General features: G+C 41.4%; 1 protein-coding gene and 1 pseudogene across 4 annotated transcripts; one reads left to right on the top strand and one right to left on the bottom strand.

Moving 5' to 3' along the window:
* Positions 1-32,454: 32,454 nt before the first annotated feature.
* On the bottom strand, positions 32,455-33,093 carry LOC147451174 (large ribosomal subunit protein eL19y pseudogene; annotated as a pseudogene).
* A 31,568-nt stretch (positions 33,094-64,661) lies between these two features.
* LOC147451173 (uncharacterized) lies at positions 64,662-67,827 on the top strand. Of its 4 annotated transcripts, none has more exons than XR_015189315.1 (6): positions 64,662-64,833; positions 66,617-66,720; positions 66,820-66,873; positions 66,959-67,224; positions 67,429-67,526; positions 67,610-67,827. XR_015189315.1 is itself a non-coding variant. In XM_086520876.1 (4 exons), the coding sequence occupies exons 1-4, from the start codon at positions 64,677-64,679 to the stop codon at positions 66,965-66,967; spliced, it is 324 nt and encodes a 107-aa protein (XP_086377002.1). In that variant the 5' UTR covers positions 64,662-64,676; the 3' UTR covers positions 66,968-67,316. The 4 variants fall into 4 exon arrangements, 1 of the variants encoding a protein (XP_086377002.1); XR_015189314.1 differs by having other exon boundaries at positions 67,320-67,526; XR_015189316.1 differs by lacking the exon at positions 67,429-67,526.
* Positions 67,828-72,089: the final 4,262 nt, after the last annotated feature.

Here is a 72,089-nt window from a genome sequence, read left to right as displayed (position 1 = left end):
TCTCCCCTCCAAGTGAGCTTCATGGCCTCCTTATATAGGGAAGGAGGGAAGGATTTAGCAATATTTCTATTTGAGGTGAGTGTCCCACTTTGGTGACTAGGAAAATGGGGTGCATGTGACTGTGGCTCCCATCTTGTCTCCTCATTATTTAAAATACCAGAGTCAATAGAGAGAGAAGAGAGAATGTGGGTAGGATGTAGAGGATAGGAAATATTTACAATAGTCTAGCTTTGGATAGACATAAGCTTATTAGGGAGAGAAGAGAGAGGTAAGAAAATTATAAGAGAGGTTGTCGAAGGTGGATATTTGTTGATGAGGATGGATCCTCCAAAAATGGTGATAGAATTACTCTAGACTAGCCAAGACCTCATTAAAAGAGCCTTGTCTCTTGTAATCATGCTTGAAGACTTGTAGAACCATAGCCATTCTAGAAGGAAGAAAAGTGGGGATGGCCTGTGTCACCATTACACGAGAAAACTGGGGTCCACTACAAAAATCATATCTCCGTGTTCATAACTCCAAAAATTCTGAAAAAAATTGAGCTAAAAGTTGAGATGACGAGCTACATCTTTCATGTTGAACGCTCCTTCAGATTCGGGGTTCTTCTTTACTTAAAAAATTCATCCAAATAATGTATTATTTGTGGCTGCAAAAGTCTTTTGGTGGTCCCCTTTGAGTGGACTTCTCTCTTGCCTTCAAGTGTAAGCTCCTTCATGTGTATGAAAACATGACCTAGAGTGTTGAAAAGATTGGCAATCATTTAGATGGAGGTATTATTGAAATTTGAAAGTGGGGTTGAGGTTTGAAAATAAAAACTAGTGAATAAAATATTTGGTAGAGTGGAATAATATACATACATGAAAAAAATATATTAGAAAATACTAGAATATATATATTTAATATTTTTAAGGTCAAAAGAGAGATCAACAAAGAAAGCTTACTTATTATTCTACATCGTGATTGATTAGCATAAGTATTATTTATTTAATAAAGGCTAAAACGTTTGTGAAAAAGGAAGAAAAAATCAAAAGTAACTTATATAATGGGAAATATTTTGATAAAAGGGCAAAAATATATGGGGGGGTTCCCATGCATGGAAAAGCTTTCCTCACCGCTATGCTCACAAAGTTATTTCTCGAAAGTATTCTCATTAATTTCCGCTATTCTCAAGTTGAATAGGCTAATTCCATTACACTTTCTATCAATGGTGTTGTTGGTATTGGTAGTTTTAGGTAGTTATGGTAGCTTTTGACAACGTTGTTTTGGTGGCTGTTAGGGTTTTATTTTCCCTTCTTATGTTTGACTACTAATTGGTAGCTCGTGGTTATGATTTGTTTTTTAGTAGTTTATGTTTGTCTTCTGTCATTGATGACTTAGTAGTTTTGGTAGTTTCTGGTACTATTTGGTAGATGCCTTGAGGATTCTAACTGGAAGCTTTTGGTAGGATTCTGTTTCCCCCTTTGGTGGTTTATGGTTTCTTTCTATCAATGGTGTTGGTGGTATTGGTAGTTTTAGGTAGTTATGGTAGCTTTTGACAACGTTGTTTTGGTGGCTGCTAGGGTTTTATTTTCCCTGCTTATGTTTGACTACTAATTGGTAGCTCGTGGTTATGATTTCGTTCTATTTTTGGTAGTTCATGGTTGTCTTTTGTCATTGATGACTTGGTAGTTTTGGTAGTTTTTGGTACTACTTCTTAGTATGATGCCTTGAGGACTGCCTGCTAGCTTTTGGTACTAACTGGTAGCTTTTGGTACTAATTTGGTTCCCCCTTTAGTGCTTTTTGGCAACATGTTGAGTATGATATGCTGGAGGAAACATGGAAGGAAGCACAAGACTACACCCTCTTTGTGAAGCAGATGTTTGTTGATGTTAGGCTTGGGAAGAGATTCATGCTATATCCTAGGCACTAGGTTGTTGATTCGGTGGGTATGATCCACATGTATGGCGTGTGTGTGTTGCATGTGGTGAGCTATTAGAGTCCGTAGGGGTTGTTGGAACCTTTATGGTTGAGTGTAGACTTTAGTATCACCCCCTTTGCTTTAGTGCTTTGCTACAAAGCAAGGATCATTGTCCCAAACCTGGTTGTACTATGGTGATCCCCGAGGTGGAAACGTCCTGGGTCACTGGGCTTCATGTTGTGAAGAATAAGTATGTGCGTGTTCTGCAAATCATATGCTTACGTGCACTGAATGTCAGGTTGTTTGTAAGTACATGTTGTATTTTGCTGCTTTTACAAAGGAGGAGGATGTTGCAGCGGTTGGGCCCAATGGAATAAATGGAGAGGTGGTCAAGGATGGACATGGTGCCACAAATTCTACTGCAAGTCCTATATGAGAGGAGGATGAGGTTATTAAAGAGATAGGGGATGTTATCCATGATTTAAAGTATGGTGGTGTGGAAGGAAAGGAGACTAAGAAGGGACAACACTGTGATACCATGGGTGATAGAAATGAAGGAAACAATGACTATGAGGACATGGATGTTAAGGAGAATAAAGAAAATGTGGTAGGTAAAGTCCCTCAGGAAGTGGAGCTAGATGTTGCCGGACCAGATACTACTGACACAAAGCTTGAAGATCATATTACTAGAAACGATGAGAATAGGCAAGGGGAAGGTGCAGCGGACAAGAAGGGAGTGGAAGAACCTAGAGGGTCAGAGGAAGAGACGAAGCAGGGGATGGAAGAACCTAAAGGGGTAGGGTAAGAGACCAAGCATGGGGTGGAAACCAAGGAGGATGAGGGGGAGACGAAGAAGGGGTTGGAAGCCAAGAAGGGGGATCAGGGGGAGGACAAGATGGGGGTGGATGCCAAAGAGGGGAAAGGGGTGGATGATGCCAAGAAAGGGAAAGGGGAACATTCTAGAAAAGGGGAACATGCAGAAAGGGGAAAGTCAGGCAAAGCAAAGAACATGGACGGGGTCGATAATGACAAGGAGGAAGTGGTAGCAGAGGATGAAAAAGTGGACAACACCGACGGGGGTGTGTGGATCCAGTGGTTGGTGGTGCTATACGGAATCCGACATGTGATTCTACTGATTTGGTGACCATGTTGGAGCCTTTTGTGTGCAAAGAAAGAAGCGCAACCTAGCCCATGACAAGTTGACTCGCGCATGCAAACTATAGCCCTTCTGACATGCAAATGTATTTTGCACAATGTTCTTTTTATTTCATCAAGTCAATTCAACTTTTGGCTTGTGTCTTTCATCTCTCGTTCTCTCTACAATACTGTGGTGTGTTCAACTTGTAAATGTGTTCCAATGTTACAATTCATTTCCAAACTAATTATTGCACAACACAATACCAAATTGGTATTATTGAGAACCATTTCCAAACTAAGTATTGCACAATACAATACCAAATTGGTATTATTGAGTACCATTTCCAAACTAAGTATTGCATAATACAATACCAAATTGGTACTATTAAGTACCATATTTGGTAGTTTTTGATGTCATACCAGTTTTCTTTTTATGATATGATGATTGCACTATCTATTTGCACTGTCTATTTGCCTCCACTCATATGGATTGTTGGTATTGTAGTAAACTCTTGGTGGCTAGATGAGCTACTGGCAAACACAAAACTTGCAGATGTGGCTGCTAAACCGGAGTGGATGATTGTGCTTGATCCTAATGGGGTGTTATTTGACAAGCTGCAACGAACTTCAAGAAGGCCTTTGGGTTTTGGACAAGAAGCTCCAACCACGGATCATCAGACTCAATAGCTCACTAATTTGTCATGTAAGTCCACATGCTAAGGAGTTCATACTAACTCTTAAAGATAAATCCAAGATACTTTTGTGGTCCTACTGTAGAAGGAAAAAAGTGTTATATATGTTGAAAACTTGCTTCCCCCAACATGTGATGCAAAATTACTTTGCAGGTAACTCATGTAAGCCTTGAGTTTTTCAGAGGTTAAGTTACGCATACTTATAACCTCCTCTTTGGCATGGCAAATATAATCTGCCAAAAAAACTCTAGCGGTAGAGTATGGCGGAGGTGCCACACATGCACAAAGAGGTGGGCGACAAGCTTGTTTTCTTGAAGAGCCTATGGACAGTGTAGGATTTTGATGCTAGCAACACAATTCTGGTGGATGACTGATTGTAGATACAAGTCACTCAAAAATAACTATGAGAACTGTCTTGCAACAATCAGATCATACTACCCTGTTGTGGTAGAAAAAGAACACCCTTTTTACTTGCCAGACCTCATTTTCCCGTGGTTTCTTGGATGGATACGCGATCAATACCCAACTCGGGATGAATCACCATTTCAGTACCCCCCTATATAACGTGCATTTGCGGGGTATTAAAAAAACCCCTCTTTTAATATGTCTGAATAAATAAAATGACCCCTTATTTAGGAAATTCTTTCCAAATTGAATATAAAACCCCTTATTTTAATGTATCTCTCTTAAATTGCCTAAAAATTTGGCATTTTAAAACCCCTCCTATCGAACTCACGTTATACATTAACATGATTTCATAGTGCACCCCCCGAGGTACCCAACAATGTACACTCGCAAGAACCCTATCTTTAACATAGAAGATGATATTTCTAGGTATGTTGCTGATTACTTCATACAGATGGAGGGTTACTCTTACAGACTTGATCCCCCTAACCTAGGAGATTCTTGAAATGTTGTACTTGATGAAATTTTGTATCATGTCGCATTTTATAGAGCGAAAAACCACTTTTTTGGTACACTGTCTTGCGATTTTGATCTTTAGTATCTTTTCTTGTGTTATCTAGTAGTTTGTAGTCTAAATCTCAAATATTGAACAAAGGAAGTGAAGAATAGCAAGAAAAACAATAAATCATGAGGAGAAACAAATGTATTTTGTCTAGGAGAAAAAGCATTCACTTGCCCACTTAGGGGTTTTGGAATTGTGTTTCAAGTAACATGGATGCACCATCGCTCTCATCATCATCATATGGAATGCTATTGTATATGTTCTCATATAGTTCAGTAGATGAATTGAATTGATCAAGGACTCTTGCAATAGGCTCCATCAAGAAACGTATGGCCCTTACAAGATGTGAGTAGATCATGATTGGAGATGTTTGATCCAATAGGCTATATGTATCAAATTTTCCTTCCACTTAGTCATAGTAGAAGCCTTCAACAAGCTTCTCGCCTCTAAAAACCTTGTTATGCCACTTATCCTTCTGTACTCTCACTATCTGGTACAACACTTTTGTGCATTTGATAAGATAAAAGTCCTCTTTAGCCTCGGCTTCTTTCACTGCAAATTTATCCCCAATGGACAACATTCCACATAAAGTTCTAGGGAATCCTTCATAGAGTGGCAAGATAGAAACTTGTCTCATCGACATAGAATTTGAATATCCATCATCCTCCTCCTCATCCTCTTTGTTGTCCCTTCTTGTATTTAGAGATTCTGGTAGTGGTTTGATGGAAACATATTTTCATTCTTCTATATGCATTCTATTTTTTCATCTTCTCCATAGCCCACTCATACATGGATCACAAAAACACGAAAGTGTTTGAAAGCATCTGTTGCAATGGTTGTTGTTTGAATGCCCATCAGCACAATGAAATGAGTCGGAGCCCATGATGTGCTCGCTGTCCCACTATAGATTGCGTTGCATATCATCCATGCCAATAAGCCATAAGACTTTCTGTGTATTATACTTGTGAGACTCAAATCAATCATCGCATTTGCAAAATCCTTATGCACACATTGATTTTTAAGTGCACACACAGCTAAGATTAGGTGTAAACACACTCAATTAGAGTGCACACACACTTGATTTTAATGCACACAATTGCAATTGACCATTCAAACATGCAATTAGCAAATCAACAATGTACATTAGCACATGAAACCATCAATTATGCACATTAGATTCTAGAAAAATTTTGGCATTACGACGGCATGCAAACACACAAAATCCAAAGCTCAAAATTCCCATAATGATAATGACTATGCATACCGCTTAAGATTTGAATCCAATGGCACCATCCAATTGCCAATTACACGATGTATAGGCCCATTTTGTCGATGCTCCAAAGCCCTAACCTTGCATGCCAAAATAAACAAATTTTCAAGTGATTGGCACAAGTTGGCATAGTTAGAATGCAATCCAAGCCTCTAATTAGGCAAATATCAAAGTATAAGCATAAATGTTAGTCCAACTAGTAAAAAATTAACAACAAATAGTGAAATTAGCGAGGGGTTAGTAAGAAATTAGAGTGTGTAGGCACACAATTAGAAAAATGTCATACGCACACCCATCCAAAATTCACAAAACAACAAACACACAAGTGAAATTAGTGAGAAAACCTATCCAATTATGCCATAATTACACTAGCATAGGCCATCACTCCCCAACAACGGTGCCAAATGTCGGGGGTACCATCATAGCATAGCTCCAATGACTAGCAATAATTTTTAGACGAGCTTTTTGGCCTATGGAGGAGCTAAGACATAAAAAGCAATCCAATCACACACACTACAATTGCAACAACACACACATCACTTATCCCATCATGCAACACGCTAATCACAAGCGCACACTTATAGATCTATTGAGAATCCGCACTCCAATAAAACCTACATGCACACACAAAGAATAGAGAGCAATCACACAAAGATTAGATCAAGCTAATCAAGCATCATTAACAATCACAAGAGAGCATAGAAGAGGCATAGTGAAAAACAATTAAGCATTGATTAGTGTTAATCAAGTCACATGAGCAAAGAGAAGCTCAAGGACTCCATAGCCACACACCTCTTGAGCTCTCACTAAAGAGTGATCTCAATCAATAAGAGTGAGAACCCTAATTCCATTTACACATTGCCTTATATACCAAGGGTAAAAATATGAAATGTCCGCGCACTCAAGGCCTTTAGGGCTCCACCACTTATTGAATCTGCAGCCTAGGGACACTAATTAACTTATTCTTTATAGCCTAGAACTCTCATTGAGCCTGCAACACATTACAGTTATTAGAATGGCTAGAAATAAATTGGGAAAATTGCAATACATGACTATTTTGGAAAATGTAAAAAATTTCTAACACCAATTTTTACTGCTTCTTTGTAAATGTCTTCGATGTGCATTTGTAAGGCTTGGGCCTTCAAAAAATTTTGTTAATTGATGTTGGTTCAATTAACAAGACAATATAAAGTAGTGTGGATGACTTATGTTGAGAACTAAGGCGTGTGAACGATGCAAAATGATTCAACATAGACAATAATCACGTAGGGTTGTACAAGTAAGATAATGGTGAACAAATGCATTATTACAAATGCATTATTACAAATGCATTATTACAAATGCAATGAACCCTACATAGGAGATTTGTCAAAGCAAAGAAAAATTTTGTATGTTTTTACATACACTACAGGGAGAGATGCCCACATAATCATGCTTGATAAGTATGGATATAGGTACTTGACAATAGATCAAAGAGAACTTGAGAGATATCCATATTTTGGAGGCCCACTCCATCAATATTATATCACTTTTAATACAATCAAACCTACTGTATCAAATAACAGACTAGAGACAAGAAGATTTAGTATAGAGAGATAAAAAATTACTCAATGAGCCAACAATAGTTTTCAGTACTTAAGCCGATGGGATCCTTAGGTTCTATGGTTCCAATGACTACCCATAAGGACAATGAAGTTCATTAAGAAGGGAATGGGTCTAAGGGGTCCTGTTTATTTTCCACGGGATTAAAAGAGAGATTATGATAGGGAAAAATGGGTGGATGCCATGTGGGCTAAAATGGTGGGTTTGGTAGGGCCTAAAAGTAAGTGGTCAAACTTGTGCTCTTTTATAAAATATAAAGAGAAAATCTCTTATAAAATTAAAAAATTAAACTTTTCCTCTATATAGTGGGGTAAAAACCAATCTTTTCTCTCTCTAGTGGCTGCTAGTTTCTCCCCCCTCTCTCCTAAAAGGGGGTCCCCCCAAAAACGTGCTGATCATTCCCTCCCTCTCTTTCTACTGCACCATCTCTCTCTTCTCTACACTCCACCTTTCAAGTTACTTCTCTTTCCTTCCTTTCACTTTTTCCTCCCAAAATCTCTGTAGTAGAAGTCTGAACCTTCTTTCCCTCCTCAAGCTCATTGCATTCTGCTCAAGCTGAAGTTATCCAATTACTCCATGACCCTCACAAAACACCTCTACCTAAAACTGAAGATCTGCATCATACCCTTCTGCTAGATCTTAGCTCTGATCTTAGCTCTTTCATTAATCAATTGGGTTTCTTCTCCTTCTCCTCTCTAGGGAGGACCTATTTCCCTCTCAAACTTCGCAACATTATCTTTCCCATTAAGACAACTTGCAAGTGTAGCAGTACAACAATAAGTGAAATTAACCATCTTTGTGCACCACCAAGAATCTTGCTCTTTGTTCAAATGAGAACATGGATTTGCATAAGTCAATCGTAAGTGTTTGTCTGCAGTTGTGCCACTATTTTCCATGGCATCATTAGGTACTTGACGACCTAGGAGTGTCATTGACTCCATTTCATGCAGAAATGTACAAGAAGACAATGGATGCTGGGTGACGATGGAGTTCAGACGATTGATGTGGGTGACAATGCAGTCCAGCTCAAGAGGTGCACAGAAGGTCTCAAGGAGACACATGGATTCTTGATCACACCATTGGAAGGGAAGGATCATGGAGTTCAAGCAAACCCATGACGGCAAGCGGATTGCAAAGGTGCAACATGTGTATGTTGTCTCACAACTGAAGCTAGAGACAATAGTGGCTCCATCAAGGTTTCCTGCAAACTATAATTTAACTCCTCTATCAAGTTTTTAGATTTTTTATTTTGTATTTTTTTCGTATACGTTTCTTTGATGTATATAAGGTTTTCATTGCTTATTCTTGTTTGTAGATGTCTTCCCATCCAATCTTGTAGAGTGGAAGCCAATAGATCACAAATTTTTTTGAGGCCATTCACGTTGACCTTGGCAAGCTGCTCTATGCTGGTTATCCATCCACGGAGCTTGTCTCACAGAATTTTTTTTTTATAACCATACTTATGTAGCGCCTAAGAAAACTGGGTATAGTAATCTTTTTCTGGTTCACCCACCAACCTTGCAGAGTCTGGAATGGCCTAAGCCAGATAATGCCTTGATCACATAAACGAAAAGGAGAATCAAGGTGGATGTGCATTCAGCAATGAAGTGCACCTATGGTTCCCACAAAGCTTCCCGAACTTGGTTTATGTCCCTTCATGTGTTTGTGTTTATCTTGCAATTGCAAAGTGTTTATAGGAAACCAACAATGTGGACTTGCAAAGGGGGAAGTGCAGTCAAGGAATTCCTTACACTTGGATGGGAGACTAAGGTGGTCAACCACTAGGGAGATACAATCAAGTGCTCTATGGGTGTTGTAAATGTGGTGTGCAAGTGTCTTTCCCTACAGAAGATGGAAGTTGACAAAGGGAGAATGGGAGGCACTAAACTCTTATGTTGCTACTAGAGAATCAATTGATTTGCAAATATGCCTTCATGATGATGTAGTGCATGACATCTTAATGAATAACGACTAGAACCTCAGCCACCTTCGTGAGTATCTTAATCTTAGATATACCTTGCTCAATCAATCTGTCTTTGTAGTCAACAAAAAGGTTGTTCATTCCAGAAAAGAGAAGAGCTTTGTGTGTGCAAACATTGGTTTTCCGCGATGTATTACTATAAAATCTTGTAATTGAAGTGGATTTTGATCCCATTAATACATATGGTGTTTTGAATCTCTTCTCTATGCAAGCTTTTTCATTCTTAATTTGTTCAAGATTTTGATTGAAATGTATAAGTTTTTTAATCTGGAGTGTGAATGCTTTCAATGCTGGTGTCTTTCAATGTCTTGTTGCGTGATTTTGTTTATAGTTATAGTTTTAAGTTAATTTGACATTAATTTTAAGTGCTTTTAAAAAGTGAAATTGAGTATAGAAGTGACTTTCTAGGTTTTAAAATTCATTTCTCACATTCACAAAACTCTAGCTTTTAGCTCTCTTCCCATCTTCTTCACGAACAAACCCATGGCAACATCTTTTGATGCACTTCTCACACAACTAGAAAAGATAGGACTTGTAGATCGTGCACATGAACTAGTCAGTGTGTTTGAGGGGACAATCAACATGCATGCCACTGCTAACCTTCATGTAGAGGCAGTCCAAAGCTTTCTTGACTACATGATGGAGCACATGGAAGAATATGCAATAGTCTTCAAGGGATCCAACATGGCGTGGTTTCCATTTCATTTTCTCAAATACCTCTGCAGCCGACAAATTTTTTTCCTATCACTTGTTGATGTTTATTAAAGGTCTTACTGAGTGGGACTACAGGACATAGGATGAGGATGACCTCATAGACTTGGGTATGGAGTGCATAGGCACCCAATTGATCTCTTGGTACATGGTTTTGGTCTTGCTTGTTCTTGAGGGCATGGAGAAGGGAAAATCAAAGGAAAAGGCCATCCAAAAACCATCTATGACAATTGTGAAGGAATAAAATGAAGTTATCAACAAAGAGGTTGATGAGCAAGCCAAAGCATCTATGGCACTCGTCCTCCTGCAAGATCCAAACTCCACTAGGGAGGAAGATTGGATGATAGAGGGAGACATGGTGCTGAAGGAAGTTCCTGACCTCCAAATTCTCACTTTGCATGTACTAGTGGTGGATGGTCATCACTTTTTGTTCCTTGATGACATTGAAAAGACACTAGGACTCAGAGAAGATGAGTCGCTCTCAGTGCTTGCTATCTATGCAAGCATGAAGGATCCTAGTAGAAAGCAAGAGAAGGTCAACTTTGAAACTGACTTTGAAAACCAAGGTCTCATTGCAAGCCTCTTTTTCTCCATAGTGAAAACGAACAAAAGTTGGCACAAACCATGGCAAATACACTTATAGAAATCAAATCATGTGCCTCATTTTATAAAAGCATCCCAAAAAGCGCTTTCCATTCACACAAACCGCTAATCACTATGGGTGGACAAGATCGCTCTAGCATTGACCTTACAAGGAAAACTCTTAAAGAGATGGATGAAGAAACTGAGGTAAGCATTTTTTAACCTAGTCAATAGTCTATTGTGCATTACAACAAGTGTTGAAGTTGTTTAAAATGTTATGCGAAAGGCATACCATGTTGATAAGTTCACAATGCGTATTGGAGGTTCACGCAAAGTTCCTATCAGGGATTTCAAAATGACGTGATCACACTATAATTTCAGGTTAATAACAACTGAAATGCAAAATAACAAATATTATGTTAATTGACATTCATCTTTTTTGACCTCCAGGGAGACCTGGAGACCGGCAGCTCGTAGCCCGCCGGGCTAATTAGTTTGCCCGTCGGGCCCGCCAGGTAAAGCTACTTTCCCACCGGGCCCGTCGTGGCTATATAAAGGCGACGCCGGTGCTTGTATTTTTCACAAAAGAGGTACATTGAAAAGTCTTCACCAAACTTTCTGGCAGCTTTCCACATTCTCAAAGCAGTGTAGCAGTAATTTTTTAAACCCTTCCTTATTTTATTGATGTTTTTTTGAGTTTTTTGCGTTAAAACTTAAAGGTATAAAATTTATTTTATCAAATCATCGTACGTGGATGCACTGGCACATGGTTGCAATTGCGGCTAGGTGTGTCATTGCAAAAGAGTACGATGATTATGTTTTATATTGCTCCCAGTCATTCATGCTTCGGCACATGGTTGCAATTGCGACTAGGTGTGTTGCTGCTAGAATGACAGGAGCATTTGTTTGAAAGAAGTAACCGTGCGTGAATGCATTGACACATGGTTGCAATTGCGGCTAGGTGTGTCATTGCAAAAGCGTAGGGTGACTATGTTTTATGTTTCTCCCAGTCATTCATGCTTCGGCACATGGTTGCAATTGCGACTAGGTGTGTTGCTACTAGAATGACAGGAGCATCTGTTTGAAAGAAGTCACCGTGCGTGGATGCACTGGCACATGGTTGCAATTGCGGCTCAATGTGTCATTGCAAAAACGCAAGATGACTATGTTTTATGTTGCTTCCCGTCATTCATGCTTCGGCACATGGTTGCAATTGCGACTAGGTGTGTTGCTGCTAGATTGACGGTAGCATCTAATGCATGAATGTGTTCTCAAATAATTTCATAATGCTTCATATGCTTGAATCTTGAAAGAAGACATCGTGCATGGATGCATTGGCACATGGTTGCAATTGCGACTAGGTGTGTCATTGCAAAAGCGTAGGATGACACAAAAGACCAACAATACCGATGAAAACTGGCAAAAGCTTCATCCTTGGCGAGATCCTGAGTTACTAGATGGCAATCACCCATGCCCATGGACCAAGGCCACAGATGTGTACGCCATAGGATTGGTGATATGGCAATTTTGTAAGTTTTGTGGAGAGTTCTCTGACTATTACAGCACAGATTGGTTCAAACATAAGGTTTCAGTGGAGGTACAAGCCATATCTAGGATTTTTGTGGAAGGTTGGGTGAGGAAGAAATCCACAGACAGAAAGACCTTGGCACTTTTGGACGAAGAATTAGAAAGATTTGAAGCCCAGCCAGAACGATGCTTACGCCCTCCCTCTAAAATGAGTGTAGCCTTTTTTTGATGGATATATGATGTACTTTATGAAGCAGGGTTTTCTGAGACTTTTGACTTATAAAAGAACTTTTAAAAATTGGGTTTTATGCGCCATGGATGATGTATGAGTAATAAAAACACTTTGTTATATCTCAATAGACAACAAATTTTCTATGAGTTTTGTTTTTTCTCTTAAGTTTCAAGCAATAAGCCACGTGGAATCATTGATTGTCATTCATTGATTTAAAAAATGGTGGTTACTCTTATATCAATTGATTGTCGTAAGATGGTGGTTATTCTAATATCAATTGATTGTCGTAAAATGTTGGTTAAAATTATAGCAATTGATTATCGTAAAATGGTGGTTACTCTTATAGAAATTGATTATCATTAAGTTTGTATGCCGTAACTGAAGTATAGTGTTTAATCAGGATATGGATAATGATAATCAAAGGGCTAAGCGTGCTTTTGAGCGTCTCAGATCCATGTGTCAAGGCGGTGGAGTGAACGACACCGCTCGAATTGCAGCTCGTTGCTCCCAGTGGGTACACAATGGAAAGAGGTGAACACTAGGATTGACCGAGAAATGATCAAATCCATATGGCCAGGCGTTGCAGATGACAACATCAAGAAAGGCCGACTCAAGCTATCACAATGCATTAATGCAGACATACGAGACAATGGAGAGAACATATATCTCGATGTTATGGGTCATCCTATCAATCATATGGATTGTCCATTGTGGTTTGCCAAGATGTTATACATGCATTATGTCTTGGGTGAAGCAGTGGACTTCAGCTCAAGGACACCTCACATGACGGTTGAGGACATTCGCAGTAGTGCAATCACCGTCACACGGCAAGAGATGTCATTGGCACTAGAAGGTGCATCAATGGAAGTGCACCAAGTTAAGGAGGAGCTTCAAACTCAACTGAGGCAAGCATCACAAGCTACACAAGGCTCTGATGCAGAAGAAACCCTAAATAGAGACTTGCAAAGGGAGGTGAAGGTGCTATCTCGCCATGTAAAAGAGTTAGAGGCAACTATAAAAAAACAAAATGCTGCCACATTGATTGAGCACCCAACATCTGAGGCCCCTCCAGCTTCTGGTGAGCACGGTGGTCCTTGCCCCATATGTAGATCATTCTTTCATGAGTGGTGTGGTCACTTCAGCTTGCCATGCGGACATATGTACCATATATCATGCTTGATGCAAAGCATGATGAATAACTTTCATTGTGCTATATGTGAGTATGAGATATCCAAAAAGCTATATGCAATGTTCAAAATGTCTGAAGACTATAATAAGCTTAAAGGTCAGCGTGAACAGGAGAATGAAGATATTCTCACAAATATTTCACTATCACTTGGATAGTTTTTGTAACATTTGAAAACATTTACTCGTTGTCTTACGAGAATTTATTAGTGAATTGTGAATTGTCCTCACTTCAACTTCAATTATGATGTGTGATAATGCAAAGATTTGTTAGGGCTTTGTATATTATGAAGCTTTAATAGTGATTTGTGGCCTTGTAAAGGTTTTTAAGGGCTTCGTTTATTATTAAGCAAATGTCTAAACCTTAAACTTAAATAAAAAAAAAATCTTATAAGATAAACAGTTTTTGAACTTAAACAGAAGTCACTCAATGGATTCGATAATCTATTAATTAAACCACCGTCGCTTGCTGCGACGGGTCAAAGTTGGTTCAATTTCCAAATTCTCTTCAATCTCTTTAGAAGTACATGTAGTTTCTACTTCATGAGATTCCCCTTGCACCTCACTGTCTTCATCCACCTCATCATTGGTTACATCACAAGTCCAGCGCGGCATCTCCTCTTTGTAGTTCTCAGCTTTCACTCTTGCTAATAGCCGATGGTTGCAGTACATATACACCAATTTTTCAGCTCTTGAATTTAAAAGGCGGTTTCTGATGGTGGAATGTACATATTTATATGTACTCCAGTTTCTCTCAGAACTTGAATTGGATGCACATTGGGCTAGGATTCTAATAGCTAGGCATTTAAGGGTGGGTGCACTACCACCATTCATCATCCACCACTTCCACACTAGTTGCTCCGTGGCAAGTTTCTACACAAATTCTGTACCAAACTTACCCTCTTTGAGTTTAAACTTCTTAAGATCAGTAACAAATGATGCATGCTCATCAGGATCATCATAAAACCTGCCTATCACATCATAAAAGTCTTCCAGCACCTCCTCATCAAGTTTGTCTATTTCCATTGCCCAATACTTTGGATCCAAAAAGAAAGCTACGCTGTGTAGTGGACTATGTGCTCCAACCCATCGACCATGCACATACTTTCTCAAAATTTCTCTCCTCTTTTGAGTGAATGGTGCCTTCCAAGGCTTCACAATTGGCTCCTGGGGCTCCTCTGGATTTGCAAGGCTTTCTTGAACAGTCCACCAAGCCATCCACACCTTACCTATGTTAGGCAAGGCAAAATCCAGTTGGCGTAATGCGAGCATAATTAGCATCATAACATTGTGCACATCCACCACATCATCCCAGAAGTGGCGATCAGCTAGTAGATCTCTAATCACCCCTATTTTGATTTTTATCTTCTCCCTTTTACCGGCCTCCCATTCTGAAAAAGTGGCACAAACAAATGTCTCCATCACAGCATTCTTATTTTTATTAGTGATTCTACCGTATAGTAGTTGGTGCAAAATCTAGTTTTAACATAGTAGACATCCTCTGACGGTACATGTCAAGAACCCTCTGACGCTTCAAAACAAACTTGACTATTAAGCGAGCATTGTCTACTATCCATTTGAACCACTCTGTGTCCTCCCTCTTGTACCAATCTTGCAATACCAAGTTCAAGCTATGTGTACTGCAACCGGCACTATATAGGTGAGAGAAGCGACTTTCAAGTATCCTACGTGCAGCCCTGCAATTTTTGGCATTGTCCATGATTACTTGGATAACATTTTCTTTTCCAAGTTCCTCAACTGCATCGCCAATGATGTCAGCTATAAAACTGCCAGACTTTATTTGACCAGAGCTATCCATAGCTTTGATAAAACATTCACCACGAGGACATACAAGCATGATGTTGATCAATGGCCGCCTTTGAACGTTGGACCAACCATCACTAACTATGGTGTATCCAGATTGTTCTGTTGCATTTAATATTACCCTTTGAATATCCTGTTGTGTGCTTGTGTAACATTTATCCAACAGTTGGTTTCTCATATGGTGATATGTTGGAGGGGTAAATCCAGCACCATACTCCCCAATGCGTTTCCAAGCTGACTTCCATGCATCACGGGTGAAAATGGCCAATGATCCCCCAGTGAAATAGACGGCTTTAGCTAGAGCAAGTTGTGCTTCTTCTAAGGCAAGCGTTTTGAAGCTCGTCTGTAAGCTAACCTGTCTACTTTTTGACGATCCTACCTGAAAGTCAAGAGATCCATGGTTTGGAGGTGTAGTTCCATCGATATGAGAAGTTGGTTCCCTGCTTTGAGTGCTTCCATTGGTGGGCGTTACACCCAATGATCCCTCATACTAGTTTGATGTTATCGATACCGGGGTGTGATGGTCGAAAGTAGAGAGTTTTGATCTTTTGCTCGTGGAAATTAGCTTACCAATTAAAGCTTTTAAGCGCATAGCTGCTTCTTCTGCACCTAAGCCCTTGCACTTTCCTCCTTGGATTCTGGTATTGCCACCTAGCAAATGATCCCTTATTCTTGGTGCTCCTCCAGATTTCTCTTCGCCACAAAAGTTACATTTCCAATCTTGATACTTATTTAAATTTGTGGCAAAATTCCACTCGGGTCCTGGACTTTTTCCACCTGCCTTTCGCTTGCCCTGCGAAGTGGTGCCCTGCGAAGCAGGACCTGGCATCGAGGTAGGAGGTCTCCTCAAGGAAGCCAGGCTTGAGACACCAACATCACCGCTCACATTCCCGGTGGAAGACATACTTATTGGATGCCTGCAATACCAATAAACATAGCTCAATATGCTATCTCTTCTTTCAAGTATTATTCAAACCAAACATTAGTGTTATAATCAATATCACACACAAGCGTAGTAGTGAAGCCTGAAGGGAATAAACCTCAATCTACTCAAACATGAGCAAGCAAATACAACGGTGAATCAAATATGTGATCAGTCCATCCCAAAAGTAGAGATATCGACCCAAAGATTCACCTTCCTACCCCTTTCATGAATCAGTCCAGTCCAAAAAACAACTAATGACCCATGATCGGAGCTCTAATCGAAATAGCAAGCAAATACAGCGGTGAATCAAGCATGTGATCAATCCATCCCAAAAGTAGAGATATCGACCCAAAGATTCACCTTCCTACCTCTTTTCATGAATCAGTCTAGTCCAAAAAAGAACTAATGACCCATGATTGGAGCTCTAATCGGAATAGCAGGCAAATACAGCGGTGAATCAAACATGTGATCAGTCCATCCCAAAAGTAGAGATATCGACCCAAAGATTCACCTTTCTACCTCCTTTCATGAATCAGTCCAGTCCAAAAAAGAACTAATGACCCATGATTGGAGCTCTAATCGGAATAGCAAGCAAATACAACGGTGAATCAAACATGTGATCAGTCCATCCCAAAAGTAGAGATATCGACCCAAAGATTCACCTTTCTATCTCTTTTCAAGAATCAGTTCAGTCCAAAAAAGAACTAATGACCCATGATAGAAGTTCTAATCAATTTAGCAAATATAACCAGTGAACCAAACATGAGATTAGTCCATCCCAAATGTAGAGATACCGACCCAAAGATTCACCTTTCTACCTCCTTTTAAGAATCAGTTTAGTCCAAAAAAGAACTAATGATCCATGATCAGAGTTACATTAAGTTTTAATTTTTTTTAAAGTACTATCCATTGATTTAGGATCAAGGATTATGGCACACAAATTTGGAAAATTGGCAATAATAGGATATAAGCTCACAATTATGTTGGGCAACAACAACCTGTGATGTATCCATGCCATTACAAATCGGGCAAGGCACGTATGCTACCAGCTCAAGCTATTGAGACCATAATTGACGCCAAGGGTTTATCCCACTATTTTCTTGATATGCATGCATGGCATGCCAATATGGTGGACTCATTCCACTAACGTATAATTTACGCTTCCACTATAACATCGGCTACTCTATTCCAGAAGAGTTAAAACTAGTTTATTTGCTTCTTCTTGTTGTATATCACTACATCAACGTGTAACTTATGTACACAAGGTGCTGAAAATGCAGAAGATAGTTTTTGTGAATAGCAAGTAGGCATGGCCTCGTTATTAAGCAAATAATTTATGGAACGACATGAATAGATTAAGAAAGAAGGTTACGTGTGTTGATAATATTTCTCTCCTATTCATGAAGAGATATGGTTCTTCGAAGCTCTAGTTGAGAATATGATTCCAACTTACAAAGATCTGTTGTTAAATATATAGCACTAATTAAGGCTATAGGAGTGGTATTTTCAAGAGTATGACTCATCTACTACCAAATCACTCCATATGTGTTGAGGATCACATGTTGATCTCATCACAACTATACTTTCAAGGAAAGAAGTCTACAATCTCCCAAAGGGTAGTGGACAAGTTCAACTTCCAAAATTGATTTCAATGGCTATTAGACACAGCTGCCTGTGTTGGTCACCGTTGGCTGCTAGTTCGAGCAATTCTAATATACAGTCTAACCAAGGGGTTTGACATTCCAAACTTTAACCAAGGGGATTGGATTGCAAAGGCAACACCCAGGGTTACCAATGCAATACTACTCAATTTTCACTAATCTTTCAATTAGTGGTACTAGGCCTTTTCAGGTGGGAGATTTGGTCATGTGCATTTGACTACGAGTAAGTGAACACTACGTTCAACCTCCACGTACGCATTTGATATGGTTTATTTTCATTTTCGAATAAATTTTGATTGATTTTTCCAAGTAGGATGTATAAGCTTCAATGCTTTCATCGACTTTGTTCTTCAGAGACATGACAAGGTCATGTAGGAACAAAGAAATTTGGTGTCAGGACAAGGGTCCTATGGGGAAAGGCCCAACCTAGGGGGTCAGGGACCTAGGCCAAGGGCCTGGACTGGACCAGTACGGACTAGGGATCCGCTTAGGGCAAGTGCTAGGGGCTAGCCTATATAAGGGGCGGTAGGGAGGAGGATCCTATGTTCAGTTACCCTAGGTCTTATATTGGTATCAGAGCTAAGGGGGGAGAAGCCATGGAGGAAGGAGTTCGATTGATTGCGTAGGCATGGTTTCTCTCTCTCTCTCTCTCTCTCTCTCTCTCTCTCTCTCTCTCTCTCTCTCTCTCTCTCTCTCTCTCTCTCTCTCTCTCTCTCTCTCTCTCTCTCTCTCTCTCTCTATTCCCAACTCTCTTTCTCTCTTGGCGGGCTTGGAGCTCGTGGAGGCCGTGTGAAGGCACAGGCCATGGGCATGGCCCCTTGAAACCACAAGCCGAAGAGGGTGAAGCAGGGCCGTGGGCATGGCCGCTTGAAGACACAAGCCGAAGGAGACGACCGTCGACACAGCGTGGGAGTAAACCCTTGAATGAGGGAGGCGGCCGGCTCCGACCTGCGCAGAACCCGGAGCTATGGAGCTCGACGGGAGCTCACAGGATTGGGGAGAAAAAACCGTCATGGCAGCGGCTTGCAAGGGGCATCTGCTCGCGCTATATCCCTAGTTCATTCTGCGCGCAAGCGGCCGATCTACCATCGCTGCAACAGTAGGTTAAAATTTTGTTTTTTTTTTTCATTCACCAAATTCAGCAGGGCATCGTTTCCATAGGCAGCAGGGTCTCTTCTCTCGCATGCATGGCCAACACAAGGCATGCATACCTTATCAGAGTCCATACTCGTGCCATGCAAGGGGCATGCAGGCCAGGCCTCTACAATCATCACTTATGTGGCCTCAATGATGATCACCACTGTGAACAAACGGTCTTGTAAAGGCTATAATTGCCAAGGGCCGTTTTCTCACAAATGCAGCAAGGGAAATGACTTTGTCGGCGTGGGGGTAGCATGCAAGCATAAGGCAACGACATCTGACCTCGAGGTTTCCTCGGTGTTTCCTTTGATTAGTACGATGATAAAACTGGGCGGCAGGAGCACTTACTGAGGTAAGCAGTAGCTTTCAATTTTCCCTTTACTTTCGAATTGGTTATGTCATCATCTGCATTTTGTTGGGTTTGTGAATACAACTTTATGCCATGATGGCCGCCCAAGGGGTAGGTTGGACTTTATCAAGCAAGGCTTGATTGTCAGTCCAACATGGCTAATATTAACTTTAGTCACTTACACTTCTTGGCATGGAAGATTAGCTAATATGACTGATCATTCATGTACAAAATGCATACGCCTTCAGCATATGGGACATATTTATCATTGGAAAGATTGTTTTATGCATGCCATGTTGCATCCATTATTGGCATAAGACCCATGCTTCCCTTGACAACTTTGATGCCTATGCTCCTCTTCAGTCTTTGACTAGACCATCATGTCATCAAAGAATGTACCAACAAACTGCTGGTGTAGATGAAAAATTATGTCCATCATCCTATTGAACGTAGCAAGAGCATTTGTGAGACCAAAGGGCATCACTAAAAAATCGTAAAGGCCAAACGTCGTTCTAAAAGCAGTCTTGTGCACATCCTCTGATCTAATGCGGGTCTGATGGTACCCTCTCTTTAGATCTATCCTGCTAAACATAGCTGCTCCTTCTAATTTGTCAAGAATGTCATCAATTCTAGGTATAGGGAACCTATTCTTGATGGTATTCTTGTTCAGTGCACGGTAGTCTATGCACATACGCCATGAGCCATCCTTTTTCTGCACCAACAACACTGGAGAACAGAATGGGGATGAACTGGGCTGAATCAGCCCCTTTTCTAACAGCTCCTGTACATGGCCCATTATCTCTTTCTGCTGAGCCGCACTAACACTGTACGGAGGCTTATTTGGTGGGCTACTACCTGGCACCAAATCTATCGCATGGTCCTCGGGTCTCTTTGGCGGTAATTGAGACGGCAATGAATTGGAAAAACAGTCACTATACTATCGTAAAAACATTGACCTTTCTTTATCTAGCATAGATAAATTTGATTCATCACAATTTGACACTTCACGTGCAAAAACCAAGTACGTAGAAAGATGCTTTTTCATTACAGAAGTAATAGCAGAAGCTGATACAGTAGGAATAGACTCCCCTTTAAGGTTTACATCCAGAATGTGAGTCTTTCCCTTGCTCTGTATAGTCATCTTTTTGTTGTAGGCATCCATGATTTCCTGTACCCGAAACAACCAAGCAATACTTAACAACACATCACATCCGTCCAGTGGCATGATGTAAAATTCTTCAGCATCTACATAGGACTGGATATGTAGGCGCAACTTTCCGATGATGGGTGTCACAGCCTCTGTATGGCCAGGACATGCCAAACCTGCCTCTGTTGTATACCCCATCTGTTCAGGTCTGATTCCCAACTTTGAAGCCAATTCTGGGGAAATGAAGTTGGCTTTGGCACCTGGATCAAAGAAGATAAGAACTGTTTGATCCCTGACCTTTCCCCATGCTCTGCAAAGCTCACTTGCATCTGAATTTGGCTTGTCGCCCACTATATCTGGCACTAGACCAGCCATGGGCTTCTTTCCTTTCCTGTCCTCCTTGTCTTCAGTATCAGCTGGCCTTTTCTTTGTAGGACAATTGTAAGCAATGTGGCCAGGCCGCTCACAGATGAAGCATTTGTTCTCTGACCTTAGGACCTTCTTTTGCTCTTTCGTATTGCGAGGAAAACGTCTTTTCCATTTCTTTGCTGGTCCCTTTTATGATTCAGCCGTAGCTTTGTCTTTCCCTGCGTTGGCTGGCTACTGAGTCACCTGCGGAGCCTCCTTGGGAACATACTTCTTCGCTGAATTTTTCTTGGCTGATCCTTCCTCGACGCCAGTATTGAATTCACAATCTTCTCCCTTGAGCAAACCATTGCCAGTGTTTGCTACCTCGATGAGCTGCGTTGAAGTAGTGACTTTGGTCTTCGTGCAGTACTTTCTCAATGCTTTGGGCAGGCCACAACAATATTTTTCATTCTGTTCTGTCAATGGCATAAACTTATAGGAAGTTACTGGAAGTAGAGCTTTCCAAAACTTCCGATTGTAGTCATCCAGATTCTTGCAAGTAGCAGCATTAAGCTGGTGCCATTTAATCATGACATCTGCTTCAAAGTAATGAGATAACCATGCTGCTGCAAAAATCTGCTTGAAGTAAATCCATGTGGACGGAGCTTGCCCTTGAAGCAATAAAGTTGTCCACCATTGTCCCGCAATCCCTGTCAAGAAAGTGGCTGCCTTGCGGACCTTTGAAGCCTCTGTAAAGTTTCCCCTTGCATAGGCCATATCAAACTGCTGGAGGAATGAGAGAGCCTTCTTCTTGTCATCAAACCCTGTAAAGGTCGTGAAAGATACAGCTTTGCCACCTTCTTTGTACGGAGTTGGCCTCTCCAGCGGCGTTAAATTGTCATATGGAAGTGACTGAAACATGGGAACACTGTTAGGGTTCATTTGTGTTCCCTGACCGCAATTAAGTTGACCTGGAAATGCCATATTTGGCTGCTGATTTGTAATTCCAGCCATACCAAAATTTGCCTGTGGCATCCGAAATTGGTCCTGAGTGCTTTGAAACCCTGGTAGCATGCCCGTGACACCATACATGGGGTTGGGCATCATCGTTTGAGCACCCCCAAACACTGTTCCTGGCGTGTAAAACAGATTTCCAGGTGCATGACCAGCCATACTCTTGAATACCGATCCACTTCCAAAATAGCTAGGGTGTACTGAAGGTGGTGGGAAGACTTGTTGCATAGCCTGTAGGTTGCTTCCCTACCCATTAGAACCAGCTATAGGCTGCTAAAAAGTGGCTAGCTGAACTGGTAGAGCCTGAAAGATTGGCATCTCAGCCACCTGTTCTTGCACCTTAGGCACAAGTTGTGGAGATTGCATGTTCTCCGTCAAGTGTACAGGTGTTTCCATTGACTGTGGAGTATAAATCACTTGTGCTCGAGCCTTAACAGGCTTTTGAATATGATCCAGTGACCCAACTTGCTGAGACAGAAGAGGAGGTTGCAGAAAGGCTAAAAACCTCGGGTTCTGCATTACTTGTGTGAACATAGCCACCGCAGTAGCCAACTGGGTCTTGAGTATATCATCATCCGTCTGTGGCGGTCTTGAAGACTCACCCACTTCATGTGTCTGTTGACCTTGTGAAGAGGAAACCTCTTCAGTCACATCATCTGGTCTGTGAGCCATAATTGCAATTTGCTGTGTCTGGTCTATGATCTCCCGTGTCTTCAAGCCCAAACTGACCAAGGCTCACTTCTATGGGAAAAAGTGATTTAATCCCGTCGATGGAACCATGAAACCGGCCTGTTCAATCCAAAAAGGGCGGTAGACTTTATTTCAAACCTTGATTTAGCTTTCACCCATTATTAGTCGTCTATTCTACGTGTTCTTTCAAGACACAACACGGGGGAAAGGGATACAGGCTGCTAGAATGCACCTGTATGAGAAGACCGACACCGGATTGGCCCCTAACTTAGGCGCCCCTTTCGATATTTCTTTATTGCTTAAAAGAGGAATAAACGCTGTGGTTCCCTACAAGCTGCCCCGCACAAACTTGGCTGAATTTCAATTGTTCCGGCCCGATTTCGGCAGCATAACTGTACTAGGACCCTTCACAGTCACTATTCCCACGCATTAAATGACCTTCCCGACACATACAGGCACTTTGCAAAACCTGGCGAGAATTTGCAGCACGCTGAACTCTCAGTTTTCAGCCCCAAAAATGCTCCAGATCACCTGTACAGCGGTCCCCTCGCGTCCCCGAACCTCCTGGGGGTATTAGGGACCGTTTAGGGCCAAAACCCTAAACCTGCAAAAATACACAGCAGGCTGTAATTTTCTGTTTCGGGCTCCGTTTCGCGTGCCGGTTGCATCCGTAACAAGTTCTCGAGCTCCCGCACCTGTAGGGCTACTTGCCCTTTGAATTGGACGAGATTTCTGGCGTGAAACCTCTCGGAATTCACCTGTACCTGCGCGGGATTAGCCGCTAGCTAATCCAGTACCTGTGCAAGAGGCTCTTGCCTCGGCAATCGTGCATGAACCCACACAACTGTACATTGGTCAAATGAAAATCCCACTAGAGGGGCATAACATACTGCCATAGGGGAGAGAGAGGGCAGTGCGTAGCGTGCAGGGCATCACTCCTGGCACCGCACTGTACATAGGAGGGAAAGCAAGCACTCCATAGCTCTTAACCTGTGTGACAGGAAACTTGAAAATGAGCTCATAGCTGAAAATCACGTTTTTGCCTTCTCTATAAGTAGTAAACTGGCCTCAGAGTGCCAAGTGTCACTCATTTGTGCATTTTCCCGCTTTAGACCCTCGGGTGTAAAAATATCTCACCTGCAGCCTCTGTTGACTTGGCCACAGAGTAACAAAATGATCCCCATGTCAAACTGCACGTAATGACGCGAAGACATTTTCAGGTCCTAAAATAGCAGTTCCCTAAATTTTAGGAGATGTTGCCATTGTATCTTTCTACGTCGTACGACCCTCTTTGTACACTGCAGCCACACCCATAACTGAAATGTAGCCTCTGTAGCAAGGGATTCCACTTTGGCTAGTCAATGACCCCAGTTTGACTAACCATAGTCCTTGTCCAACCTTAGTGCTCTCTTGCCGTCAGGCCTGGACTCCCTCTGGACATTTCCACACTAGCTATGCAATGCAGGGCAGTTAGATTTCCCGAGGGGTGTTTCCAAAAAGTGAAAGTAAATAAATAATAAGAAAGAAATCAACAAAATGGATAGATAATAGTCAGACACTGGTGACACAGATTGGCACCAACTCAGTGCGGCTTCTTCAAAAGCTTAGAGGAGTACAATCGAAAGTTTTGTAAAGCGTTGCTTTCAGTAACTTCCTAGAGGTCTGTGCCACCAACATAGCAGATTGAGAAGTATTGTTGTGGGTTGCCTAAAGGGCTCGAAGACTACTGTACAAAGAATCGAGTGGCCACGCTTACTCAGCTTATGGAAGTTGCCTACACTGGGCATGCGTTGTTGAAGGGAGAAGATAGTGGATTCGGGAGCATCGTGAAAGGGGATCAATCAAAGAAAAATTCAGCAAAGAGGTTCTTTGCAAAAGCGACTCCTGAAGCTTCCAGGAAATGCAGAGAAGGCTAAGGATTCAGCCGAGTGTTTTAAAGGACATGCCAAAAGAAAGAGAAAGGTTGCAAGATGCTATTTGGTGAAGTTCAAGAACTATCCACCTGTGGATGCAAAGTGGATGGAAGAGTGTGAACTCACCAAATGTATTGCAGCTTTATCTTGAGGCCTTTGGGTTACAATCTGCGTATGCCCCAACTCAACGTGTTCACAAGAGAGAAGATGATGGAGCTAGCACATCAAATGTACATACGAACTCAGTGCAATAGAACTGTACGCTGCGGTATAAATGCTAATGGTACAATGTTCACTTCTATGATATATGGAAATGACAAAAGTAAGGTGTCATTAAGTCGATTGTATCTATGTGTCATGCCCTTTCTTGCGGATACAAGCGGCGATGATAAAAGGGTGCTAACCTCACTAAATTATATGTGGCATCTATGTATCATGACCTTTCTTGCTGATACATGAGATGATAAAAGGGTGCTAACCACACTAAATCATTTGCAGCATATATATTTGGCATGCAATCTAGTGTTGGGGTATAAAGCCCAATGTGGTCGCCCAGGTAAGTGGGCGGGCCGCCAGGTATGTACACATATTCTTTTGTAAAAACCTAGTAAGAACTCACTATGCTCTACACATTACAGTAGAGCGAGTTCACCATATCGCCGTGCTCTTGTTCTCGCACTCTCTCTCGCGTCACACTTCCGCTCGTACTCCTTCAACTGGTATCAGAGCTCAGATTGAGGCTCGGGGCAGCATTTGCAGATAGCCAGAGTCACCTGCTCAGATTGGAGTGAGATTCGACAGGCGAAGACACGGCCCCAAATCCTGTATGTGAGCTCGAAGGGCTCGGTGTTCTCAGAATTTCATTCTGAGGTCATCTCGGCCACCGTTCGGCTTCGATAAAGTTCTGCGCAGGCCATTTTCGACTACGTGGTCTCGGCGGGTGCAGATCCGACTCTGCAAATTTGGGGTTTCGGCCTACGACTGCAGGTGCTGAGGATATCGGCACTCCCAGAGTGTTGATTTGTGGCTGTCTACACATCGAAGGACGGCTCATAGTTCTTGAAGGCTTGTCACATACGACACGGGCACATCTACACACAGACTGTAGGCGACATCCACTAGTTCATCAAGTAGCTTGTGTTTGCTGCTTGATATTCCAGATTTCATCCTGACATTGCAGGTACTTCCACATGGGATGTATTGTCAGAGATGATGTATGTCTGTTGAGGGTTTGCTGGCTGTGAGTCACGCAGCAAACAACCGCCGCAGCGGTTACAGCATACAGTGGGAAATTTGTGGATGTATGACTTTGTGGGAAGTCTATGTACTGCCAGATTTACTGCAGCCTTTGTTGAGGGTCGAGTGAGGTTTTATTGAGCTGGGTGATTCTCGAATTTTGAGATCCTTTCGGTGATACAGGTCTTGGAGCGATCCCTCGAGCACCCTTAGATAGGCAGCTAGGATGTATTGACTGTGAGTTAGACAGTTGGGATTGCATCTTTGCTTTACTGCCGTTGAGGCATTGTCGCAGTCTATGCTTACAGGACAGTGACAGGATAGTGAGATACAGTACAGGTGCAGCACAAGTTTACCCACAACTTACAGTGCTAGAGAGATAGTGGTTTTTTGAGTTGTTTTTGGTCTGTATTTAGTACACCAGAGCCATTTTACAAAGGAGACTCTGCCAAAATTTCTGCAGAATTTGAAGCTTTCTTGGTTCATTTGACAGGTTGATATTGGTTCAGAGGTCAGTTTAAAGGGGAAACTTTGGAGAATTTTTCCCAGGAAAGTAAACTACTGTGAAGCGTAGCTATGGCTGGATCACAGAACACTGCTTTTTACAATATCAAAAAGCTGGATGGAACCAATTTCCCATTGTGGAAGAAGCAAATTTGGCAGGTGTTGGTACAAAAGAAGCAGATAAAACTTATAAAGCTCAAGGGGATAAAACCAGAAGATATGGACGTAGATGAATGGAGCGAAATGGATGAATTGGCACTTTCTACCATTATGCTGACTTTGGCAGAAAGCGTTTACTTCAATGTAGCAGACGAGATGTCGGCTTATCAAGCATGGACAAAGCTGAGTGATCTTTATGAGAAGTAGAGTGCAGCTTCACAGGTATACTGGCTTAAGAAGCTTGTTGACTTGAAGATGAGAGAAGGGACCCCTATGTCCAATCATCTGAATGAATTCAACACCATCTACAATCAGTTGTCAGCTCAAGGTGTGAAGTTTGATGAACCTGTTAGAGCTATGTTCCTGTTGATCACATTGCCGGAAAGTTGCGACACTTTTCGCACAGCTTTGAGTAATTCTGCACCTCCAGATGGTTTGACCATAGCAGGTGTAGAAGGCAGTCTGCTTACTGAAGAAACCAACAGAAAGACAATGGACAAAGGCAAAGTAACAGCCTTAGTTGTCAGGGGAAGGACCAAAGAAAAGTACAAAGGTGGAAAGTCTCGTAGCAAGTCCCGCAGTGCTAAAGGCAAGAGTGACATAGAATGCTACCATTGTGGCAAGAAGGGTCACATGAAACGAGACTGCAGAGAATGGAAAGCAGAAAAAGGCAAAGAGAAAGCTGAAGACCATGGTGAGAAGAACAAGTCCTCAGTGAAGATTCAAGAAATAAATGTGACAAACACTGTTGCAGAGGATGACAGTCTAGTGTCAAGAGATATCTACTTCTTGAAAAATACAATGGACTCAGCTCTTCTTACAGCATCTGATGGAAATGCACTGAGTGACTGGATTATAGACTGATTGGCATCACTTCATGTGTCTCCAAACAAGGAGTGGTTTACCTCTTATGTGACCACTAAAGATCATGTTCGGCTAGGCAATGGGCAGACATGTGAGATCGTAGGTGTTGAAGATGTTCAATTGAAGTTTCAGAATGGCTCTTCTTTCACACTGAAGAATGTGAGACATGTTCCCGCAATTTCAAAGAGCTTGATCATCACATGTTTACTTGATGATGCTGGCTACGTCACCACTTTTGGACAGAATATGTGGAAGATATCCAAGGGTTCTATGACAGTAGCACATGGAGTAAAGTCTGGCGGACTTTACATGATTTATGTATCAAATGTCTCTAAAAATGTAATCAATGTAACCGAGCAGCCGAACGTTTCTTTGTGGCATAGCCGGTTAGGACATATGCCCAAGAAGGGAATGGAAATCTTGTCTCGTTTTGGTTGTTTGCTTGGATTTTCATTTAATGATTTTGAATTCTGTGAACATTGTCTGTATGGTAAGCAAACACTGCAGCCACATAAGCATAGAAGCAGTAGAAGAGATACACATTTGACACTTGTTCATAGTGATTTGTGTGGACCTATGCCTAACCTATCTCTAGGGGGAGCTTCTTACTTGATGACATTTATAGATGATTACTCCAGGAAAGTATGGGTTTACTTTCTCAAGCACAAGGATGAAGCGTTTAGTGTTTTCAAAACGTTTGTGACACTTGTGGAGAATCAGAGTGGCAAGAAGCTTAAATGCTTACGCACTGACAATGGTGGAGAGTATGTTTGAAAGGCCTTTCAGGACTTTTGTGAGTCAAAAGGTATAAAACGTGAACTTACTACTCCTTACAATCCTCCTCAAAATGGTGTTGCTGAGAGGATGAATAGGTACATACAAGAGAAGGTCAGAAGTATGTTGTCTAATGCACAACTGCCAAATGGGTTTTGGGATGAAGCTGTATCAACAGTTTTTGATCTTATAAATAGATCTCCTAGCAAGATTTTGCAGAAGGATTCAGTGGCAGAGATGGTATGGTCAGGCAAAATGCCCTCATACAAGCATCTCAGAGTCTTTGGCTGTGAGTCATATACTCATGTTCCAAAGGAATTTAGTAAGAAAGGCAAGGAAGATTTGGTGTGCCAGAAGGGTTTGTTGAGAAAGGCAAGGAAGATTTGGTGTGCCAGTTGTTAAAGAGTCTTTATGGCTTAAAACAATCACTGAGGGCATGGTACCATAAGTTCCACAAGTTTATGCTTTCTCAAGGGTACAAACGTAGTGAGTTCGATCACTGTCTATATACAAAGAAGGCTAAGGATGGCTGTTGGCTGATCCTTATTTTGTATGTGGATGACATGTTGATTGCTGGCAAGCACTTGGAAGAAATTTCAGCTTTGAAGTCAAAGATGGCAAAATCGTTTGACATGAAAGACATGGGTGAGGCAAGTCATATACTTGGTATGCGCATTGAGAGATACAGATCAAAGAAGTTGATTTGGTTATCTCAAACAGAGTATATTGACAAGGTTTTGCAACGTTTGAATATGGAAAAGGGAAAGCAATGAGTGTTCCATTGCCACCATATGTGAAACTTAGTAAACAAGATTGTCTTGTGTCTGAGGAAGAACAGGCTGATATGGATAAGATTCCATATGCGTCTGCAGTGGGTAGTTTGATGTATGCAATGATTGCTACTCGCCCAGACATTGCATTTGCAGTGGGAGTAGTAAGTCGATACATGTCAAACCCAGGCAAGAAACATTGAGAGGCAGTGAAAGGAATATTGAGATACCTGAAAGCTACAAAGAGTATGTGCATAGGCTATGGGAGTCAGGAGCTAAGTGTAAAGGGTTTTACAAACTCAAATTATGCAGGTGACTTAGACAACCAAAGGTCTACGTCAGGGTATGTCTTTACATTGGCTGGTGGAGCAGTATCATGGCGTTCTAGATTACAAGATTGTGTTACTCAGTCTACTACAGAGGCTGAATATGTTGCAGCATCAAAGGCAAGCAAAGAATCAATTTGTCTTAATCGACTAGTAACAGATTTGGGAATCAAAGAAGAGATGCCTGTGTTATATTGTGATAGTCAAAGTGCTATACAATTGGCTCGCAATCTAGTTTATCACTCAAAGACAAAGCATGTGGATGTGAAGTATCATTTGATCAGGGAAATGCTCGAGGATAAGCAAATTCAGCTTGTCAAAGTTCACACCATAGAAAATCCTGTTGATGTTCTTACAAAAGGACTTCCCTCAGAGAGCTTTGCGCATTTTCGCAAGCAGTTAGGTGTAGGGTAGTACATCACTTCTCTACATCTCTTGTATATTAGCTTGTATAGTAGCTTCTCTCACACTTAAAGTACCACATTGGACTTTAAGTGGGAGGTTGTTGGGGTATAAAGCCCAATGTGGTCGCCCAGGTAAGTGGGCAGGCCGCCAGGTATGTACACATATTCTTTTGTAAAAACCTAATAAGAACTCACTATGCTCTACACATTACAGTAGAGCGAGTTCACCATATCGTCGTGCTCTTCTTCTCGCACTCTCTCTCGCGTCGCACTTCCGCTCGTACTCCTTCACCTTGTCAAAACTACCCAACACAAACAAGTGAAGCATCAGATGATTCCAATGAAGCTACTCAAAGCACAAGGAGTCTATGAAGGTAACACTCAAATATGGTTACCAAGAATTGTAGCTCAATCTGGGACATCCAAGAGAAATCATGCAGCACAAGCTTCTTCCTCAAAGCAAGAAAAGACAACCAACATCCAACAAAAGCCAATTGCAACCAAGGTTGTTGCAATCTCCAGATGGATACCTCATCTTCAACTGCAAAAGCAAGGCTTTTACAATGAAAATCATTAGGTTTGGATACCGAAGCCTAGTGTTCATCAAATTACAGAAGAAGTTAAAATGCCAAAGACGGTCACACAAGGACCAAAGACAAGGTGGGTTCCAAAATTGCTTGTGGAAACTCAATCACAGAGTACCCACACATCTCTACAACTGCTTCTCATGGGAGATAAAGCAAAGGCTCCATCAGTCTCTACAGTAGAGCTGAAGAACTTGTTTTACAAAGAAGTGTCAACATACGATAAGCAAGTCAAGAGGAGCCAAAATATGCCAACCTACTAAAAAAAATGGTGGCATCCAAAGACCAAAACAATGGAAAAGGCCTAAATTTTTAGAACTTATGGAATTGAGTTTCTGGCCTTGAACATGTAAGTTCAAGTTGCCATTAAACATACATGGCATAAAAGTCAAAATCGGGTAGCTAAGCCACTAAATGAGCGAGGCATCCAGGTTTTAGACCTTAATCTACAAACCCTCATCATCAAATTCTTATATATTTTTTTTCTACATCAACAATAAAGAAATGTCTACCCAAACCAATAGACAATGATTTGGAGCAAAAATTGCAGGTCTCCATATGCGAGGAATCTCAAATCTCGAGTGAGATTTTCCGAGCAATCCCTAAAACGAGCAAGAGTGGCCAAGGCACACTATACAAAACAAAAACCAAACAAGATTTTTTAGGTGACTTCAAGCACCAAAAAGAAAACAAAACAAGATTACACCTAATTTTAATGGTAAAACGACCACAAATTTTTGACAAAAAAGACTCCTTAAACAAGGGTTTGGTAGAATGTTTTCTTTGATGGGCTAGAACAATTGGAACCCATACAATGGCATGTTGATATTCCTCTTTTGGATATAACTCTCTTATTCCTACCTCCCTACATGTGGGACCACGAGACTTACACTAAAAGAGTAAGGTTTTTGCCACTCGAACAAATCTCATGAATAAGGAGAGTCTGGGAGCTTGAGCTTCTCTTCACTTTTCTTCTTCTTCTCCTCCTCTCTCTTCATCTACCTCAAGTTATTGTGGGTTGATGCACGATAACATACTATGCATTTTAAGTTACTCATGAATTCTATTATTGCAATGAGGCTATTCTTTTGAGAAAATCCACATCGTGGTATACATTAAAGTTTGGATCACACCATCATAGGTAGCCTTCGATCGGTGGGCCCAAGCATCAGTCTTTAGCACCCCATAAGGTAACCCCCTCTCCAAGGGGTAGCCGGGAGGTTTGTTGTGCTACAACGAACAACATTGTGCCACATTGAGACAACTGTGTTGGCTAGGAAAGGTAAATCTCAGGGTCCCTAATCATTGAAAAATTTGGTTTTGAAGGAATAGGAAACTCACAATAGATGAGGCAGGAAGGTATAAACAAAACCCTTCAAAAAATCTCTTCGAAAGAGACGCGAACTCTTTCACGTACGGGCAGGGACCAATGCTCAAAAAAATATCTTTGCTATGAAAACTTGACAAATCTACCTATGAGAATTTTAGTGGTAAAGTGACTAAATTTGAAGGTTTTGACAACAAATGACGCTAAATTTCTCTAAATTTTGAAGGTTTTCTCACTTTCAAATTTAAGTAAATCTCAAAATTTGCAGGTGGGATCACTTTAAGCCAAAGTTTTTTTTTTCAACCCCTCCCCCTCTCTTTCTCTCTCCTCGCTCTATCTCAATCTCTTAAAACAAAAGTCTCTGAAAGAGCTCCTGCCAACGTGGACGGGTAGATGCAGCAAAAGGAGACCTCCAGAGAGGTGCAACTACTAAATCACACTTCTCTCTCTCCTCATCGGCTAGATATTTAAGGTTTCATAGTTTTTTACGATGTCAAAACTCTCTTCTTCTTCTTCTTTTTCCCTTTGGAAACAACAAAAAAGACATAGTAACAATATCGGCAACAATAACCAATAGTCAAAGAAAGAGATGGGGAAAATTTGCAAAATGCAAACCCTTATAGGCTTGCAATAGTCATGCTTTCAAGAGTAAAGCAAAAACTATATCTCATTACACAAGCTCAAAGGTCCAAGGTTTCTATTGAAGTACTATCAAGTCACAGCTCTTGGATAAATCTTGCTATGCCGCTCACTGCTTGGACTTCTTGGTGGCCTTAGGGGCAGCTGATGCAGGGATGCTTCAGTACTCAGTCCCTGTGCCAAGCGCTCTTCCCTCCTGGCAATTTTTCACTCCTTGATAGCTTTTCCCTTAGCTCTACGGGCTTCAAATTGATCAAAAAGTGTCCTCTCATGAGCCTTATCAGCTTTAGACTTGTGAATACTCTCCATGAGCACGGGCTTATTTGTTAACATAAACACATTACCCTTGACCTTCATATACATATCATGGTACATATCCTTGTCAATCTTCTAGTTAGCCTCCCGGTACCTTCTCAACAACAACCGGCGAAGCACTCACATCCGCCTCAACCAAAGAACTTTAGAGGGTAGCCTAGCCTCCCTAGTACCCCACCTCTTACCATATCCTAGCCTCCCTAGTACCCCGCCTTTTACCATATCCTAAATGACGGCTTTCCTTTTAGTCTCCAAAGCACTCTTTGCTCTTGCCTGCGAGTGTATCTTGGTCAATTTCCAAATCACAAAGCCATCCTTGAACAACTTTCTAATATTTTGCCTTGAATTGGCCATAGAGATTTTGTTGACCTCATTGGGATCAAGCCAGACATTGATATCCACCTCCGCATGACAAAACCACCAAGAAGTGTAGCACCCTTAGCAACTCCATGTGAGCATCCGACCAGCCTGGGCCTCCTTTCCCCTTGCACCTCGCATGGGGTAGGCCTCTGAGTAGAGCGCTCCCTCACAACTCTTGTTTAAAAGAAAAAACCAAAGAGAGCAGACTTGTATTAGAGAGACTTTGAAAAAATTACATCCATGGACCCCACGAGGGGCGAGGGAATATACAAGAGGTTATAGAGTAGGGGCCAAAACAAAAAAACAAAAAGGGTAATGACCATTACACTAGTAACCTAGTATTCGATGCTCAATTTTAAGCATCCGCTTGTGAACTTGATCGCAGCAGATTATGAATCCTGTCAGCTTTCCTTCTACCTCCTGAGTTCTCTGTTGCAATGTCCTCCTTGGGTGAGTTTCCTTCGTCCAGGTGCTCAATAGTGCTTCATAGTTGGCCTTGCAATTTTCCAACACTTTGCTTTGAGCATGGTAGATCCTGGACTGGTCCAAACTTAGCTGGAATATCAACAAATTGAAGTCAATAAACAACATTCTCAGACTTTTAGTCTGGTAAGACTCCTCAAACACCACTGCACACCTCTCTTTTGACATGATCCAAATGAACTCATTACGGATTTTGGCCCAATATGACAAGATGATTTTAACTGAGTCTCCCAAGAGCCATATTTTGGTAGAGGGTCAAAACCTTAAAACTTCTGCCAATGGGGTCAAGATCCTAATAGAGGATCTACAATTGAGGGAGGTCTTATTCTGTATTTACGCATCGGGAGCACAGTCCAGAACCCTGACCACAATCTCTACATTTTACTCCTGTCCATATTTCTTTGTGTAGAATCAACCAAAGCAACAAAGATTTTCTAAGAGGGATGTTTGGAGACTATATAGCTTTGAATTCAGAGCACCACTTTTTTCTGTCCCAATTCTGGCTCCACTTTCTATTCAGAGTGACATGAAGGGGCGGGTCAATGTCTTTAGGTGGGGGGATGGGGGATGATAGGGAGAATCCTCCTCTCCATCCAAACACCTTAGCCATAAGGGGTTCTGAGATCGAGAGCATCTAGAGCTAGTCTACTGGCAGGCAATACATCCTCGTGAGTAATAAATCTATCTCCCAAGGTTGAAGTCTTAATTTCCTGATCAGCTCCGAGTAAAAGAGCCATCTATGTTCTTATTTATTCCAAATGTCTCCCAAAATTCTGGCTCCTTTTCTGTGAATCCTTTTTGCTGTCCTGAAATATCTGGCTTGAATAGGGAGGCAAGGTTTCAGGGGAAACGAGATGGTGTCATAATGGAGGATTCGGTGACGCTGATGGTTGTCCCATTTTGGACAAATCTACGATTTGAACTTATTCCAAGCACCCCACAATGATTTCATCAAATCGGATCCCTTGGGGGTGATGTTCATATGACCAAAAACATTTGTGACCCATGGTAGTTGTTGCCAAGTCTTGTCTACCTCTAATGTGAAAAGTTTACATTTCCTAAACAACAAACAAGCTAAGTGCAATTTGATAACAAGGCCGACAGTGAAGGTCTAAAATGGCCACCCTATACACGTGGGACTCAAGGATAGTAAATAGCAAAGCTACACAAAATAAATAGAAAAGGAACATCTTATACATCTATATTAAAATGAGAGGATATGTTGCCATGTGGCAGCAACTCCCTCCAAGAGGTGCACCCAGCTCTTAGTAGCCACAGAGGTGGAATCAAGTGAGTAGCCAACGTGGAATTCAGTGAGCAGTGCTTGGGCATCGATCACGTCAGACCACGGACAAGAAGACCACTACCTCAACACTCACAAATGGCTTTTCATGTGGGCAAATGGCTTGCCACTTGGGCATTGTCGTGCAACAGTGGCAAGATTTCTTGAGGTAATCTTCCTTAAATTACAGGCGCACACATGGTAGTCAGAAGTGAACCCCTGCAGCCTAAGAGCTCGAATGCTTCAAAATTCCTCCAACTCCCTTTGCTCTGTTCAGGATCTCCTCAAGTGGTTGATGCTCCAGCCCATGGCTTGCAAACGCTCAAGCCTCTCAAGTTATAAGGAATGCAGCCTAACACACCTTTCTCCATGTTGTTTTTTTCTTAGACGTAGCCGATAAAGCCTGCCATGATGCCCAAGACGTCCATGATGAATATGGCCAGCACTACAAAAAGCGGGCCAACAATCACATTGCGGCCATGGCCACTATCTGAACCTCTTAGCTTTGTGCCATAGAAGCTATTGGCAGTCGGACGGCAAGTGCGTCAAGTTAGCAATGGCTGCTTGCCAAGTCTATTGATTGCTTGTCAAGTTAGCAATGGCTCTGAGCCTAATCACCAAAAAGTGTGTGTGTGTGTGTGTGTGTGTGATCAAGCCCGCACTTCCACCTACGCCCTCAACCAGGTCGACAACAAGAAATCAAGAGAGAGTGGAAGTAATCAAGCCTGTAGTTTCGCCTAACTCCTTAGCCAGATCCCTTTCTCTAACAACATCGTGATGGAACTGCTCAACCAGGTCGACAACAACTAGGTCATGACTCATCACCCTCCTTGATCAGTGCCCACTCTCACGAAACCATAATGAGACGAAGCTGGGTATTGTCTTCTTCTCCTCCCTCTCTCTCTCTCTCTCTCTCTCTCTCTCTCTCTCTCTCTCTCTCTCTCTCTCTCTCTCTCTCTCTCTCTCTCTCATTCAAAAAGAAACTCTCTGAAAGAGCGCGCAAACATGTGAAGCCCAAGCGAGAAAAATCCAAGCCAAAGAAGAGTAGACGCAGAGGAGATTACAAATAGATAAATAGAGATTGATTCAGAAGATAATATTTTCAGATATTGTGTTACTTTTTTTTAAAGTAAACTTTGATCTTTTGGAATCTAGGAGGTAGTCTATCCATTGAAAACTCTTTTTATTGTAGTGCATCAATATATAAAAAACAATAGATATTTTGTTGATGATAAAATTTATTGTATAGCGTACAAACACTTGCTCACGTTTTTCTTTGCTCGGAAAAACTCGCTCTTTGCGTGGTAAGACTCTCCATATGCTTATCAAGAGAATCTTTATCTCCAAAGTCGACAAAAAACCTCCATAAAAAAATGGCAAGTCAAATAATGTCCTACAACGACAAGCAATGACGAATTCCGCAAGAGAGTCATCAACAATAATCAAAAGTAGCTCACACAGTGCTTCAACATTGGCTACATATTGTGGAAAACTCAAATTGCAGTGGACCTTGAAAGAAAATCCATTATAAAGTCCACGCCACAAAGAGGATCAATTCTACTAGCCCATTTTTGATTCATGGTATATCATCAAGTAGAGCCATAAAGCTTACAACATTAAAGGCAGAAGAGATGTCCAATTGGATCTATGGTTGCATATCAAAGAAATATCATTTGCCTCTAACCACCAAATTTTTGTAGAAGATCCACAAAGCTACAAAAAGGAAGAAACAAGCCAAGGCAAATAAAGAAAAGGCTCAAGAGGAAGCTAAGTTGTGTATTTTAAAGTGCAAATAACAAAGAGATACCTTGAAATATCAAACACAATCAACAATGGCACCTCCTCAAATAGAAGGCATTTACATGGAGCATAATTTTCTTGGAGGCATGTATGTATGCATCAAAATACGACTTCTAGATGGATCGAGAGAGTGAGCACTTATGGACATAGGAGCAAAAGCCAACATCATCAATTATTCTACATACAGAAAGATGATAGATGCACCACTATCCACAAATCAGATAGAACTAAAGGGGGAAAATCAAGGGAAGATTGTAAGCCTAGGACAAATCAATCTGCCAATCAATATTGATGGCTATCAATTTTCACTTCAGTTTCATCTCATGTCAGATACAAGTAGCAACCAATGAGGCAGACATCGTAGGCATTCCTTGGATGCGGATATACAAAGCAACTCCAGAATGGCAAGAGGATTCTTTAAAGTTCACACTTAATGACATCTTTTATTTCACTCCACTTGCACAAAGTCATTAGGAAGAGGATGGGGTGTAGGAGGGCCTCTTTTTTTTGCGATGAGATTATGGAGGTGATCATTATTTTGAGGATTAGGTGTACGCCATGTGTGCAAGAATGGTGAGTGTGTAAGAGATGTGAAGAGTGGTCAAAGAATGCACTTCTCTCCAAAAAGGAGGTGGACAATTTAATATTTTCAGCCTTCCATAACTCTCACATATGATCTCCGATTTGAGCAGAAATCATAGATTTGTAATCTACGCATTGAGCTCTTTCCATAGATATGCTACATGATATGGTTTTACCTGCTAGATTTTAAATTCCATTTTTGGAGGAAAATTTGACTTCAAATAAACCAACCATTATTCCTGTTTGAATTCAAAAGTTGTCTTTTGATTACTTTCTTAAAACTAAAGGTTTGACTTCCTTAAACTGCCAAATAAAGAGCCCCTCCTAGACCCCGTTCTCTTCCTTATGTGATCACTTGTGGGAAGTACAACCCATAGTTGTAGATCCACAAAAAGTGATGAAACCTACACCTGTAGGACATTTCAATAAACAATCAACAAGGTAGTTATGGGTAAAGAAGCCAATCATGGCAAACAAACGTAAGCAAATATGGATACCCAAGTAAACAACTCAAAAATTGGTAACCAAAATGAAATGGCAGAGTACTCCAATGAAATCTTGATAACCTCAAAGAAATTATACTTGATAGTGGCAACCAAAATGACAATTGAAATCCACAAGAAGCCCACACAAGTATCAATGGATTCCAAAGAAAACACAAAGCCACAAACCCCAACCACTGCACGCAACTTGGCAATGGAAAAACTAATGACATGGCACCCAACTTAGGTGCCTTAACCAACCACAACACCTAAGTACAAATGGATACCTAAGACAATTGAAATCATGACACGGGTATCTCAAAAGCCCACAATTAAGGAAAGAGTGTGACATATTCAATATATTTTTCCAGAGAACATAGTATAGGGTGAAGCCTCAACATCAAAGACCACTGAATAAATAGTTCAGTATCCACATCTAGCATAGCATAGTGTTACCCCATGCACTTATTCCATTGGCATAATAGGGTCACATTACAAGGTCTTCCATAGGCATTGTGTAATCATCGATGCACATTACACAACCTCTCATCCCCGATGACTCGAAATGGGAATGGGAGAGTAGCAGCCTATGGATATTGCAAGTTGATGAGAACTCATGTGTATAGTGTACAAAATCTATTTTTTGCTTGAATTTTTACTTGCTCACTTACAAATGGTGGAATTACACTAAACCGACATAACGGAGTCCTACTGATATGATTTCACCAACCTTACATAGCGCAAGAAAACTCTACCTACAGAGTGCAAGGAAACTCTAAAGAGAAGGAAATGCTAAAATAAAGTTAATGGAGAAGAAATGCAATGGACCACTTCTTTTATATTGAGATGGAATGTCTTTTGACTTTCCATTTTAATGGGCTTTTCATCTCCTATGACTTTTCATTTTCATGGGGCTTTTCATTTCGTCTACTTACCCTTCACTTATGCATTTGAAATGTTTTGAAAGATTAGTTAATAAAGATTAAAAACTAATAAAATTATCCAAGAGAGCTGAAATCAAGTTTTGAAAGAAAATGCCAAATCAACAAAGAAAAAATTTCAAACATGACCAGTTCTGAAAGATTTGGTGCAATCAAACTTTTGGCTAACTTATGATTGGTAAAATTTGCAAAATCAAGGGCAAACAACGATAGGATATCCAAATCACAAGCCGTTTAATCCACAGTTGATATGACATGAGAAATCTAAGCAAGAAAGGTAAAAGTATGCTTGAGGTTCTAGAAAAGTTGGATACTTGTACCCAAGGTAGAGCAAATCAGGACTCATTTGCTATTATGAGAGTGAGAGAGAGAGAGAGAGAGAGAGAGCTAGAGCCTTTTGACGATCTAGAGCAAGTGTCACATTTCTTCTTGTTAAGAGCCATTGGGGCCATGACTCTTCATTAAATTTGAGAAGATACATCAAAGACACGTGCCCAAAGAGTGGGGAGTTGTCCCTTACAAAGTTGTCTATATTTCATCGAGAAAAAGGCACATGTCAAAGACAAATATCTGGAGTAGATACCAACAACTATATTTGTTTCAAGCTACAGATGGAACTGAAGTCAAGGCTACCATATTCCCAAAGGAGTTGTGGAATCTACATAAAAAGCCTAAAGTGATTGATAGTGCCAGATGCTTGCAGATGGACAATTTTTTTTTCTTGCCACCATGGGGCGCATACTTTCAAAGAGCACATGAATTGATGTGAAGCATACAATACAATGCAGAGGTGAGTCTTATAGACAAATACAAAGCTACGGTACAAGTGAAGATCACAAGTGAAATAATATGCCAAGCACTTTAGCTACCTACCAGCCACCACAACTTGCTGTTAAAGACAAGGCAATCCACAATGACAAAGCCTTTATCAAGCAACATGTCCATAAAATTACCTACAAGGATTTGATCTATGTAGAAATAGAGCTTTCATTACAATTGATTTCTCAGTACCTCAAGGTACAAAAGCCACCAAGGTACACTGAGCCACTCCTACATCTCATGGTGGTTATGGCCATTGGCTTATCAGAGCGTTGCATCATCAAATACGACATCAATATCTACATATTGGAAAATTTGGTAGAGTCTAACCTCAAGAGAAATAAGAAGAACAAAGTTTACATGAATGTTGGACCAATGCTTGCCCACATAGCATATAAAGCCCTTGGAATGATTGATGATCTCCCTTAGACACAGTCACAGTCCATGACTGATTTGATACACAAGTCCATGCATAGTGTCCAAGATGTAAGGAGTGATTTGACGGGTACAACAAAAGTCCATGCATAGTGTCCAAGATGAAAGGAGTGCTTTGATGAATACAACAAAAAGAAATACGCATGGCTCAAGCTCAAAAGAACCCCACATAGATAGTGGAGCCACAGAGTCATACATAGAGCTCCATGAAGAGATCAGAGGGAAATAAGTTATCCCTTCAGAAGACCAAAAAACTAAATAAGAAGAAGAAATAGAGATTACCCTTGTCAGGAGGAAACCACAACAAGAGGAACACATTTCAAGAACACAAGTACAAAGATCCATGGAGGAAGCTCAATAACTTTTATCGATGTATTAATCATGTTCTAACTAAAAAGCTTATTGAAATCATGTTTACAAACACAGGTGGTTTTTGGTTTGGATTTCATCTTGGGTCTAGGCCCAAACCTACATCTTGAGTCTTGAATGGGTTCCGAGCTTGGTGGAAAGACCTGGTCCCCCTGCTAGGGCTAGGGTCTTGAACAATTTCAGCACCTTGAGTAGAAAGACTAGCCAAGAGGGAAAAAGAGCAAATAAAATCTACAAAGACACAAAAAGTTCCATACTCCTTGGAATTAGACAACTTAGGGTTAGATGCAAGACTGCAAAAGATCAAGGAAGAGAGAAAGTAAACTACAAAAGACAGCTTCAAGTTGGATGATGCTCAAAGACAAAGAATCCATTCACTGCTGAAACATAAAGCTGCTCAGAGAGAGGTGGAATCCAAGAGACAATGGAGTATAGATCTTGATTTGATCCTAGATTCTCTTTACAATATGGCTACACATCATGAGGAGGCTGTTTGAGAAATTACGACTACTACAACTATAGTAGAGGGAATTGGGGAGACCACATCTCCCAAACCACCTTGTCCACTGTCTACCACTATGCATAAAGAAGGATAGGCTTCCACACAACCTCTATTTCAAGATCCTAAAAATATTAGTGATGTTGCACAAGAAATTATATCAGAGTAGAAAAAATTGGAATCCCAAAATGAAGAAGACTTACCTAATCAACTAATGTGGAATTGCTACAACTTGAAAAAAAACACCTTGAAAAGACAAATTTGCCAACATACCAAGGTCTCCTCCACAACTTGAAGGACATGTTGATTCATTAAAGCAAAGAAAAGCCATGTTGAAGAGAGACATATTTACATTGTAGCCCACGAATGACTCAAGGTGGCAATGCAAATAGTCAAAAAGTTTGATCTCTGTGAGTCCCTTGATAAGCTAAAACTCAACTGTGACCAGGGATCCAGCTAAAGAAGAAAACAATGCCAAGGAAACCACGACAAAAGAAAATCAAGAGATAGTATAGCTTAAGTAGTGAGTGGAAGGTCTACAAAGGGATAAGAAAAGGCTACAGGCAGATCTAGAGAAGGCAAAGAAGGATACTGAAGAAACTTACAAAGATCTTGAAAGAGAAATAGATGCAAATAGCCACTTCTAAGGGCAATGGAATGAAATAGAAGAGAGTCTAGAAAAGGAGAGGAAGAGGTACTTGAGGCTATGTGACTCTTGTGATGCAATCAAGCATACCCTCTCCACTCTCCATGCCAATCAAGATATGGCACCGATAGCATCTACTTCTCTTCCTTCTACTGCAAACTCAAAAGAAGTCAAAGCACTCAAAGAAAAACTAGAACAAGAGAAGCTACAAAGGTAACTGCTGATGATTGGTATTCTCATGACCAATGCTCAAAAGGAGCAATAGATCAATAAGTTGCAAGAATAGCTTGCCAAAGAAAAAGTAGATTTGACTGCACAAGTAGAGATGCATGTTTGGGAATTAATAGCAAAAACTGTGGATTTGGGTGGCACTTGTCAAGTATCTAAACATGTGATGATCACCTAAACCACACACATAGAATTTCAAAGTGTTGAGTAGCTACTATTAGTAGACCTACCTAGTAATGCAACCGTAGGGGGCATGCAGGATCTAAATGAAGACAGAGACCCAAAGTAGATGCGTGAGATGAGCTCAAGTGGTTGCTAATCTTGAACGGAGTAGAAAAGAGTACATTGAGTATGAGACCAAGGTTTTGGAGTTTGCTACAATAATAATGATCCAACCAGATGAGAAAATATATTTTTTTTGCCACAACATGCTAGCTCTACCCTTAATGCAACAAATAGCTATCTTGTGGAAAACAAAGTTGCTTCCAGCTTTAGAGATGAATGGAGATTATGAGGGAGTGGCTATAGCCAAAGAACAAGTCTTACTCATCCTTGAGAGCCAACCCCTATGGAAAAAGAGATGGTTCAATAAGCGGCCTCAAGATGAAACCATATATAGGAACGCACCACAACATCTAAGGATCGACTCAACTTATTGCCCAATTCCTAGAAGACGGTCCTCAAATAATTATGTAGAAGATTCTTCCAAATGGATTCAAACATTTGCACTCCATTAACAAAAGAGCTATAAGCAAGACATGTGGCCTACCACAACACATTGCCCAACAACCCTCTCAAAGATCTCTCATTCAAGGCATACATAATGGAAAAGGCAACAAAGTTCAACAAAGTACTAAAGTCCCTTGAGAAGTGACACTTCAAAAACTACCAATGATAGATCTTATGTAGCTACACAAGGATGTGCATTGGCTAGGAAGGGGGATTCTTTGGCCAGTATAGCTTATGGGCATCCTTGTAGTCAAACATATATTTTAAAGAATTTTTTTTTGATAAATTGTACTTTATTTTTTTGAGAACCATGTACATGAGATGTAATTTTGATCCTAGGGCTACAAATACTTGAGTTATAAATTTCGTATTTTGTATGAAGACCCAAAGTAGCCGGCCAATGGCCATTTTTGGAAAGCCTTAAGTACATAAGCCAATAGATCTAGTTTGAAAGGAGAAAATCTTTTGGATAAAGAAATGAGGTCTGTTGTATGTACTGTGAAGCCGCCTCTCATATCTACCTTTGTAATCAACATATCTCATAATTGGGTAATCTAATTCAAATTTCAAAACTTGCATTGTGTTCCCCTTCTTCTGCTCTTTCATTCAAGTGTAAGTATTTCAAGTTTTGTTGTGATTTGAGACCTCACATATGTGACCCTTCTCTTCAAGTTTGAGCGCTTAAATATTTGTTTTAAGACATTTTGACGATAGGAGAGTATTATTAGACCTTGTGAAAGCCTATCTAAATGGTTTTTTTGTAGTTTTTATGACCTGGTAAATAATGGATCATGATTTTTGTACCTAGTTCAAATGCTACCAGATCTTGTAGACTTGTCTTTTGAGATGTAATATAGATTTCCTTGAAGTTTCATGGCTATCCAAATCCGGTTTTTCATTGAAATAGCTTAATGACCGAGAGTAGTGAGAAAGAACATAGGCAAATTGTTTAATCTTTGAGTTGGTGATTTGCTTATAGAGATTGGAATCCTTGCATGTTAGGTTCACTTCTTGAGGTTGACACCCTTGAAGAGTCTCCATGACCCATCTTAGTCACCTCCTCGAGTATTGATTGAGCATGTTAGTGCCAAAAATCTATGTTATGGACGTCCGTCGAGTTTTAGGATTGCCAAGCCTCACTCTATCTTATTGTATGGATAGCAAGGACCATGTACATGAATTTCATACTGCGGGTTGGAGTTGTTAGGAAATATGACGTAGCTAAGTAGATAATTGAGTAGATTAATTAATGGAGAGAGATAATCTTCACGCACAAGAGAGTATAGAGTAGAGAGAGAGAGAGTACACACGATATACGTGGTTCACCCAATGTGGTCTACGTCCACGGGAAAGAAACCACTTAATGGCTTTAGTACTTCAAAACAAGAAGTAGGTTATAAAGGGATTATACCCTTTTAGAGCTCTCACCTTGCTTCACTCTCACCACCTTACACCCACCTTGTTGTATCAACTTCACACTATGAAATGTATGTAGAAGTGGCCTCCTTTTATAGGCCAAAAGGGTTGTCCTCTCTCATGCGACGTAGCCATGTGTAGCCGCCCTTGTGTAGATAAGTCCAAATTGGACCCTCCAATCCGCCCATGTGTGGGTGCCCTTGAGAAGACAAGTCCACTTTTGAATTCGGCCACCACCCAACTGGCCATTGACTTCCCACCACCGGCCACCGGCCATTGACTACCGGCCAACCGACCAGTCGTTTTTCGACCACTTTTCGGCTGTTGTCCGGGCATAATATTCCAACTAAAAGGAATATTCCGGCAAAGCCATTAGGCTCGAGACCGCGTGTTAAAATTTTGGTTTTCGACGACGAGTGATTTTATTTTTCGACGAGTTATTTTTCTTCACGCACGAGGGCTTCTCTTCATAATGGGGGCCTTACAAATGTGCGTTTTTAACACAGGAAATTACAAGGGGTAAATTAGGCTCCATACTTAACAATCTCCCACTTGGAGACTGATCTTCAAACCAAACATGTGACTGCTTTCCATCCTGGCTTCTTTTCCTTGAATGCCGATTGAAGATGAGCAAAATCTCAACTTCTCCTTGGTGACCACCTTTGTAAACATGTCTACAGGATTTTCCCTTGTATGCACCTTTCCTAGCTTTAGCTATCCCTCTTCCAAAAGAGTGCGTATGAAGTGATATCTCACCTCAATGTGTTTTGTCCTTGAATGAAAGGCTGATTTCTTTTCAAGATGGATAGCACTTTGGCTATCACTATACAAGACACAATTGTCTTGTTTAAATCTAAGATCTTCGAAGAATCTGTGAAGCCACAGAATTTCTTTGCTTACCTTCGTCATTGCTACATACTCTGCTTCCATGGTAGAAAGTGAGACCACTTTCTGTAGCTTTAAAGCCCAGCTTACTGCTGTGCCTCCAACCGTGAAGACATAGCCAATAGTGCTCCTTTGAGTATCTTTGTCACCTACCATATCTGCATCAGCATACCCTTCTAGAAAAATATCAATTTCTCCAAAATACAAAGCATTTGTTGTTGTCCCTTTTAGATACCTAATTATCCACTTCACAGCTTGCCAGTTCTCTACTTGGGTTGTCCATGAACCTACTCACAACTCCCACTGCATGTGTAATGTCTGGGCTTGTCTAGACCATAGCATACATAAGAGAACAAACCTTTGTAGCATATGGAACTTTAGACATATAGGCTATCTTCTCTTGTGTCTTTGGACACATATCCTTGGTTAGTTTAAAGTGACCATCCAAAGGTGTAGAAACCGTTTTTGCATTTTGCATTGCAAACCTTCTTAGTACCTTCTTGATGTAATCCTCTTGAGATAGCTTTATTGTCTTCTTCTTCCTTTCCCTTGATATCTTCATACCAAATATCCTCTTTGCAATACCTAAATATTTCATTGAGAAAGATCTAGATAGCTCCTCTTTTAGGTCTTTGATGTCTTGCATGTTAGCACTTGCAATCAACATGTCATCAACATACAACATTAGGAAGATGAACTTCCCATCTCCCAAATTCTTCGTGTAGATGCAATGATCTCAGTTGCATCTTCTGAATCCATGATCTAACATCCATCGATCGAACTTGAAGTACCATTGTCTTGATGCTTGCTTTAAACCATACAAGCTTTTCTTTAATCTGAAAACCATTTTCTCCTTACCTTTTACTTCAGACCCCTTTGGTTGAAGCATGTAAATTTCCTCCTCTAAGTCATCGTGAGGAAATGCCGTATTTACATCCATTTGCTCAAGATTTAAATCATGAGCAGCCACAAGGCTTACGACAAGCCTAATTGAGTTCATTTTTACAACAAGAGAAAATATTTCATTGAAGTCAATACCTTTCTTTTGAGAAAACCCTTTTACCAGAAGCCTAGACTTGTACCTTTTCTTCCCACCTTCTTCTTCCTTCAGCTTGTACACCCACTTGTTTTGAAGTGCCCGCTTACTTTCAGGCAACTCAACCAACTCCCATGTTTGGTTGCGATGTAGTGAGTCCATCTCCACTTGCATGCTCTCCGTCCATTCTTCTAGTATTCGTGTTGCATAGCTTCTTTGTATGAATCCGGCTCTCCAGAATCTAAGATCAAGAGATGGTTGAAGGAAGGAACAAACCTTTTTGGAGGTCTACTTTCTCTTGTAGATCTTCGGGGAATAGGTTGAGGCTCCTCATTTGGTTGACGTTGTTGCACATTGTCACCATTTGCAGTCCTTGAGTCTTCACGATCCTCAAGCTCCATGTACTCATCACCTGTTTCTTTTGTTTGTTTTCTTTCCAAGTAATCTTTGTACATATTTTGTTCGTTAAAAATTACATCCCTACTTCTAAATATTTTACCATCTTCAGGATTCCATAGGTGATACCCAAAGTCACCTTCTCCATAGCTGATGAAGAAACACTTTTTGGACTTTGCATCTAGCTTTGACCTTAGACTTCTATCTATGTGCATGAAAGCCTCACACCCAAACACTTTGAGAAATGAATAGTTCACCGGTTTACCTGTCCATGCCTCTTCTGGAACTCCCCCATCCAATGCTGTTGAGGGTGACCGGTTGATTAAGTACATTGACGTACTTACTGCTTTCGCCCAAAGCTCAAGTGGTAGGCCTGCATGTAGCCGCATGCTTCGTGCTCGCTCCATGATTGTTCTGTTCATCCTTGACAAAATCCCATTTTGTTGAGGTGTTCTTGGGGTTGTCCTTTGCCTCCGAATGCCATTGCTAGCACAAAAACTTTCAGAAGCTTGGCTGCAAAATTCGCGTCCATTGTTGGATCTGAGGCATTTAACCTTGGTACCTGTTTCATTCTCCACAAAGCTTTCCACATTTTGAAATATGGAAAATACATCGGACTTATTCTTCATGACATAAAACCATGTTTTTCGAGTCGCATCGTCTATGAATGTTACATATTACAATGAGCCACCAAGTGATGGTGTACTTGCAGGACCCCAAACATCAGATGAACCAACTCAAGTTTTTTATTTTTTCTTTCATTTCTTGATTTTTGAAATTTTAACCCTCTTTTGTTTACCATAAACACAATCTTCACAGAACTCTAAGTCCACTTCTTTCAAACCTGGCAGAAGCTTGTTTGAAGGATTTGCATTCCTTTGGCACTCATATGCCCAAGCCAGTAGTGCCACACCGCACTGTCACTTCTGTAGTTGCTGCACAAGCTGAAGGTTGCATATTGATAGTACACAAGTAAAGTGTACCGACCTTTTCTCGCTTGGCAATCACCAAAGATCCCTTGATCATCCACTGTTTGTTTTCGAATGCAATGTTGTGACCTTCATCGTCCAATTGTCCTGTAGAGATCAATTTTTTTTGAAGAGAAGGAACATGCCTAACATCTTTAAGCTTCCATTCATTTCCGTTAGTAGTTTTGACAGAAACTATACCTTTGTCGACAATCTCACAAGCTTCATCATCTCCCAAGTATACATACCCAAAATTACCTTTGGTGTAGTCTTGGAAATGTTGCTTGTGTGGTGTCACATGGAATGAAGGCCAATAATCTACTATTTAGGAATTAGACACATTGTCTAATGAGAGAATTAGAGCATCTTGCTCTACTTTACCTGCCACATTGGCCTCCGATGTGGGCTTGTTGTCTTGAGACTCAGTCTCCTTCTTATTCTTAGACCAGTAATCCTTCTTGACGTGGCCCTTCTTGCCGAAGTTCCAACATTCAAGAACTAACTTTGTGCATGACTCGCTCCGTCTTGAGCGATCACGACCCTTTTGGTTTTTGAACCTCTCCTTAGGCCTTCCTCTTGTTTCCAGTGACAGTGCAGTACTTGATGATTCTCCTGTGCTTCTGCTTTGTATTTCCTCGCTTAGGAGAACACCCACAATATCATCAAACTTAAGAGTATTTGTGCCAGAAATAGAATTACTTACAACCATCACAAGGCTGTCCCAACTACCCCGTAGAGATGATAGTATAAGGAGAGCTTGCACTTTATCATCGAAATTAATTTTCACCGATCAAAGTTGACTTATGTTTGTGTTAAAGTCATCTAGGTGTTCTGCAACTGAACCATTCTCTGTCATCTTTAGATTTAACAAGCGCTTCATAAGAAATACCTTATTGGATGCCGATGGTTTCTTGTAGAAGTCGTCAAGTGACTTCATCAAGTCCTCCGTGGTCTTCATGTCCAAAACATTGAAGGCCACCATTGACGCCAAGCTTAAACAGATTGTTCCCAGTGCCTTTCGATCAAGGACAATCCATGCTTCATCTTCCATCTGCATCTTCCAATGTTGGTAGTTTTTGCCATTGAATTTCTCAATCTTGAGCTTCTCTTCCTCCACCATAACTCCCACTCAATTCAAGGAATATTTTTCTTGAGATACTTTAGCTATGAGCAAACCTTGCTTTGATACGAGTTGTTAGGAAATATGACGTAGATAATTGAGCAGATTACTTAATGGAGAGAGATAATCTTCACACACAAGAGATTATAGAGTAGAGAGAGAGAGAGAGAGTACACACAATATACGTGGTTCACCCAATGTGGGCTACGTCCATGGGAAAGCAGCCACTCAATGGCTTTAGTACTTCAAAACAAGTAGGTTAAAAAAGGATTATACCCTTTTGGAGCTCCCACCTTGCTTCACTCTCACCACCTCACACCCACCTTGTTGCATCAACTTCACACTATGAAATGTGTGTAGAAATGACCTCCTTTATAGGACAAAAGGGTTGCCCTCTCTCATGAGAGGCAACCATGTGTAGCCGCCCTTGTGTAGATAAGTCCAAATCGGACCCTCCAATCCGCCCATGTGTGGGCGCCCTTGAGAAGACAAGCCCGCTTTTGAATTCGACCACCGGCCACCGGCCATTGACTTCCGGCCCCACCGGCCAACTGATCGGTCGTTTTTCGACCACTTTCCGATCCCGCCGTCCGGTCATAATATTCCGGCAAAAATGGAATATTCCGGCAAAGCCATTAGGCTCGAGATTGGGCGTTAAAATTTTGGTTTCCGGCGAGTGATTTTATTTTCCGGCGAGTTATTTTTCTTCACGCACGATAGCTTCTCCTCATAATGGGGGCCTTACAAATGTGCGTTTTTAACACAGAAAATTACATGGGGTAAATCAGGCTCCATACTTAATAGGAGTCAACATGGTTAGTGCATGGAGGCTACAAGAGGCTATCAATATCTTGGAAAACACACTCAATCCTTATCTTCTCAATGCACATTCAACTGTGTATCAAAGAATAGAAACTAATTCTAATATCCACAATAAAACCTTGATGATTCACCAAGAAAACAAAATCCATTCATTACCAAAGTTATAGGTCGTGTAGAATGAGCCTAAATACACATGTGTACGGTCTCAAATCCACATTTCAACCACTTTCCAAAAAAAGAACGCTTATTATTGATAAGGCCATTTTGTCTTGGAATGCGCTCAATAGCTTAGCAATTTTTCCCTAATACCTCTCCTAAAGTGCAGTTTAAATGCTTCGAATTTGAGTTCATGAAATGAAAAAAATTATTAGCTACAAAAAGCTTATGGAATTATCATGAGAAACCTACAATGTCACATAGAGCTTTCACTGGCAAACACAATGGAACAGATGATGCTCCAAACAAACAATCTTCTATGAGGGAGTTTTGAACAAGACAAGATTATAGAAGAGTACATAGAGGTCGGAGACTGTGTGTATGTTTATTATCCAAAGATTTTATAAGGGTTTTCTTTCAAAGATTGGCTTTTATACCTTAGCCAAGGAAACACACTCAGATCTTGGTAGGAGAGGACTAGAGATAACCTATGGGTAGTTACAAGCTAGAAGCTCACAACCTCAACTATCTATCCACTTTACATTTTTGTAAAAATAATTAAGATTACAACTTTTGACATAATGGGTTTTTAATATCAAATCTGAGTGAAGTTACAATATTGAGCTAAAAAATGGGCCACTTTTTTAGCATGCTAGCAACATTTTCTCCTCCTACTCTGGGGTCGTCCATGACACAACTACTGCACTACAAGATAGTGCTTTGTCTTGTGGGACTTGTGCTACTTTTGGAGGGATTTGAAGGCTTCATAGTACTTGATCCTTAGCTTTTTGTCCCCTTCTATGTGGAATTGAAGGTTGATTGGTGTCTTGCAATTCATGGTCGTATCAACAACAAATGATGCTCAAAGATTTTCAATTGACTAGACCAAAGACCTTTGTTTAGAATATAAAGAATCCAGTGTAGAAAGCCTCTTTAAAGGTCTGTATATAGTATGATGAAATATGAAATATTCTTGCATAAATCCTATATAGCACTTCATCTCGTGGCTGGTCGAAAAGGTCATAGTAGAGCCCTTACTTTCCCTTTAGGATGGACATCCTAGAGGGAAACCATGGTGCATCTATTGCATGCATGTGAGAATCATCTTGGATACTTTGATGAAAATTATGCATGCCAATGTGCAACTCTGAGAGTTGGTAACAAAAAATCCATTGGCAATATAGCATTAAGCCCATAAACCAAGTTAAATGGAGTGGCATTCAGAGCCATTTTCAATGACACTCTATAATCTCACAAAGCTGAATGATTCATTTCCTAGTCAGTTCTTCTAGAGCTTACAATTTTAGTAAGAACTAAACTTAAGATCTTTTTTGTATGTTTTGTTGCTTGGTCATTTGCATGAAAATGATAGGGCATATGGATCACCATAAACTCATTCATAAATTTTTTTTTATCACTTCGTTGTATTTCCCTACCCACACATTTATCTACATTCTAGATGAGCACATGAACGAATACATGGTACTAGGAGTTCCATGGAAGATAACATATAAATGTGTTTAAGATTGGGATGACAAGTTCCTCAAACTCAAACTAAAAGATGGATAGTTGAAAGTTCCACTTGATTACAACAAAAAGGAATGGAAGGTTAACTTACGAGCTTCAAATTTAGCAACAACAAAACCATGTTTTAGCACAACACCTATATCAGCTGCTTGGCACAAGACCTATGCTCATTACACAATCATGCAAGGAACCATGAATTATTGGGTACCAAGTGCTCAACTTTACAAAATTCCTAAGAAAATTTGGGTACCCAAGGAACAATTACAAAACAAGCAGAGTACCTCCAAGACTGAAGAACCAATCATGAAATCGAAGAGCAAGAAGAAAGTGCAACCACCAAAGACCACACATGAGTGTGATGCCAAAAAATAGGCTAGAAGTAAAGACACCAACCAAGGCTACTCACAAATGGGGGGGAAAGCTTCAATAGCCACCGATTCAATCATCAACCAATCTTTCAAAATATCGATTGAATAGTCAAAGATGGTTGTTCATCACAAAGAACCATTAAAGAACAATTTCAACACATTCAAGATATTCTACTTAAGAGAATTAATCAGCAAGGGGCCTTGACATTAAAAACCCTCAAGCAATCTGCTCAAGACTCTCCTCTTGCACAACATCAGGTTTTACAATGCATTGACGTTACAAGCATAGTAGATCCAATTAGGTATATGCATGCACACCACTTTTCAACCCATGCATAGCACTACTGAATCTACACACTATCACCCCAAAGGACTTCGATCAGGAGACGAGAAGGCTTATTGAATGCGGACCCAAATGTATGAAATCTGCTAAAAAAAAGTGTAATGTTTGAAGTGTTTATATGTTAATGTGTGGTTTTTCTACAAAATTCAATGAAAAATTCCTTTTAAGTAAAGATAATTGGAAAACATAATATGCTAGCCCGTAGGTGTGTGTGCATAGTGTAAGTATCCTCAAAAAATTTGTTCGTTTCATTATTTTTTTGTGTGGTTTTGGACCAAAAAGTGATCTAATTGGAGAAATTCACAAAAATATGGCCAAATATGTTATTTATGTATGTTTTGATATTTTTTGGATTGGATTTCTATTTTTTTAATTGTATTTGTAATCTCCTTTTGACTTTTATAATAAAAAGGGTTAAAAATAAGAAATAAATAGCAAACAAGCTCAAAATGGCAAACAAAAGTCACGCCAGGGATCACAAAGCTATGTTGAACTTGCATGTCAAATTTGGTTCAAGGACCAATGCCGGTGATGAGAGGTCTAAGTAGGCCCATGGATCTTGAATCTACAAAATTTTCAAAAAATGTGGTAGTTGGAGTCCAAACAGAAATGTTTTGGAAGGGAAAGTATACTTCATGATTTACTGGGACTAATTGGCGTGTATAAGAGTATTCCCAAGTAAGTAAAGTCTAAGTAGAAAAACTACAGCCTCATTCTCACTAATGAGGAGAAAAGCTCTCCAGGTCTCAAGGGCAATAAAAAAGTGCCTATCATGTGGGTTCAATAATAGGAGTATTTTAATCTATATTTTCTCACATTTTCAAATACAAAGGGGTGTTGAAAAAATATCTTGGAAAAAATCTTGCAGATACAATAGGAAAAGGGTTCTTTTTATTGGCAAAATTTTTACAGCTAAGGGATTTTGTAAGTAAAAAGGGGCTAAGGGTTACTTACTAGGCCTATAGGACAAGTGAAAAGCATCAAGAGTCTTTTTTGGCAAAAAATTGCAAGGGTACACAATGGAAAAAATAATTTTTTCTTTGACCATTACTCCAAAAGTATGCACTTGTACTTTTAATTTCTAGAATTGAGCCTAAGGGAACACTTCACAACCCAAATTTGGTCAAAAACACATTTAGGCCTTGATACATAATGGAAAATCACCCCATCAAGTCAAATTGAAAAAGGTTACAAAAAGCCATCATAGATAATAAGCACACTTACTATCTTTGATGCTAGATTGAACCCATTTTTGTCAAATTTGTTCACCTTCAACTTTAGCATGCTATCACAAGCTTGCACCTCAATGTTTGAAGAATTTGGACACCCTGAGTATCTGTACCATTTTCAAAAGCCTTCTAGGCAAAAAATTGACCATAACCTGGCATTTATCCATCCAAATTTTGCAAAATGTTTCTTATTTTCAATGCCTATAAACCTTTTCCACAACCAAACTTTACATTTCATGCAAAAATCATGCCCTAAATAGTAAGCACTCATATTATCCCATATGTAATTTTTTTGTCATAGTTAATTTTTGGTGATTTCATTATGTTTTTCCAAATCCTTCTAATTTTCAATGCCTATAACCCCTTGTGCACAACCAATGTTTACATTTCATGCCAAAATCATGCTCTAGATAGTAAGCACACATATTATCCCATATGTAATTTTTTTGTCATAGTTGATTTTTGGTGATTCATTCTGTTTTTATGGATGTCAATAGTAATTTTTTTAGCTTCAAACTCTAATTCGGCTTATCCCAGCTCAAATAGGGCATTACAAGGATTTTTCAACTTTGAAAGTTACCTAACTTGCCAAATGCTATGTATTGGCTCCAAGATCAATGCAAAGCTCACCAGTCTCACCGGCAAAGAAGAAGACCATGAAGCAAAAACTACAAGCGCTTCCACCCTACCAATTGGAGGAAGAGTTCATACAGGTAGCAGAGAACAAATATGCAGGAGAAGGCCAACTGGAAAAGCACAATGTGGAAATTTTCAATGGTAGATTTGGAAGTGTAGATAGCCAGCACATGCAATAGATCTACATTTACTTCCCGAAGAGATATATGACATAGCTAAGCTCCAAGGTTAGAGAATCACATACAAAGATGATCTTTCTACCATTTTACCAAATGGAACCCTATGGAGTAGATCTACAAAGGGCATATGAGCTCATTGGCTCAATACAAGAAGACAATATAGCCAGGATCATTGATTCCACCGGACGGCCAGCTACCAATGTTAGCATAACAAAATGATATAGTGGAAAAAACCTTAAAGATTCCAAGAGAGGGTGAATCAATGTAGCTTAAGGAAAAGGAAATAATGGGAATTTTCACCAAGAATATTTCCGCAACAACTTTCACTAGGATGATCCATAAGCTAGCAAAACACCAAACTTTTCCACACTTTCATTTCTTAGCAAAAAAACCACCAAGGTACACATGCCCAAACCATGCGATGGCATCAGTATTCACAACCTCCTTGAATACCAAGATACCAATGCTCATAGACCATGCCTCATATTTTCTCAACACTTTAAAAAGAACCAAAAAGACAGTATCATTACATATATGGGAGTTCTTGAAGTATTGACAAGGATTTCCTACCATGTAGTGGGTATGGGTGACAACCTACCTCCTACACCGGATCAAAACGTCTAGTTCATAGTAGCAAGTGTGAAGAATAAATAACAAGAAGAATAAGAGAAAGAAGCAACAACTCACCCTACTAGAGGATCAAAGAGGACATTAATAAAAACTTTTGAAGATGAGGATGATGAGAGAGATGAAGGCCCCATGGAAGAACAAGATGTTGAGGAGCTATCATTAGAAACTTCTTTATAACCATTTGACATTGAAGATGAGATAAGAAAGGTTTCTAAATGTAAACAAAATATGGGCAAATCCAAACAACTTAAAGAACCACCCTTAGTGATCATAGAAGAACCTACACAAAGAGCTACAAGGCTAGAGAAGAGGAATCCCAAAATCCGAGCAAATATCTTTGAGCAAACACTTTTTCGAGCGACCTCATACAGAATAAAGTTATAATTAATTCAAACTACATTAAACTATTATGATATTAAATGAGTTGACTTTAGGCAATGTTGAGTGCATTCATGCATCTGATCATCTAGAAACACAAAAATTGAGGAAGCACTTGAAATCACTACTAATTACAGGGCCTGCAAACAAAAAATATTTATGAAAAAGCTCACACTAAGTTTTAATTCAAACTACATTAAACTATTATGATATTAAATGAGTTGACTTAGGCAATGTTGAGTGCATTCATGCATTTGATCACCTAAAAACACAAAAATTGAGGAAGTACTTGAAATCATTACAGGGCTTGCACACAAAAAAACATCTATGAAAAAGCTCACATTAAGTTTTACTACATTCTTTTATTATGATATTAAATGAGTTGACTTAGGCAATGTTGAGTGCATTCCGAATTTGATCACCTAAAAACACAAAAATTGACGAACCACTCTAAATCAACAATAATTATAGCGCACTAACACAAAAAAATTGTTTATGAAAAAGTTCACACTATGTTTTGTTTATTTCACACCTTGAAAAAAATAAAGAACTTTAAAAACTATCGTAAAATATCTTGCATTGATCAACATCAAAATTGCAGCAATCTGAAGATTCTCTCACATTGGATATTTAGTTGTGAGCCCCCAAAGCCTGAACGACTTCCACTTTGGACAAAGTTGCTAGGTTGATAAACTCATGGCCGTTTTATCTAATAAACTGAAGCTTGCATTCATCAACATCAAAATTGCAACATATTTATGATTTTATAGCGTTGGATATATAATCGCACACCTCCCAAAGCCTGAAAGAGTTTCACTTTCGTCAAAGCTGCTTGGTGGATAAACTCATGGGCTCTTTCATCTAACCCAAGCACTTGAAGAAACACACAATATAAATGCTTGCATGGTATATATCCAAGCTTCTACTTTCTCGCTTCAGGCCTATGGCTGTCCTCATCAAGTTGTACTTCTGCGTCAAGATTGGTCTTTTTTTTCTAATGCTCTTCTCTCTTGTGGGAATTCTATTCATTTCAGAACTATCGAAACCCATTTCCTCCATAGAAACATTGGCATAATCAACTACTTTTTTTTGCAGTTGAAGCACCAAAAGTACGATGCTTAAAGCGCTCTGCCAAGTTTTCTAAGCCTGGTTCAACAAATGTACGAACACCTTTAAGATAGGCATTATATTTCACACTTTGTAGTACTGCCATTGGCATGTCCACACCAGCTGCCTCATACAAGTTGAGATTTTCCTTATAGCCAACAGAAGCTCGCATGCTTCCATGCTTTGTCTTTGATAGATTTGTATTAGGGATACAAATACCAGATTCATCTTGGGACACAAATCTGCCCCCCCAATGCAACACTCTTACATACCACCAAGCCAACCATGTTTCTAAACATGGAATCTCATCATGAATAGCATGACCATTGTTCCAAAAGTGACGTAGCTCCCCCTTGCAAATGTCAGCTTGATTCTATGAAGGAGCACACCTCCACTTGCGGCATAAGATTTTGTGCTCTTCTTGAGACGAAGGGCGAATACACTTGGTTGTATTTCGTATCATGGACTGCTCCCAATGAAAAGCACATGATCTTTCTTTACCAGGTGTGACATTTTTGGCACCTCCAAAATAAACTGTGCAAACTGCAATCCAATTAGCACTAGCTTCATCTGCCACCATAAAGTCTCTAAACTTTGGCTTTTCAAAGCATGCATCCTCGACAACTTTATTAAGCATTTTCCAAAATTCAATTGGAGCAAACTGGTTCTCAACAATAAACTCACAAGTAGCAATGGTCATTAACTCTCGCACAAATGGATCATAGACATGGAAAGACATGGTTGACACGATGAACATGATCAAAATGGATCCACATACTTTCAAGGTTCCCACCTGGTCATTCTATTGACTAAGTCAACCTCACTACTAGGACCTTTCACAGATATCTTGAAAACATGTGGTTGTTGATCTCTCCCAAGTTGTCCTAGGAAAAGAACACTTTGTATGTAAGGATATCTACTTTTACTCTTAAGGTCAAGAACAGCCTCCAAGCCTTTAGCAGAAATGCTCTTTGCTTTCTTTGCAATCTCTAATGTTCTTTCAATTCTTCTTTTATTTGATAGTGGGGTGATTGTATCCAAAAAGGCGGCAAATTCATCATCACCTATGTCATTTGAGACAAACTCACCTTGAACAACTAATTTTTCAAAAATAATGTCTTGAGTTGTCATGCACTCCAACTGCTTTGGAGTTGTGAATGGTTCTAGAGTAGCATGTTTCTTCATTAGTGCATCAAATTATCTTTTTCCGAGAAAAAGATCCTTCTATTAGTTAATGAAACTGCCCATAGGTCTACAACCACCTCTGCGAGAGAGGGCTAAAACAAGCAGATGTACAAAGAGGTTAAATCAAGAGATGGGAGGAGGGAAGAGCCACACAGGTGGTCAGTAGTGCCATCTGAGTACACCTTGGACCATGGTGTAAAAAGGCCCATGATTCCAGAGTTGAAGGAAAGCCTCTTTGCACTCACGCATGCGATTGGAGCTGCCCTGGAGTCTCTCAAGCTATCCTCTGAGAGTGTGGATCAGCTCTAGCCAAAGATCGAGAATAGTCTCTTTTGGTGGCACATGGCAAGCCTCAAAGATGTGAAAGCAACGGGCCCGCCAAATGAACCAGAGTGTCAGGTCGCTGATGAGCTCCCTACACTCCTCTCTCTCATTGCACCACTCCTGTGGAGTAAGTTTTGTGGCAGGCTGGAGTGTAGGTCACCCCTCGTGCATCACTATCATCCTGCTGGCGTAATATAGCTCAAAATGAAGTGCCGGGCCTGTGAGGGTGGAGCAAGCAGCTACTCCCCAAGTGTACTGCCGAGCCGTGGAAAGAGCAGGCATCAGCCAAAGAACACGAAGCCACACCTGTTGTGCCAAAGGACAATCCCAAAGACAGTGACACTCACTCTCAACAAGATGGTCACAAGCTGCGCATGCAGCTGAGAGACCACTATGCACTAGCCAGCTCCCAACTGTTGTAGCTCTATGTGCGACCTGCCACTGAAAGAAGGTGACTTGCCTCGGCTGTCTGGAGTCCCACAACCTCTCCCAAAAGGCTGCCAAGAACTTAGATGTGAGACCCTCCTCCTACCAATGAGGTGTTGCAGCGGGGCGAACCTCACTCTGTGTTGCCAGTATGTGACATCCCAATCAAACTGTGTACTGAAAGAAAGGGACACCTGGGTGGTCTGCAGAAGAGAAAGGGTCCCTCCAAAACCACTCTCCAGGATCCCACTGTACTAGTGTCCAAGCCCACAGTCTCGAGTGTCCAGTCTCAAGAGCTGTTGGGTCAGGATCGATGACACAAGTCCTCCCACATATGCCCACCACTCGGATCCTCTGAAAACAACACTTTGCCACCTGTGGGGCCTCTACTACAACTCGTTGTAAGCGTCCCTCGCCCTATAACTCAAAAAAAAGGGAGAAAACAGTCTCAGAGTAGGCCCGAACTGAGATGAGAACCTCCAGTCGTGTGAAGGCTCCCATCCACCTGGGTGCTACTGGCTCGAGAGGTGTGAGCCACTCAGCTTGAACTGCCTCTAAGATGTCCTGGTACATGCTCTACACCCCTCTCATGCCCTGTAGTTGGAAACCCTGCAACTCTGACAAGCCTGAAAACTCTAACCAATCACCTAAAGAGTGTGCTGGACCCGCTGCCATGGGACCCCAGAAAACATAAGGCCGACTACCAACCAAGTGGCCTCTCTGAGTGCTAACCATGGGGTTCCAGACAAGGGGCTGTCGTAGGCGCTCCTCTGTGCAAGTAGGATGTCGCTGCTCCAGGCGTCGCCGCAAATGCTCCCAAGATCAAAGCAAACTCACAGAAAAACGCTCCTCCGGTCTCCTGCTCAAACGAACTCTGTGCATCTCTGTGAAGATCCATCTCATCGAAGGTCTCCAGGGGCCTCCCTCCTGAGGCACCCTAGCACGAAGCCACTGTAGCAAGAACTCCGTCCAGGTCTCCTCACCTAGAAGAAGTCCTCTGACTATGAACTTCCCAAGAAGGGCTTTGCTCTGTTGTGCTGGGTCAATGATCCCAAGCCCTCCCTATGAACAAGGAAGAGTGATGACTTGCCAAGCCACTTTGGCTTGGGCTATCTGAGTGTCACGTCCTGACCAAAGGAAGTTCCTGATCAGCCTCTCTACCTGGCTGCTGATACAAGAACTCGAGAAGATCCAGCAAGAAGTGATGTACCACATAGTCGCCAAAAAAACTTGGTTGGCCACTACTACTCTGGCAGCCAAAGAGAGTCGTGTTGAGCTCCAATGTAACAACTTCCTCCTGATAGACAAGAGGAGGGGAGCAATCTGCTGCTTGAGAGACAAGTCCAGACCAACCTAACAGCCCAAGTACCGAACTGCACTCTTTGGGGGAATCCACCTGAACCCTCACCCGGCATCCAATCTGGCATAGGAGCACTACCAACCAAGAAAGCCACTGTCTTTCTCGAGTTGATCAGTGCGCCAAATGCACAATAGAAAGTCTCAAGAGCCTGCTCACACCTGTGAAGGTTGGCCTCCTGGACGTCCAAGTACAAGGCTAAGTCCTCAGCAAACTCAACATCCAGTAGCTCATCTCCCTGAATAGGAAGTGCTAAGCCCCGCAAACCAACCTGCTGCGACACCAAAAACCTGCTCATTGCCTCAGCATAGAACATAAATAGGAAGGGGGTCAGAGGGCAGCCCTGTCTGACCGAACGTGTGAGCATGAAACGATCACCTCTACCTCCTAACAAAAGTACCTAACTGTGTGCTCGTCTGTACAAAGCTGACACCCCTCTGATCCAAGAATTTGAGAAGCCCATCCTGCGTAGAGTGCCCTCCAGAAAATGCCAGTCAAATCTGTCGTAGGCCTTCTCAAAATCGAGAAGAAGAATCACCTGATCCTCACCACGGAGCCTCGCTAGGGAAGAAGCATCCCAAAAAGTAAAGATGTCAAGGATACTATGCTCCTTGACAAAACTGGTCTGAGTCCCATGTATAAGGCTCTCTAGAAGTGGCTGGATCCTCAAACTCAGAGCCTTGGCAAGAATTTTGTAGGTTGAGTTGATGGGGTGCTACTGTCGAATCTCATCCAAGGAGCCACCCTCCTTGGGAATGAGGTAGATTAGAACCTCACTCATGCTGTCAAGCATCTCTTCTGTGTGCAAGATGTACTGGAAGGCACTACAGAGATCTGGGCCAAGCAAGTCCCATTACTCCAAGAGAAAACTGGGAGTCAAGCCATCCTCACCTGGACAGCTACCATAGGGGAGTGCACTAAGAGTCATGTGCAACTCCTCAAGCTGAAGTGGAAGCTCAAGTCTCTGATGCATCTCCTCAGTCACAAGGCAAGGCATTTGTGCCCACACTTGCTCCCTACATGCATCCTGGCACTTTTGACTCAAGCTCTATAGATAGTAACTCACGATAAAATTCAGTAGCAATTGCACGCATGTCCTCTGGCTCAGAAGCAACCGACCCATCGGGCCTCCTCAACTGACTGACCTTGGCATGCGTATGCTGAGGTCCCATTGCCTCAAAGAAAGCACTAGTCACTCTGTCACCCACCTGCGTCCACCACTGAGATGCTTGTCGATGAGAACAAAACTCATGGCACCGCTCCTCTGTGCTAACAAGCTCCTGGCAAGCCTGCTGTAACTGCTCCTCCAACCAAGGACTATCTGGATGCTGCTCCTTCATCCTTTGCAAGGAAGAAATGCCCCATCTGAGACGCTGCTCCTCCTCTCTGGCTGCTGCTGCAGCCAGGCGAGTTAAGGACTCTTGGGGAAAGAAACTACTAAGCTCAGCTAGTCCTGAGGCCACTTTGTCAGCAGGAGAATCGTGCATGTCCAAGCTCTCTCTCCAAAGAGCCTCCACTTGCTCTCTGAGTGCAGAGTCCAGCAAGCCTATCTGTCATTATGAGGATCACTGGTGCATAGTCCGAGAAGGAAGTCCTGCCAGAATGCCAACTATCCCACCCAAGTCACAGAACAAGTCACTAGTATAGAAGCGATCTATTTGGGATAGATTCACTCCTCCCACTCTGCGGTCCGAATGTGAGAAGGCCAGGCTATCTTGGGGCCTCACAAAGCTAGACTGCTACCACACATCCAAAACCTCAGTCATACAAAACCTCTCCTAAGCTGCGAGCTCAACTCCCTGCACAGTAGCGTGGCTACCACCCATCCTGTAAGAAGGGTACTCCAACATGTTGAAGTCACCCCCAATGCACCATTGCTCTACTTGTGGCAGAGACTCAACAATCTGTGATCAAAACTCTGCTCTTGCACTCACTACATTGGGCGCATATATGTTCAGGAAGCCCACAAGGCAACCTTGAACCTGCATAGTGATCCACTGAGCCCTGCTTGGCACAATAATCCCTTTGCCCACAATGGCCTACTGTAGAGACTCCGCAATTGTCATACATACCCAACCCTAGATGCCTCCATGTCCAAAAGTAGCTAACCAAAAAGTATCATATCGTCCACGCAAGAGCTGACCACATCGTCTAATGTGTCTCTCAAATAGATGATGCTTCTGTAGCATAAGGAGATCAATCTCTCCTCCAACAAGGCAACGCTGAAGCTCCTGATGCAATCAACCCCTCTGCCGTTGAAACTGGGGCCCACCTAATCATTGTATGTTCCATGAGACGATCCTCATGGGGAGAAAGAAAGAACAGATGTTGTTGCAATAACTAAACGTGCTATCTTTGAGGTTGGCTTGGATGGGGAGTAATCCGCATCCGAGTGTCCTCTAGATAGGTATGACTACAGAGAGTGTCTGGCCCAAGCCCAAGTAGTCCGGGCCATACATAAAGCAACCTCCTCTGTCCAAGAGTCCTCATGAATCTATACATAGAGTGGCGAGCACTGAGTATCAGCAAAGAAGTGAACCATAATGTGTCTACATCCTGCTGCATCCGGAGGAGTCACCGCAAACTTGGCCAATGGCCACAGAGTAAAAAGAATGTCTGTAACTCCTAGGTCTCCCATGTGATGAGAGAACTCTAGGGTCTGTATATGCAACCACTCCAACATTGAGTCAAAGGTCCACTCAATCTGGTCCCTGCCGCAAAGGGGAAAAGAGAAGCCAACTACTGAGTCCAAGGCCTCTAACCCCCTGGCTGCAAGGAACAGAACATGAACCCTGAAGCACGCTGCCTCAAGGTCTGAAGAGGAGTCGCCGAGAAAGCATGTAAAGTTGTAGGCAAAGAAGTCCCATCGGTGCCAAATGTCAAAGCTCGTTAGCCCTCAAGGGACTGCTGCAAAGGGAGAAGTCTGTACCTAAAGAGGGGGTCACAAGAAAGGCAGTCCCTCTCTCGCCAAGCGACTCGTGGAAAAGGTGCTGCCAAGAGATCTCCTAGTAGCCGGAGATGGCCCTGCCCAGTGAGTCGACTGTGGAACTGGAACAGGGGGGGGGGAGTAGGAGCAAGGGGAGGAGGGGTAGGGGGGGTCGACAAAAGAATGGGGAGGAGGGGGAGAGGTGGTGGGAACAGGAGGTGGAGGGGAGTCTGATGTGGAGGGGTGGAACTCAGGGGGAGGAGGGGCTGTCAAGGGTGAAGCTGAGGTGGGAGCTGATGCAGGGAACTCATCCTCCTAAAGAGGAAAAAATCGGTTCCTCGTGGGAACCCATTGCTGTTGGGCAGACACCTGAGGACCACTCTAAGTGCCAGGTTGCCACTGTGGTCCCTGCCGGTGCCGACCATGAACCTGCTGCCATCCCTCCTCCGCTGGAGCCCCAAGCTCGAAGGGTGGCTCTGCATGTGTGCTCTGTGTCTCTACCTGTGGCTGGTGGCCAGCCTTTGCAGGCTAAGGCTGAGTCCAAGGTGTAGGTCGGGGCCTCCTTTGTGGACAGGCCTTCGCAAGATGGCCCATATGTCGACAAATAAAGCACTAGTTCTAGAGGCCCGAATACTCCACGCTCTATCTAAACCAACCCCCACTCACCCGAGGAAGGAGGATGGCCTTCGGGAGAGTGTGAGTATCCCTAACCAAAATGCAATTGAGGAAATGCCGGCCGCCTTGGCAAGTATTGAGGCTACCGTGCGAGATGTCTCCAGGACGGTCGCAATCGCTGAGCCCATCCTGGAAAAAAGCGGTAGGTACTTCCTCCGCAAACCAGGAAAGTAGACAGAGATGGTAATGTCTGCCTCCTCTACCAACACATCTGATGCATGGTCAAAACCATGTCTCCACTGTCGAAAGAGGGTTCGAACTGCTCAGATAGTCAAGTGACTCATGGCAATGATCTTGGATGCCATCTCGGAGGTCTCAAACTCAATCTGATAATAGTCTTGTCCGAGGATCTGGATGTCTTAGATCTTGCCCACCTCTGCAAGAAGGCAAGCTTGGCGAAGGTCACGCAACTCTCCTCTGCTAGGTTTGGTGCCGAGAATTTTGCAGATGATAGAAGTCACCTCCAAGCGCTCTACCTATGCGGCTAGGCTCGCTTGCTCTATCGGTGATAGAGCAAGTCGAATGGTGGGCTCACTGGGGTCAGGCGATGGGGCTTCATTAGAGTCCCTCTGCGTTGGAGCATGAGCCGCCATTTGTGTCTACTACTGGTGAAGAAGAGGCGGAGGGTCGTTGACAAAAAAGGGGGGGAGACCTGCTGGACCGAGCACGTCGATGGTGCTGGCAACGCCCATCAAGCAAGAATGGAGAGGGCGAGGGCTAACGGTAAAGACGGTGTGAGGGGTGGACAATGGGAGGGGGCAAGTGGGTGTGCTTGACAACGGGAACGGCTGCGGATGGCTGGGCAATGGGCAGCAACGAGGGCAGTAGCGCGAGGGGGGGGGGGGGGGGGGGGGAGCGGCGAGGGGAGCGGACTGAGTTGGGCTGCGGGCTGCCAGCAGGGAAACAAGTAGCAGTGGGGGTAGCACGACGGGCAGGGGCAGCGCGAGGTGGACAGGGCGGGAGAGAAGCGCGAGGGTGTGAGGGAGGGTGATGGCAAAGGGGGGGAGAGGGAGCAAGTGCAAGCAGCAGCAGTGCAGCGAGCTACCAATACAACATCCATACTCTTTCTTATGTATTAATAGTGCATCAATTCCAACCTCTGATGTTCTACATTTTCGTTCTCGACAAGGATGTTTGTGTTCGCCCAAATGAAGAACACATCTGGTGGCATATAATTTATCTCTTAGCACATTCTGGCGCTTGAGAGCAATGCATACAACTTAAAGCTCCATATTATGGAGATACTAGCCCACATGGTGGAGATTTTAATAGTCGACCTTTCCAGTGAACTTCATTACATATCCTGAGCCCAATGTAGTATGGGCAGTCAACATTAATACATCTCAGATGTCCAGAACACCTGCTAAATCTGACAACACGTGTAAATGAATTTGGACCACAAGTGACATACTCTGCCCACAAATGACTATCATGCCACTGTTTCATCCATGCCATGCCAGATGAGTCTCCAAGAGCCAGGAGCTCAAACCTGACATATCCATCATAGTCAAAAGGTAGCTCCTTTACTTTTAAAATATCATCAATTTGACTTAGTGAGTGAAATAAACTACTTTGTTTAGGCAAAGCCTGGATCATTTCAAGTGCACTTTTGATGGGTTTTGAGGCTTCATCTATTTCTGAGTCTAGGCGGATAGGAGCTTTAGAGGTACCGATACCAAGATTGATTAAGCGGACTTTGTAGAACTGAGAGTATTCATGATCCAAAAATACCCCTCTCCCCCTGAGCTTATTGGAGTCTCTTCCAACTTCACAAGATCACCTGATAATGTCAAAGGATGCAGGGTAAACTTTGCAGCCCCAAGTGCAAAGTGACTTTTGATATTAGATGTAGAAAGCTCAATATGCCTTTTATCTAACATGATGACAAGCTTCTGTGTTTTTGAAGGACCGAAAATAGTTACGTGTCTAGACATGTTCGAGAAAACAAACTGTTGAGCAAGCCAAAAATGAATATTTTAAACCAAACATAAAAACAGAACGAGATACTCTATAATATGTTTTTCACGTGTGAGGTATCATTACATACAATGGCTCATCAATGCGACCAATCAATAAGACATCGCGTCAATATTTTTTTTAAAGTTGCATATGTTTTGAAATTTATTTATTATTCTCGCTAGGTGTTTATTTACTATTCTCGTATAGGTTTTTTTGAGTGATATGTGTCTTTAATAATCCTCTCTCTCTCAAAACTTATCGCTAGAAAACCTTTCTATGGTGTGTAACCTAGCTAAAAATGTGAGTCTCAAGACACAGAGAAAACAACAATGGTGGAGTGTCCTGCTCCATGAGCCTCCAACCGGTCCACACCAAGGTCGTCCCCACGTTAGCCTCCTACTGCAACTCGTTGAGGTCGCATTCCCAACAAGAGGTACTCCAACAGTTTGTTTGCTTTTGAAATTCCTTGAACGCATCTGCGTTGACGCAGATCATTTGAGCTTGTTTTCTGTGGCTTTCGTATGCGTGAATAGATTACTGCTGATTTTAATTTTATTGCGTACGCGAGCACTCTTGAGTGCAAATAAGCAATAAAATAACGCAGGCGAACAGTTGTCTGAGGGACCTACAACGGTGCAGATGTCTGTGGAGCGTATTGATTTTAATTTTAATGAGTAAACAAGCACCATTGAGTGCAATAACGTAGTTACCATTAGCTTGTCTAAGGGATCTGCGGCGGCGCAGATGTCTGTGGGAGCTGTTGATTTTTATTTCAACCCGTAAGCGATCACTATCAAATGTTTATAAGCATTAAAATAAGCATTGTTCACCTGGCAGACCTCGAAGGGGCATAAATTGGAGGGGAAATGGTCGGGTGGTGAGTGACCAGGGTGAGGAGGAAATAATCCAGAATAGAAGTGGGTCTTGAAAAAGATGAAGTGGATTGTATTGCACGAACACACCCACGCTCGAGTGTAAAGACTCTTTGCTGGTTACGTCCCAACTGCATCAAGTCATGAGCCGAACGTCATGAGCTCGGAGTACATTCTTGCAGCACATGGTGTGTGAGAGAGAAAGAAAGGGTGAGGAGATAGAGCGACATGGTGGTGAATGAAAAAGTCCCAGAATAGTGTTGTACGTACTACTACGAGGCACGCCATAGGTTCACACGACACTGTCACAAACCAGAGAGTCGGGACTGATCTGGATGTGTAGAGAGAGAGAAACTTATGATATGGTATGGCAGGGGACTGCGGTTGGATTATGGCCACCAATGAGGTAGTTGCGTGGGCAATGGAGGAGATGCTCTCAATGAGCATGAGCTCCAGACTCTAGTGAATCACGTTAGGAGAGACTATCTTGAGAGAGAGAGAGAGAGAGAGTGATCATAGAGAGAAATCACTTGCCTTGCCTAGCTTTTGAAAGCGGGTAAACTATTGTCCCGTATTCTACACCATACATACGGATACGCTAGACAGTGACTCAGTCACTATACAATGTACACAATCATCGTCTACATTTCTACACACAATATACACTCTGCCCTATACCACGCCACACCACATAGACAGTTAATGACGACGGCCTTACAGACTTGTCATAGACAGCAAGGAGTCTACGCAGCAAAAAAACTAAATGTTGGAGGGTTCTGCGGCGCCGTAGATCAATTGGTGCTACTTAGAATTGGTATATATTATGTCCTAATAGTATGTATTAAAAAACAATTGTTTTTCCAAATACACAAAATTCCTTTTCTTGATTTTGTTAAGAGAATTTTAGAAAATTAGGTGTCCCCTCTTCTAGTTTTTATGCCGCTTTTCTATTTTTTGAAGCGGAATTTCTCCTTTTTCCATTGCCCCCAACTTGCAATTTTGACATTGAACATGTCACGATATTAAGCTGAGATTAGAGGTTCCATCTTGGGCATGTTCAAGAAACCTCATAGAGGTTGTTATTTTGTCAAAAAAATTCATAGGAAGAAGAAATGAATAGCAATACAAGTAAACGTTTGACGTTATTTAAATTGATTTTGTTTTCAAGATAATCAACAAAATTTGTGATGAGTCTTGAAGATTTTAAAGTGTTCTTTGAGATTTTTCTCGCCATATACATAAAACTCTGCCCAAAATTTTCAAGCTTTTCAAGTCATTAAATGTGAAATGTATATTAAATATGATGACTTTATTGTTTCTAAAACACTTTTTGTCCAATCCAAGATCTAGGGGTCGTTCAGGCAGGAGGGTGCTGGACTCTTTGCCAATTGGAACATATAAATCCACAGACCAAATTAGCTCTATTTCGGAGTCAGACATGGGAGCAGGTCTGGAATTGCCTGAAGATTGATGTTTTGTCTCTTGAGATGGGACAAGGCTCTTTGCATGATGTCAACCCCATTTTGACTGAAGAATGTAATTTGCAGATTGTGCCCTGGGAGATAAGAGATGATGTCAGAGAGAGGAAAAGATGGTCACAGGTGGGAAAAGCTTTTTTAATTTACTTTAATTCAAACTATTTTGTTTTTAAAGTTACTTTGCATATGAACATGTAATGTTATGTAGATGAAGTGACAAAAGAGTGGGATCCTCTTTGGTGGAGGTCAATGAAGACTTGAGATGGAGTTGCAGAGTAATCCAAGGTTGTCAAGTTTTGTTGGCCACATGTTCTATGTGTGGGAGGGTAACCATAGAACAGTGGCATGGATTCAAGGCATAAAAGAAAAATTTTCTACATCAAAAGATAAGCATTGCAGAGTTCTTTGTACAATTATTGATCCCACCAAAGTCCCTAAGATTGCTTTGCTAAGCAGCCTTCAGAGAATGAACTTGTAAGTGCTCTTTTAAACTTTTGAGATTACTGAGAATTTTTTTTAAAAAACAAAGTCAATGCAAATTTTAAAATCCTTTTGTTTGATGCTAATAGCATGCATTCTCATTCTCTTGTTACTACACATCTTTGGGATGAGATTGTGAATTTGTCTCATATTTGTGCTGCCAATCCTGGCGTTTACCTGAAATCTCTACTCGAGAAGGATCGAAAATTGATTGCAAATGTTAGAAAATACATTGTAAGGGGCAGGAACCATGATATCCTCTAACACGTAAATATCTTGCACGGCTTGTCTATGATGTAAGTGGAATGCTTTCTGTCTCTTTTGTGTTAAATGCCATGCAATTTTGAAATGATTATGTAATATTTATTTCTTTTGATAGTTGCAAATGACCAAGGAATACAACTCAAGGGTGGATCAACTCTCTTGTGAGAGTTTGTCTGTTGATGATTTAAAGAAAGAGCAAGATAAAATATATCATGACCTCATCACAAAGTACAGTGATAAGATTGGGAAGGTATTCTTTCTTGTTGGCAAATTTTATAGTGTGAAAGATATGGTTTTAACGGCATAATTTTAAGAAGGTTGTTTTTTGGTCTTGTTAGCTTCTTAACATTTTGGACCCACACTTGGGTTCAGACTAGCTAGCAAAATTTTTTTCATTGAAATGGAACCCTGGAAGTTGGGCAACATTGGAAAAGATTAACTTAATTTCTGTTTTGGATGCTCCAATTCAAACAAGCTGTTATGATTGTCTCTTCTAGAGGCCGATAATCTCACTAGAGCTACATATGGCATCAAAAAAAGAGACCATGTTTATAGAATGTGAGTCTACTAGTATTTCAAACTTTTGATGCTTTGAAGAAAGTATATTGAATGGCTTTTCAATTTCATTTTTTGGTGGATTCAAGCTGGCTTCGTTGAGAGGGTCACTTGGCTAGGGTATTTGATAGAGCATTGCAGTTGGTGACGGATATGTTGGGCACATGTGGAGATGTTGTATTGTCACCTTATTCTACTGTGATATTTTACTTTGAGGAGATAAAACTTAAGGCTAGGCCTAAGCTTTTTTCTTTGGAGGTGTCTTTGGAAATGAGGACAAAAGATGTTGATAAACAAGCCCTCAAAAAGATAGACACTTTGCGTATGGTTGCACAGAGATTAGCATACAGGTACTTTTGTTATCATATTGCAGTGCAATTTATTTTACTGTTTATGTGCAAAAATAATGTATGAATTGCATTTTTTGTCAATGGAGCTTGTTCTGATGTCTGTATTTACTCTTAGCAAAGTCTAAGCATGGCCTAAATCTCTTAAAAAGTTATGTGTGCCATTGCTAAATGTCGCTCTCATCTGAAGAATATTTAATTTTTAGAAACGTTCAAATTTTAAAAAATGATAATCTTTGTTTTGCTTTTCGAGTTACCTAGCACCAAAGATGCTTATAAATTACATTCCTTTTTGCTTTTTATATAAGAGACAAGCGTTGGTGTATGTCTTTGTGCATGTGAGATCCGCAACAAGCAACCCTAAAAAAAAAGGCACATGGATGACTTTTTGAAACTTAGTTTTTTGTTTTACAATCACATTGATTTAATTTAATGCTATTGGCATATGTGTGTTGCGCGTGAATTTATTTGAATTTCTATGTGAGGATGATATGCAAACTATGTACGTGAGTGCAAAGAAGAGAGCCATGGTTCAAAGTAGATAGTGAAGTTGTAGTTACCCGCCGACAAAAAAAAGGCGCAGATTAGTTAGTCTTGGCCGATGAAACACCTCGCCAACGGTCGAACCTCGAGAATCCTCGACATTTTCCTAAATTCAAAAAATATATGCACAGTGCAGTAGGTCACCTCTCTGTGTAGAAAAAACTGAACTGCAATGAGAACAATATAATGGGTATCCTTCACACCAAAATCCATAAAACTTCATACACTATCAAAAATCAAAACCTTCATGATCAGGAAATTTTAGATGGTGTGCATTACCAAGATTGACTTGTGTGTAGATACTCGTTCAGAATCTAGGATCCGATCCCAGAATTTTCCAGATAATCAACTTTGAGCTGGTGCTTCTGGTGTTACACACGTAGTCAGGCTTCCCAATTAGGACGCCTCTGTTGATTACAACTTGCCTTCGATCTCTTGCTACAACACTCTTATAGAGGGTGATCCACTCCTCCTTTCCAGCTCCACCCCGTTCCAGCGTTGCACAGCTCTGATCCGTAGTCTCTGCAGCTCGTCACTACAGCACAGCTAGCAGCTCGCGTCCTTAATTAACAGCTTGAGATCACGCCCTTAACAGCTTAATGAGACGCCCACTACAGCCTTAATTGGCTTCTTTTTTATAGAACTAAACCCCAATCTGTGCGCAAGCAGCTCCCTGTTAATTCTGAAGCTCCCCTGATGAGGAATTGCCGCCACAGCTCGTGTACTCCCCTGATCTCCTGATCTGAGCTGCCTTGCTCCCTTTGATAGAGAAGGCGACCCCTCTTATTTAATATGGCCAAAAATTTGGAGGAGCTGCAGACCGTCGAGCAATACATCTAGATAAGGCGCTGGATACCTGCCTACTGCTGCAGATCAAGACGTCGAGTTGGATACCTGCCCTGCAGAAGCTGCTGACGTTGAGCAATACTAGATAAGGCACGCCAGACCCTAAAGCCGAGAAGATTAAGGTAGCTGTAGCTGCAAGTGCAACTGAGGACAAACTGATCAGCTAGCATAGCATGAAGTGGGAGCTCACTCTGAATGAGCAGTGAGACAGCAGATGAGTTCAAGTTGGGCTTGGATCAGATCAGCAGGTACAGTTGCGGCCCGCCTTGTAGAGCTCTATTTGTTGAGAGCAGGTCAGTTTGCGCGCCAAACTTTAAGGTAATTAGGTAGCTAGGTACTCCAGTAACGCCTCGGTTGGGGTTGGTGTAGTCCCGCGCCTACGAAATTTTTAGAGTAACCTCTAAACTTTTGAAATAGTTCCAAGGTGAGTTAAGCTACGCAATCGAGACAAATTTTCCGCACTAGGGTAAAATTTTCCAAGTCAAACCGAAACGTCAAAAACATTTCTTGTTATGCATGGATGTGAGCGTGTGCGAGCTCAGGTGTGTTTGCGCATGCCCGCTTGTGCATGCGTGTGTGTGTGTGTGTGTGTGAGTTTGTGTGTGTGTTTCCTCGATCTTTGAGGTCTCTTGGGAGTGTCCTACCCATCCCTAATGAGCGTCATTACCTTGCTCCTAATCTAGCATAACATTGTATCCACCAAATGAGAGAGAGAGAGAGAGAGAGAGAGAGAGAGAGAGAGAGGAGAGATGTATAGAATGTCACCTCTGGTCCAAACTTTCAAACCTATAAGTGGCATATTGTGTGTATACACAGAGGGACTCTCTCTCTCTCTCTCTTTGTCTATCTCTCTCTCTCTCTCTCTCTCTCTCACAGGAGATGGCTAGTGTGCTCCGTACACCATGGCTCACGTCTTTCACTCATTGTTGCCTGAGTGTCTCTCTCTCACACACACACACACACCATGCTACAGCAAATGACAAACATGTCTCTCTCTCTCTCTCTGTGAATTATGTCACTTACTTGCAAACCTTTATATGAAGTACAATTAAAGTATGTTCTACCCATCGCTAATGATGTCATTACCTTGCTCCTAATCTAGCATAACATAGTATCACTAAATAGTTCCCGTTTAGATACAACATTTATATGGACACATCCTCAAAATGATAACATGTGTATAAACCAAGCAAGGAGAGTTAATTGAATCTTGATGTTCACATGAAGCACTTGTAAGAAAGGTTATATTGTTGGTAAGTTAGTCTTGTATCCTCAGGGGAAATATGTTTGGCAAGGTCCCCAAGCAAGATAAGGCGCATGGCATTCACACTTAAGTAGAGGGAGAGAGAGAGACGAATAGATTGTATTATTGTCCTCAAAGGTTAAACATCATGTATGGTATAAAATTCCACATGTTGTATGAGAGAGAGAGAGAGAGAGAGAGAGAGATGGAGAGATTGAATTATTGTCCTCAAAGGTTAAACATCCTGCATTCAAGTAACGGTGATTGTTTGATGTCCAAACTCTCAAACCTAGATCACGGAGAATTGTTACATGTTCCATTCTTGGGAACGGAAATATAATACTCATCTTTGCAGATTTGAAACTCTCTCCAGATAGAAAAGATATGCACTTGTTTAGCCGTACCTATATGCTAATTAAATTGAGGGTGTATGACATCAATCAGGAGGACAATGGACACACTTCTATAGGTGAACTTCAAATGGAAACCACAATTTGCCCAACATTGTCTTGGTTATATGTCCAGATCCCCATATAGTTGATCTAACCATCCCATCAACATTGCCTCTTGAGGAAGATGGGACACATTTCTATAGGTGAACTTCAAATGGAAACCACAATGTGCCCAACATCATCTTAGTTATCTAGATCCCCATATGGTTGATCTGACCATCCCCGTCAATAATTTCCTCTTTAATCATCTGATCTAACTCATAAATGTTACTTAGCTTCTCCCCGAGGTTGTTTACTTAGCTACAAACGTGGAGTTTTTGTGGTGATCCAACCTTTGTCGTATTCTTATGTGAACCACCTAGAAGGTGCGTGAGGCGTGTCTCCTATGGGGCACCTATATAAAGGAGATATGGAGGCGGTGTGAGGGAGTTAGTAATATTGGAATGAGCTACAACCCTCAATAAAGCGATATTGACGAAGCAATGGACAAAGCTCATGGCTTTGCAAGGTATTGATGTCGCATCGATGGGCTTAGAGGTACTTAGAATTCTCACAGAATGGGTTGTGGTTGCGGTCACTAAGGTTAATGTGCATTGCTCCTTGCAGAAT

Source organism: Adiantum capillus-veneris, chromosome 9 (genome assembly GCF_014529385.1).
Source record: "Adiantum capillus-veneris isolate H3 chromosome 9, ASM1452938v2, whole genome shotgun sequence".
In the NCBI taxonomy this organism is placed as follows: Eukaryota; Viridiplantae; Streptophyta; class Polypodiopsida; order Polypodiales; family Pteridaceae; genus Adiantum; species Adiantum capillus-veneris.
Note: the sequence above shows the minus strand (reverse complement) of the source record. Positions and strands in the feature narration are given on the sequence as shown.

Bases quoted from the DNA above. Each gene is read 5' to 3' on its own strand.
- LOC147451173 (XM_086520876.1), top strand. From the start codon at position 64,677: ATGGTGTGTAACCTAGCTAAAAATGTGAGTCTCAAGACACAGAGAAAA. The intron at 64,834-66,616 runs GTACTCCAACAG...GTCCAATCCAAG, and splicing joins GGTCGCATTCCCAACAAGAG to ATCTAGGGGTCGTTCAGGCA. The intron at 66,721-66,819 runs GTCTGGAATTGC...TGTAATTTGCAG, and splicing joins GGAGTCAGACATGGGAGCAG to ATTGTGCCCTGGGAGATAAG.